At 41.7% G+C, this 72089-nt stretch overlaps 2 pseudogenes; both read right to left on the bottom strand.

Moving 5' to 3' along the window:
* Positions 1–53363: 53363 nt before the first annotated feature.
* On the bottom strand, positions 53364–53975 carry LOC137095921 (protein YIPF4 pseudogene; annotated as a pseudogene).
* Positions 53976–54000: 25 nt separating this feature from the next.
* LOC137095922 (protein YIPF4-like) lies at positions 54001–54794 on the bottom strand (annotated as a pseudogene).
* Between the last annotated feature and the right edge of the window lie 17295 nt (positions 54795–72089).

Raw genomic sequence — 72089 nt, 5'->3', positions numbered from 1 at the left:
TCAATCGAAAGGACGATGAAACATCCACGTCTATAGTATGACAGTATTTGAGTTCTGAAAGAATCTGACAGTATTTTAAAGGGAAAAATCCCAGAAAATGCTTCATCCCTTGCAGATACATAAGCCTTTGTTTATAAGGATCAGAAATGCTGCAGCATCATTTCTAGTCCCTGCCTTTATTCTAAAATATAATTGTCCAGCAATGATCACAGATTCAACACTGGGATCACATTATTTGATGTGCCTAAGAATTATGTAAAAAAAATTAATCAAAGACTTCTTATTTTTGCTGCATACGTAGGTGTACATTTAATAATACCTGTTTGTTTTGTTTCTAAGTTCATAACCTTGTATTCATCTTAAGGATTTCAAGTGGACAAACATACAAGGAAATAATTCAGTTAGGACAGGAAGAATTTAATGGAAGAATTTCACAGAGAACTGACATTGTGAGAAATTTCAATAGACTGACAGCTTGTTATGCATAAAACTAGAATTTCTAGTCTGAGATGTCAGGGAAGGAAAGTGTACATCTATCTAGGATTGTAGATAGAATACATATCCAAGTTCTGCTGTTTAAACCTTAACAACAAGCAGAAATCGATCTTGATTTTGTACAACTGAAAATAAATCTCCAGAGGTTGTTCAGCTCCATCTCCCAGCAACTTTAGCCAGCAAACCCACAGGTGAAGAATGCTGGAAGCTGCAGTTCAAAAACATCTGATAAGCCACACAATTCCAGGTCTGCTCTAAAGACAGGAAGTGGTGGGGGGGGGGGGATGAATGGAATGAATCGCATAAGCCAATACTTTCAACTAGATCAGTTTCTTCCCCAAAATAACCAAATCCTAAAAAGAAACGTTTTGCATCGGAGAGGGACACAATATTAATACTAAGCTTAGGAGGCCCTGCTCTCGCTCCTGTCAACAGCACAAATGCGTCTGGTGGGGACAAGAAACAGGGCCTTCTCGGCTGTGGCCCTGATCTATGGAACACACTCCCAAATGAGGCAAGATCCGCTCCCTCCCTCCTGGCTTTTAGAAAAAAATTAAAATCATGGTTCTGGGACCAGGCATTTAGACAGTAGACGTATGTAGCATTTTAGAGGGACATTAACTAGAACGGCGATTCGACTGACGAGACTGTTTTATTGTTTTAATATTTGTTGATATATTGCTTTAATTATGATGTATGTTTAGTTGTGGTTTTACTATTGTAATTGTTTGTATTGGCATTGTATTGGTGCCCAATGTAAGGCATTGAATGTTGCCATTATTATGTGTAAACTGCTTTGAGTCCCCCCACAGGTGAGAAAGGTGGTATATAAATACTGTAAATAAATAAATAAGTAATAGATCTGGATCAGTTTGACCAAAAGTTATTTGTTATATTCGGTGGTCCATTTCATGTAATCACCTGAAAACAGAATGGGGAGGAGGAAACCGAAAAGCTGTGCAAAACGTATCAAGAGAGTTGGATTTATTGGCTACTGGAGAGGATGGAGTTAAGTCTGCATTATACCTGAGGCAGGGGTCTGTTGCTGGGTTCCTGGAGAAGATCCTGCAGTGTATTTTCTCTCTCCCTGGCAGCAGAAAAGTTCCCTAGGCTCCTTCTCCAGGGAGGGCCCTGCTAGGAACTCAGTTTCCCAGCAGCATTTGCATGGGGCTGGTATTGAAAAGTCTCTGAGTTCCTCTCAGAGCATGATGGGAGTTGAAGTTTTTCTCTCTGTGTTTCTCAGCCAATAACAGGTCTGGTTGTGTGTATGCTCTGATTGGCTGAGAATGGACACAACTGGCAACCACAATTCCTAGAACCCTCTCTTGTGATCTGTCTTATTTTTTTAAAAAAGTTATGATCGAAACATAAAATAATTCTTAAAAATCAGTAGATTGGTGAATTGTTCTGAAACATGGCAGGCCTGCAGTTGTAAATGGGTCTAAAACCGAGGTAGATTTCATGCCGATAGGCCTTAAAATGACTGAGAACTGAGCCTTTAAAGTTCCCCACTGTAGCCAATGGGCCAAATCTTTGCCAAATGAAAATGGCAACACTCCTCCCCAGACGCAGAATCTCTCACTTCTTAGGATATTACAGTAGCGCCCGGTTTGCACCATAATGCCGAGTTGTTCAACCCTAGCCCTAGTATATATTCTTCTTAAGGGTAGTGGAAGTGGAATAGTTAGATAGTGCTCTAAATAAATATTCCTTTTGTGGGAAGCTAAAAACCATGTGGCTGAAGACCTACCTATGCTCTCTAGGTCCAGCTGTGCATAGACATCCCGAATGCGCCACTTGAGCACTTGCCCTGCCCCCGGCCCCAAAACACCCAGAAATTGCAGAGGCAGACCGAATCCAGCCAACTCATTATTCAGAGCCGCCATCCACGATGACTTCTGGTCATGCTGGACTTGATCCTCTAGACATAGGCAAGGAAGTCTACTGGGATCCATAGAGTTTACTTTTGACCAGTAATTAAACTGTCTCATTAAGATTTGAGCTTTTACTGGGAGTATTCCTAGCTCAGCCATTACTGCTGCCGTCAGCGTTGTTCTGGAAAGGCCCAGGAAGGTGCGAAGGTGCTTAACTTGGAAGGCTTCGAACTTGGCCAAATTGATGTGCCCCCAAATTTCAGCCCCAAATATAAGTGTTGGCATTATTTTTGCTTTAAAGACTTCCAGGGCAGGTCTGATTGTGCCTGGGTATCTATGATGGTACACTCCTCCCGATTCGGATAACTTCCCAGTAAACAGAAGGAGTAGTTAGCCGAAAATGGACCCCAAAATGGCATGCCTTTTGGTCAATTTGCTCGGGCATAATTGATATCCATCCCGACTGAATGAAATTGGTTAGAAGGGGGTTTTTTTCATTGTGGATGCAGTATGAGTCTCTATACTGCTAAACTATAACTAGATAGATAGATACGTTTTATTGATTGGCCTATTGGCCGTATCAAAACATTTAACACATAACACAATTAACACATTATAACTAGTTATATCTGATTAGAACTGAATCAGGGTAGAGTTTCTTCAACAGCTAACACACTTATACTGCTATAGACGCAATAAAATTCATTGCAAAGAAGACACTATCAAACAATCCAGTGGTCTTCTCCAGGAAAACAAAACTGCTTGCTTCTCTCCCCTTCTAGAGTGCATTTCTACAGCAAAGTTTAAAACCACCTGTTTCGGTGCCATACATCAACCCGCAGATGGGTTTAAACCCGTGTCAGCTTTAAAATGGCCATCTTTTGAGGTGGCAGAGATGAGCACGAAACCTAGTCAGCCTATCCATCCTTTTGTCTTAGTTACACATGGAAAAGCTCAAACAACGACTTCCTCAGTTACGAAAGACTAACCCGTTTTGACAAAGTTTGGGAATCTGTGCTCTACTAACATAATAGCTACAGAATTTATAGGCTGAAATAGCCCTCAAGCAGAACTATAAGGCCAGTGAATGGCCTGGAAAGAAGCGTTATGGTGCATCAGGCAAATCCCCCCCTAGTTCACCTAATTATTGACCCGAGACATCACAATGATTCCTCCAGAGCCATGAAGGTCAAATTGTGTTAATCCCATTGCCACTGCAGATGATCTGGTATCAAGCCAAATAAGACGCATATTATACTAGACAGGTGAAGCATGCTCCTTGATCAGGGCCCTGAAATGAAGTTTAGTCTCAGATTTATTTTTTTAGGAATGTGTGTCTTGAAAAGGGGTGAATGCCTGCACACACATAAAAAATTAATTTGCCTTTTTTTATCCAATTCCAGGGGGCAACTCAATGGGTGCATCTGGTCTCAAAACTGTTCCCATAGAAGCGCCTTGTGGGAATGAATAGGAAAAAAGAGAAATAGTGTGTTGCATTCCAAATTGAGACTTTTCTCCAATTGTCTTCAACACATAAGATTCCACCCCTCCTATCAAGGGCCCAAGATCTCCAATTCATCTGTAGTTATGCTGTCATTTAACTCACATTACTTACTTTAGATGGAGCTCTTCATGAACCAAGTCAAGAAAACTAAAAGTGTTAGCTGGGATTAGTGAATAACACAGGTCAAAGTGAATTCTCTCTGTTGTAATCTATTCAAACTGCCATCATTGTCCTAATTTTTTTTCTTTATATGATATATCAGCCATTCCAATCTCACCCTCCAGGCACATACACATACAAAACTAAACACTCAGAGAAAACATGGCTGTTACTCCCAACTAGGGAACCCACCACTTCCACCTTGTTTACCAAATTGTCACTGCAGTTAAGAGCCAGTCTAAAATAGCTGATTCCTTTGTTGCCTCTGTAATCGTCTGCAAGGCTAGTGAATAAATAGTTGGACCTGATATTTTTGGCAGAGTTTGTCTTCCAACGAATAAAGGGGTAGTTGAAATCTCCCATTACTGCTATATTACTCCTTTCTGAATGTGAGGTCATCTGTTCTAGGAAGGCATCATCCAAGTCCTCACTCCGGCTTGGAGATCTGACCCCCCCCCTCCCCAAAATCACAACTTTAACTCAACAAATCCTCCCAAATGACTCCCTGGGACCAAAGAGGTTTGACCCAAAATACACCTTATGCTGTCCCTTCCACTAGACCAGGGGTCCCCAAACTACAGCCCGTGGGCCACTTCCGGCCCACCAAGGGCACTTATCCGGCCCGCGGAGGAGGAGCGCCCCCCCACACACAGTGCCCCTCCCTTGGCTGGCTCATGCTATCCGTCAGGTCCGGTGGGCAGCGTGAGCCAGCCAAGGGCAGCTGCTCTGCGTGGCCTACTCGCATGTAAAGCATCTCGCGAGTAGGCCGCGCGGGGCTGCTCCTCCCTTGGCAGGCTCACGCTATCCATCAGGCCCGATGGGCAGTGTGAGCCAGCCAAGGGAGGCTGCCCTGGCACTCCATGCAGTCATGCCGGCCACATGACCTTGGAGGTGTCTACAGACAATGCTGGCTCTTCGACTTAGAAATGCAGATGAGCACCACACCCCAGAGTCAGACACAATTGGACTTCATGGCAGAGGAAAACCTTTAACTAGGAAAATTGTGGAAGATCCAGGGTGGGAGAAAGAACTCTTGTCTGTTGGAGGTAGGTATGAATGTTTCAATTGGCCACCTTGATTACCATTTCATAGCCTGACAGTTTTTAGGGAGAATCCTTTGTTGAGAGGTGATTAGCTGGCCCTGATTGTTTCTTGTCCGGAGTTCCCCTGTGCTTGAGTGTTGTTCTTTATTTACAGTTATAATTTTAGAGTATTTTTAATACTGGTAGCCAGATTTTGCTCAGACTAGAAATAGGAAGATTTCCCATTCTCTGCTCCTGAAATTACTGCCTAAAGAGGACTAGAAAGAACCCCCTCTAAGGGCCCTTCCACACAGCAAAATAAGATATGTGCAATGTGCATAGGAATTTTTTTATTGATTTTTTTTAAAAAAAACTATAGTCCGGCCCTCCAACGGTCTGAGGGACAGTGAACTGGCCCCTGGTTTTAAAAGTTTGAGGACCCCTGCTCTAGACCAACACAAAACATCCTTGTTGGTCTCATCTCCCTATTAAATATTATATTATTAAATATTAAATATTATCCTGTTAAACATCTCAAAAGGTGTAATAAAAAATGGCCCAATGACACTGCCAGCTCTGTTGTTGTGTGCCGTCAAGTCAATTAGAACTTATGGTCATCCTATCATATGGTTTTCTTGACCAGATTTTTTTCAGAAGAGGTTTGCCATTATCTTCTGTTAAAACCGAGATAGTGAGTTGTCCAATATCCTCCATTATTTTTTTTACAGTTGAGTGGGGATATGAACCCCGATCTCCGGACTCCAAAACACTAATTCAATACCATCTCTATGCCAGAAGAATATTCACATACCACTCTTATGGGAGCAAATGTATTGTTGTTCTCTCCTTGCAGCTGGCGGCGGTTTTTGCTGCTGCATTTGATGGATTTAAAAATGAAAAAATTAACTGTATTTCGTATTATAGTTAAAATAAAGGGTGATCAACCAAATAACCTGTGACCAAATCTGTGGTTCTGTTTTGGATTTTGGATTAGGATGTGTCTAACCTCTTTCTCAAAGGAGTTCACTGTTAACACACAACAGTTTGTTTGACTTAAGGAACACATTCATTTATCTGGTCTGTAAATTTAAACATCTGATGAATGACAGTGTAGTTGATTTTATTCATCAGTTAATTGCTTTGCCACCTGGAGCTGAAGCTTTATATATTCCGCTTCTAAAAGATCTGAAAAGGATCTCAATTATTCTTTAATTTGTTCCTAGAATGTAAAGTAGGAAAATCTGGCTTAATCAAACATTGTCTAAACTCTATTGGGATATGTCTAGTTACCTTATAACAAGGTAAGCTTTCATTTAATCATATGATATGATAATTCCCCACTTTCAACCCAAGTATCCTCTTACTTGCAATCAATTTCCTGCCGAAAAAAAATCATTGTCATTTTATTGAAATCCCAACAGAGAAAAGGGAATGCTTTTAATTCAAATTGCTATTACTTCTGCCGCACTAGTAATTTCTGTGCTGGAGACTATAAAGACACATAGAGGTGTCTAAACCCGTCAACATACGTGCAGCACAATTTTTATTGGCAAACTTTAAAAACAAGACATCCAGTCCTCATGATGAGAATCCATTGAGTAACAGTACAGCCAAACCGTTTATTCACTGCAGTTGTTTTATACACAAATTTGGTTCATATATTGTTTGCACACATACATTATTAGTGTATATAACCTGGAATCAGAGCTCAAATATAAATATCAATTTCCTTCTAATATTATCCCCCCCCCCCTTACTAAAGGAGTTGAAACTGTTACATCACAATTGTAAATTATCTCATAAATAATATTGTTGTATGGTGTTGTTATGTGCCTTCAAATCCTTTCCCACTTAGATGATCTTAAAGTGAAACTTTCATATATTTATTTGTTGTTTTTTGGCAAGATTTATCCAGAGAAGGTTTACCTTTATCTTCCTCCGTAGCCAAAAGAGTATGACTTGCCCAACGTCATTCAGTGGGTTTCTATACCCAAGTGAGAATATGGACTCTGGTCTCTGGTCCAACACTCAAACTATTTATTTATTTATTTATTTACTTTATTTGTATACCGCTGTTCTCAGCCCTTAGGCGACTCACAGCGGTTAACAACAAGAACAGCAAAAATTCAATGCTATAATAACACGGTATAGAAAACAGTTAACAACATAACACATTATACAATAATATACAATTAACAACAATAGCCATTCACTAGCGTCTCATCCCTAAAAACATGATCCAGATCCATCATCCATTGTTCCATTCCTATGTTCATTACACTCATTGCACTGACTATTCAAACGCCTGCTCAAACAACCAGGTCTTCACTTTTTTGCAGAATACCATTAGTGATGGAGCTAGTCTAATATCCGTGGGAAGGGCGTTCCACAGCCGAGGAACTACTACACTCTCATTTATGGTGTATGCTATAATGTTTTATTACTGTATATATTTGAGTATAAGCCGACCCGAATATAAGCCAAGGCACCTAATTTTACCACAAAAAACTGGGAAAACGTATTGACTCGAGTATAAGCCGAAGGTGGGAAATGCACCAGCTACTGGTAAATTCCAAAATAAAAATAGATTCCATACTATGACATTAACTGAGGCATCAGTCGGTTAAATGTTTTTGAATATTTACATAAAACTATAATTTAAGATAAGACTGTCCAACTCTGATTAAACCATGATACCAACCTTTTTCAGTATAAATATATTTGCACATCCTTTCAGTAATAATAGAGTAAAATAATAAATGTAATAATAATAGAGTAAAGTAATAGAAATGTAATAATAACAGTAATAATACAGTAAAATAATAAATGTAAGAATAACAACAATAATAAATATTTGTAATAATAATAATAATAATAGAATTAAATAAAAAATAATCTTAATTCAAGTATAAGCCAAATCGAACTTTTTCAGCCTTAAAAGGGGGATGAAAACTAGGCTTATACTCGAGTATATACAGTACTTTTATTGTAGTGCAGCCTCACTAAATGGTGGACAAGGAATATTACATGGTTCAAGTGCAGGCTCATGCTTTTCCCTATTCACTCCTGTGGATGTTGAGGGAACAAGGTAGATGGGGTGTATATCACAAGATGGTGGCAACTCAGAGTGTTTTTTAAGTAATAAAAGTGAGCCAGTGTGATGTACTGGTTTGAGCATTAGACCAACCACCACATCACACAGGCCAATTTGCCCATCGTACGCTTCTTCTTCTGGGTTAAAAGGTGTCCCACAGCTGGGGTGCAACAGCCGCTTCCTCTCCTTGTCCGGCACGGAGCCCAGACAGAAGTGCCTGTGCATTGTCTAATGGGCTTCATACTGAAAGTGGAGGATGGAGCCCATTAGACAACGCGCAGGCACTTCCGTCCAGCCTCTGTGCCAGAAGAGGAGAGGAAGCAACTGTTGCACCCCAGCTGTGGGACACCTTTTTACCCAGACACCACACAGGGATAAGAGACTCCACCAAGTAAAGTTTATTAAGAAAAACGTAAGAGATTTTTTTAAAAGGACACTCCCAAAGACAAAAGCGGAAACTCCAAAATTGCTGAGTAAAGGTGACATTCAGTTTCATGAATCAAATCCCGGGAATGCAAAAACTTGGATCGGCACTTTGAGGTGATACAGGGAAACAAGGCAAAATCTATACACTTGATCAAAAGTATATCCAGAACTTGAGAATAAAACAGAGCATCATCCAGACCAAAAACCATGAAGACCTGAACAGGAATTACAATCCAGAAACTTAACCAAGAAAACATGAACAAGACACACAGTCCAAAAACTTGAACACTTGAAGCAAAGCCATAGAACTTAGGAGTTATATCCACTTGAAATGCAATGTTGTTCTCACAAAGAGCTGTATGCTTGAAGCCCACTTAAAAGCCTCAATTCCCTCCCATGACATCATTCCTCATACACCTGCTTTTTTGCTGCTTATCTCAAAGCCGCTGGGAAAATCGAGTCTGTCTTTCTTTCACATTCTTGCAAGACAGCTGTAAACGCTCTGACCTAGTAACGGACTCACACTCCACCACATTCCTTTCAGAAGCAACTCTGGCAGATTCTCATGAGAACAGATTTCACTTTCTCTAACATTCTGAGAACTCCCCATGCTACTTCCATCCCTCAAAACCCCCTCCTGAGACCCCACAAAATCCTCTGAAGCATCGGATTCTTCACAAACCACACCACCACCGCAGCAACACAAGACTCTTCCCATGTTGCCTTCCCAGAAATAGGGGGAAGCTGGGTGGACAATTAACATGGGGCATGGAGTGATGGCTTCTCCATGCCTGCCACCGGGAGCCGATGGATTCACCACAATGCGAAGCAAATCCATGGGCCTTTATGATGAGGTCACAAGGCTCTGGGAACCGAGGTTAGAATTATAACTATGTACCATCATGGAGATTAAGATCCTCCAGGGAGGCCCTGCTTTCTGTCCTGCCATTGTCACAGGCGCGATTGGTGGGGACAAGAGACAGGGCCTTCTCGGTGATTGCTCCCCGACTATGGAACTCCCTTCCTTGTGAGATCAGGTCGGCCCCCTCCCTCCTGTCCTTTAGAAGGATGGTAAAAACTTGGCTGTGGGACCAAGCTTTCAGGACAGGGCAATGAAGCGACAATGGGAAAGATGACTGGGCCAATTGGATTGATGCGGATGGCTAGGACGGTTTTAAATTGTGTTATTTTAAATGGTGTATTTTAATATTTGGATAAATGTTTTTTAATGTTTATGTATTGTACTCAGGCATTGAATGTTTGCCATGTATATGTTGTGCTCCACTCTGAGTCCCCTTCGGGGTGAGAAGGGCGGAATAGAAGTGTTTTAAATAAATAATAAATCAATAATAACTCTATCATAGAAACCCATTGTAGGATGGACAAGTTACAGCCTCAGAGGAAGCCAGATTCAACTCTTCGCTGAACAACTCTTTCCAAGAAACCCCCATGAAAGGTTATCATAGAGTCACCATAAGTTAGACTTGAAAGCACACATTAACAGCAACACAAAAAATTAAGAAAATTGTAATAGGACAATGCACGTTTACTGCATTAACATATTGTCAGCCCTTCTTCCCACCTCTCATATTTTCTTGCATCAGAGGGGTTCAAAATAGTATGAGAGGTCTGCATTTTTCATATTAGCAGCCACATTTTTTCTGTTAGTATAAATTTTGAAACAAATCATCTTCCCTTATCAGTTTGTGGCCTAAAACAGCAGTAAAGACCACTTCTGCAAACTCGTTTACCCTAGTGTAAATGCAAACCAATTATGTGATGTATTATTCTTTCAACCATATCACCATATATACTTTGAGGAAAGTATTAGTGCAGCAAATACGTATTAGCACAGTCAGCAAATGGGAGTATATGTACAGGCTCTGATGAGCTGCCTCATCAAACGCTGCACAGCGTAGAGATAATCTGATGCTACAACCATGTACTTGGCTACAACAATATAGCCTGTGGCATAATTACGATAATGACCTCCTGGAGCTATTGTGTCTTTAATTAAGTCTTTATCAATAGGCATTTGCCACTTAATCCTAGCTCTAACTACCATGGCATATCATCTACATTTTAACAAAGAATTACTGTATCACATTCCTGTCAGAGAGATGAAAGGGGATATATTAGTTCAAGTGTCATTTGTGGAATGAAACCATTAAGATGCATTAATAAGTGTGAAACCGAAATGGAGTTTAGAGCAGCTTTAGGATGAAGAGCTTTCAATTTTATGGAAGGCTCGTGAAGGTGCTGAGACACCAGATAGACCAGTGCCCCAAGTATACTGGAAGAAGCATTCAGCTGGTAGGACAGAGGAAGGCAAAGTTAAGAAATATTTTTATTTAAAACTAGCTGTACTCGCCTCGCATTGCTATGGCCAACCTTCCCTCTTTCTCTCCTTCTTTCCCTCCTTCCTTCACTTCCTCTTTCCTTCCCGTTTTTCCTTCTCTTCTTCCTTGCTTCTCTATCTCTTCCCTTCCTTTCCCCTTTTTCTTTTGTCTTCTGCTGTCCCTCTTTTCTTCCTTCTCTTTCCTTCTTTCCTTCCCTCCCTATTTCTCTACATCTTCCCCTTTCCTTCGCTCCCTCTTTCCTTCCTGTTTTTCCTTCTCTTCTTCCTTCCTTCTCTATCTCTTTCCTTCCTTTCCCCTTTTTCTTTCTCTTTTGCTGTCTCTCTTTTCTTCCTTCTCTTTCCTTCTTTTCTTCCCTTCCTATTTCCTACATCTTCCCCCTTCCTTCGCTCCCTCTTTCCTTCCTTCTTTCCATTTTTCTTTCCTTCTCTAACTTTTCTTCCTTCCCCCTTTTTTCTTTCCCTCCCTCTTTCTCTCCTTTCTTCCTTCTCTACCTCTTTCCTTCCTTCCTTCTCCCTTTCCTTCTTTCTTTCCCTCCCTCTTTCTTTTCTTTCTTTCTTTTTTTTCCTCCCCTTCCCTCCCTCTTTTTTCCCTTTTTTCTGTATTGTCATTTAGATTTTGGGGCTTTTTAAGTCCCTTCTGCTGTGTTTTTCAGTGTTTTTATGAGTAAAGAACATACATTGGGTTGTTAGGTGTCTTGTGTCCAAATTTGGTGCCAATTCGTCCAGTGGTTTTTGAGTTCTGTTAATCCCACAAATGAACATTACATTTTTATTTATATAGATTAAATAATTCTCTCGGAGTTATTCAAGTGTCAGTTTAAGAACTGTTAATTAGATCACAATGGTTTTACTAGCAGAACAAATCCTTGAGAACATAATTAGCACTGTTAAATTATATTTGGCATTGCCAACAAACACTTGGGCACAAATTTCGGTGCCCAGAATGGGTTTAAAGGTGTCGACTTGCTTTCAGACAAAGTGTACATTCAGTTCTTGTGGGTTTTTTCGGGCTATATGGCCATGTTCTAGAGGCATTTCTCCTGACGTTTCGCCTGCATCTATGGCAAGCATCCTCAGAGGTCTGCTGGAGCTGGGAAAAAGGGGTTTATATATCTGTGGAATGACCAGGGTGAGACAAAAGGCTTTTGTGAGTTGGGCTAGGTGTGAATCTTTTCAACTGACCACCTTGATTAGCATACAATGGGCTGACAGTGCCTGGAGCAAACTCTTCTTGAAAGGTGATTAGATGTCCCTGCCTGTTTTTCTCTCTGCTGTTTTAATTTTAGAATTTTTTAATACTGGTAGCCAGACTTTGTTCATTTTCATGGTTTCTTCCTTTCTATTGAAATTGTCCACATGTTTGTGGATTTCAATGGCTTTTCTGTGTAGTCTGACATGGTGGTTGTGTGAGTGGTCCAGCATTTTTGTGTTCTCAAATAAAATGCTGTGTCCAGGTTGGTTCATCAGGTGCTCTGCTATGGCTGACTTCTCTGGTTGAAGTAGTCTGCAGTGCCTTTCATGTTCCTGGATTCTTGTTTGGGCGCTGCGTTTGGTGGTCCCTATGTAGACTTGTCCACAGCTGCATGGTATACGGTAGACTCCTGCAGAGGTGAGAGGATCCCTCTTGTCCTGTACATTATAAGTAGGGAGTGGTAAGAGATGGATAGTTTCTGTTACTGTGATGACACCATGAACATGGCATCTTTGAGTAGGTATGTCAGTTCTGTTTGACTTTAACATCAGAGAAAAGAGCAGTTTTATCCTTGTTTAGAGGTCACGAAGAGTCGGAGACGACTGAACGAATGAACAACAACAACACCTAAACAATTCTTACTCTGACTATGGAAACTTGACTCTTTGACTTATTCCTGCCTGTCCTCAGTTATGAATGTTTCTATTCTTTTTCTTTTCTTTTTTCACACATACAGGTGAATTCATTTATTTATTTATTTATTGTACTTATCTTCCACCCTTCTCACCCCGTAGGGGACTCAGGGCGATTACAATGTGCATATACATGACAAGCATTCAATGCGGTAGACACACAACACATATAGACAGACAATCAGAAGCTATTTAGCATTCCAACTTTTTCTTGCCACCAGGGGAGCTATCGATTCACTGTCACCGTCCATCTGCGACACTGATGAAGTACTTCCTTGTTCCCCGCATGCTTATTGGAGATTTTTATGGCCTCATAAATTAATTAAATTAGCCTCCCCACATATAAATGGTACTTAAATTTTCTACTTGACAGATTCAACTGTCTTTCGGGTTGCAAAGGTTGACAACAAGCTACACAATTGGTTGGAAGCTCACTCCAACCTGGGCTGGCTTCGAACTTATTTATTTATTTGTCGTGTCAGAACAACCAGTCAAATTATATTACATTTCTAACAGAACAAAGCAAACAAGCAGATTACGAAATTTGTGAGTATGAGAGTTGATTAAATGTCCTTTGACCAGTATCTGGCCACTTGGAGTGCTTCTGGTGTTGCTGCAAGAAGGTCCTCCCTTGTGCATGTGGCTGGGCTCAGGGTGCATTGCAGCAGGTGGTCAGTGGTTTGCTCTTCTCCACACTCGCATGTCGAGGATTCCACTTTGTAGCCCCATTTCCGAAGGTTGGCTCTGCATCTTGTGGTGCCAGAGCGCAGTCTGTTCAGTGCCTTCCAGGTCGCCCAGTCCTCTGTGTGCCCAGGAGGGAGTCTCTCATTTGGTATCAGCCATTGGTTGAAGTTCTGGGTTTGAGCCTGCCACTTTTGGACTCTCGCTTGCTGAGGTGTTCCATTGAGTGTCTCTGTAGATCTTAGAAAACTCATGACCTTTCAATCAGTAGTGATCTTAATGCAGCTGATTCTCAGCTAGCTGTGCCACAGTCCCTATTTGGCAAAGTGAGGCTTATGATTTGTGGAGTTTTATTAGTGCAACATTCCTAATTAGAATTTCCTCATGTTAAGACAACATTTTCCTTCCTCTGAGTGTTGAAATATGGTTAATAACAACTTTTGGGTTATTATTAACTGTTCATTGATTCTTTCTTTCTTTTTCCTCCAAATACAATAGAAACAACACTTTGTTCCTGAATTTTTCTCCCTCTTCCCTTCTTCTCTCCATCTTCCCTCAGCCTACATCCTCCTTCCCAATCTTGTGCCCTTCTTTTTTTAAAGAATATATGTGCCATAAAGTTATATAAAACAATTAGTGACAAAGTAGATAAAATAGACAATAAAAAGAAAAAGAAAGAAAGCCTGCCTCAGGAGAATGGAGGAACTATAGCATCCTCCTTCATCTATGGTGAACATGGGGGTGAGGTCAATGTGCAATTCAATGAGTTTCTCTTTATTGACTGGAAATATGCTTTATTTTCATAATTTAGCAATATATTTCCCCAAGTTAGGTTTCCAGGACTATGGTGCTTCTCAATCCTGTTTTGGAAGGTCATAACCATAGTGCCACCACACAACAAATGTTTTCACGTTCACCTCTGTTCTCCTGCTCCTCCGGGATTTATCTTCTCATGCAATTCAATCTTAATTTTATGCCTAATTTGGCTTTCTGTTTAAAATTCAGTGGGTCCAACCTTAGAGCTGGATGATCACAAACCAATCCACATTGGAATCTCTTGCTCTCCAACAAATTTGTTACAGCTTGGATTGCCTGAACCAAGCCCAGGATATCCAAAGCAAATCTAATGCTGATGAATATTAATTTTTGATAGCAACCTTCAGACTTTTAGAGCCATTGTGGAGGGGAAGTCTGGGACTTAGTCCAAAATCAATTTTTCCGTGAGAGCAGAGGGAACAGCAGATAAACATCCAACTGTTTTTCTATAGCTGGACATAAGAGCAATGACATCTTCTGAAAGTCCCTGTGGATACCTGTTACTGTTATGCGACCCCCGGGTGCAGGCATGATGGCACTTTGGACATTGAACTGGACCATATGATGTTATAATAATGGATATGGCTATATGATTGTGACAATTAATGTTATTGTTTTTAATCTATTGTGTATTTATGGTTTTATATTGTTGTTATATTGTGATGTTTGTGGCATCAAATTGTTGCCAGTGTTAGCCGCTCTGAGTCCCCCCTTGGGGGTTGAGAAGGGTGGGGTAGAAATGTTGCAAATAGAATAAATACAAATAAATACTGTGTGCCCATATGGAAAAGTAGCTGGACATTGCTCTCCCCACACTTCACCAACAACAAATGGATGGGTCCAGAGAGCTGCCATTGGGGAAATGGTTAGTGGGGGCTGGTATAGCTATCCTAGCTATACTTGTAGTTATGACTTCAGGTGCAGGATTTGGCCAAAGTTTAAGTTTTAGAAACTATATATATGTAATGCTAAGGAGCTAACAAATTTTGCATTACCCCTGGCAGTTCTAGATCTCTTGAAATTTTGTGAACCCAAGCATGTAGCCGGGGGGGGGGGGGAATTGAGGGGCTTCACCCCCCCCCCCGAAATTCTCAGGGTGGTTCGCGAAAAGGCCTTACTGATACATTATTTAAACTGTTATGTTTATTCATATCATGATCCGATCACCATGCTCAATATATCCCATATGCATGGGACTATTGGGATAACGATACAAAAGGTTTGCTAGGGTAGATCCTCAGCCCCCCCCCCCCCCCTTTGAATCAAACTCAGCCCCCCCCCCCCCGAATCAAACTCAGCACCCCCCGAATCAAAATCCTGGCTACGGGCCTGTGTGAACCTATTTCTTCCTTTTTAAAAGTTATTGTCAGCACATAGCCATGATATTAACAAAACAAAAATGTAATAAATGCAAAATACATTTGCTGGGCTTGCCAGTGACTTGTACTCATTGCCACTCCTTGGACAGCATTAACACATCAAGTATGAGAAGTTCCAAAAGTGCTAGAGTTAATATGCCATTTGATTTTACAGGCACTCCCTGAGTTACAAACATCTGACTTACAAATGACTCATAGTTAAGGACAGGGGTGAGACAACAGGAAGTGAGAGAAATCTACCCCACGGAAGGGAAATTCACTCCTTGAAGACTTATCATGGGGAAAAGGAATCTCCACTGAAGCTTTATTTCCAATCCTTGCTTCCAGAAGGCGTTTTATTCAAAATCCAGTAATCACAGGGACAGAAAGTCAAGTGAAATCTTCTGAACAGGGTACAGACTGTAAAAAAAACACCACAGGTTTGTTAACCCTTCCCTATTCTATCCAAAGCTATAAACACACACACACACACACACACATATAGCTAGAATTACACTTTAAAATGTGCCTGTTCTGACTTACAAACAAATTAAACTTAAGAACAAACCTACATGTAATAAAGCGACAAATTATTAGAAGAAGATCAAAAAGATGTTACAAGAGATGTTGAAAATAGATATTCCTAGAAAACCAGAAACTTTCCTACTGGGAATAAATAACTTAAAAATTGACCAAAATAAAGATAAATTATTATTTCTACTAACAACGGCAGTCAGAATAATATTCGCAAAACACTGGAAAAAAGAAGACCCCCCCCCCCCCAGAAGAAGAGGAATGGCTGACAAAAATCCTAGATATAAGAAATATGGACAAATTGACATACATATTATCAAAAAGAAAAGGCATGCCAAAGGCAGAAATAGATTGGAAACAAGTTACAGCATACTTAGTAAGAGAAAAAGAACATGAAAATAATTATTTAAAATGAGAAAGGTGGACAATACGAATAGAGAGTAAAATACGAAAGAACAAGGAAGGTAAAAAGGAAAAGAAAAGGACCTCACAAAACCCCAAAAACTACATTCTTATCTACTTTATATCCCTCACTGTTCCCTCTTTATCTCCACACTTCCCCACGCACTGAATTTTCCGCAACAGCTATTCCTTTTTAATCTCGATTATTCTAACTGTATTCCTTGACTTTACTTTACTTTTTTTTCTCTTTTTCCCCCGCTTCTTTCTGTCTACTGTATTTTATTATTATAAAAGTGTATCTTGTGTGTTTTTAGCTTTAAAAAAAAACCTAATAAAGATTAAAAAAAGAACAAACCTACAGAACCTATCTTGTTCATAACTTGGGGACTGCTTGTAGTATGAAAGAAGTAAATAATAGGCTTGGGCGATCCAGTTTGTTAATTTTGTTATTCGTTATTAATTCGTATTTAAATTAGCTTACGATCCAATATTGAGCCATGCAGGAATAGTGTGAGGAGTAATTAAGAATCGAAACAATTTTTCCAATTTTTGTAATTATTTCGTAATTATTTTCGTATATCTGGTGCAAGTTTTACAATCTCGCATTTACCCCTCTTCCGGTCCCTTTGCTCTGCTGCTTCCCTTCTCTTTCCTCATGCTTCTTCTTGCCTCACTCTGGGCTGCACTGGGCTACCTTCCTTCCTTCCTTCCTTCCTTCCTTCCTTCCTTCCTTCCTTCCTTCCTTCCAGCTGGCAAATCCCACATTCCCCCCTCCCTCCTCTTTCTCCTGGCATCCTTCTTGCCCAAAATTTCTCATTACTTTATTTTTCATACCCCACTCTATGCCACAGGAATGCGTTGCCAGGTACAGCTAGTATAAAATATAATATAATATAATATAATATAATATAATATAATATACAATTATAATATAATATAGTAATAATATAATAATATAATATATATTATATATTGTATTATATTATATTATATTATTACAATACTATTATATTATATTATAGTATTGTATATTATACTATATTATTATATTATAATATATTATATTATAATATAATATATAACAATATAATATACAATAATATAATATAATAATATTATAATATAATATACAACAATATAATATAATAATATTATAATAATATAATATAATATAGTTGTTGTTTGTTTTATCACACCAACAGTCAACAACAGAGGGAGAGGGAAGCTTCAGAAGTTCCCCCTGTCCCATTTGGAGGTTTTTTTAGCATATTGCGCAATCGCATCCGCCATTAACGAATCAATTCGTAATTTTATGAAATTTCATATATTTCAAAAATTTTAAAAGGAGAATTTCGGAATTCTAAAAGAAAACGAAACGCAAGGGCCCCCTAAAAACAAAACGAGTTTAGAACCAAATTTTTCCGTGGTTACCCAAGCCTAGTAAATAAGTATTCTGAGCAGCACATTCACATTCTCTACAAAACAGGATACACAGCTAAGATAATACCATTTTATATAAAAAAGAAAGAGGACTATGGAAAGCTAACTCTGTGAGTATCATAGGAAGATGGCATTTGAACACAGAAGAAGATGGTCTTTATTCAGCAGTGAAAAAGTTGGGATTGCTATAATGCTGTCAGTTAGCAGGAGGATTCCTCTATTAAGGCTCAGTGATTTATAGGGCAACACACACAACCAGGACAACATGGGCATCTCTGCTGGTGGTTGGCATTCCATCATTTCCAGTTTTGTTATGGCATTAGCATCTACCAACATGATGTAGCTTTAACTCTGGCCTTATAAACTCTTTGGTAGGTAAATCGCAAAGATGACAGGGTAACAGGGTCTTTGGCTAGGATACACACATCTTTTATCTACCTCCTTTAGTACAATTTCTACTGCAAAAACTCAATTTGACTTTATGCTGCTTTTGGGTAACTAGAGAGAGTTCAGTTTTGGGTGTGGCTTAGGTATTTATTTATTTGTCATGTCAGGGCAACCAGTCAAATATATTACATTTCTAACAGAACAAAGCAAACAAACAGACAAAATACAAAATTTGTGAAGTTTGGTAGTTGATTAAATGTCCTTTGACCAGTATCTGGCCACTTGGAGTGCTTCTGGTGTTGCTGCAAGACGGTCATCCATTGTGCATGTGGCAGGGCTCAGGTTGCATTGCAGCAGGTGGTCAGTGGTTTGCTCTTCTCCACACTTGCATGTCGTGGATTCCATTTCTGAAGGTTGGCTCTGCATCTTGTGGTGCCAGAGCGCAGTCTGTTCAGCGTCTTCCAAGTCGCCCAGTCCTCTGTGTGCCCAGGAGGGAGTCTCTCATTTGGTATCAGCCATTGGTTGAGGTTCTGGGTTTGAGCCTGCCACTTTTGGACTCTCACTTGCTGAGGTGTTCCAGCGAGCGTCTCTGTAGATCTTAGAAAACTATTTCTAGATTTAAGTCATTGACATGCTGGCTGATACCCAAACAGGGAATGAGCTGGAGATGTCTCTGCCTTGGTCCTTTCACTATTGGCTGCTACTTCCCAGCGGATGTCAGATGGTGCAATTACACGGCTAAGCAGTGTAATTTCTCCAGTGGTGTAGGGCGCAGACACCCCGTGATAATGTGGCATGTCTCATTAAGAGCCACATCCACTGTTTTAGTGTGGTGAGATGTGTTCCACACTGGGCATGCATACTCAGCAGCAGAGTAGCACAGCGCAAGGGCAGATGTCTTCACTGTATCTGGTTGTGATCCCCAGGTTGTGACAGTCATGATATTGTTTCTAGCACCCACTTTTTGCTTGGTGTTCAGGCAATGCTTCTTGTAGGTCAGAGCACGGTCCAGAGTGGATGGAATGGAATGGATGGAACAATCAAGAACCTTGGTCCAAAAGCAAGGCACTAGCTGCTGGAGCTGATGAACAACTGCACTGCATCCTGCAGCTTAGGTATTTTTTGCTTACATTATTGTACTGGGAAACTTCGATCTCTCTCCAGTTTTTTGTTCTGTTTTGTTTTGTTTTTGTCGTATCAGGAGCAACTTGAGAAACTGCAAGTCACTTCTGGTGTGAGAGAATTGGCCATCTGCAGGGACGTTGCCCAGGGGACGCCCGGATAATTTGATGTTTTTATCATCCTTGTGGGAGGCTTCTCTCATGTCCCCACATGAGGAACTGGAGCTGATAGAGGGAGCTCATCACCTCTCCCCGGATTCGAACCTGTGACCTGTCAGTCTTCAGTCCTGCCCGCACAGGGGTTTAACCCACTGCGCCACCGGGGGCTCTCTCCGGTGATTTAAAACTTTTGTTTTTTGCTATTAAAAAATCCAGTGGCAAGAACATCATTACAAACATATAAGATTAGATGTGTAGTTCTCTTAGGACAGAGTTTCTACAAACCAGCCTTCCTGAAGTTACGTGTGAATTTGTCCACTTGTTTTTACTGAAATCAGCACTCTGCCTTAAATAAACAGTAAAGACCAGGAATTCCTTCATTTATCTGTTAAAACTATTTACTGCTTCAAAGCAATGTCAATGCTAATCCTTGTCCTCCAAACATAAAAGGCCAAAAGAAAAGATGTATTTTGAAATATATAAGACCCAAAATTATTACTAGATTGGAAAAATAACAGACTTTTCTTATTTCCAAGCTTCTCCTCTTGCTTGTGTTCCTTTCATGAAAGGGATGTCACCTTGGAACTTCAGAAGTTTCCACATCATGTTGTACTCTGTAACATGAATAAAAGGCACTTTTAAAAAAGCAATTGGGCCTTTCATGACTTTCCTCCTTAGCTAATATATTTTCCTTGCATGTACTTACCTTGGCACAAATTCAATGCCCAAGAGGACAGCCCAGTTCTGGCAGTCTGGCAAGAGTCTAATGCTAATGCAATGCCTGGGATGGCTGCCAGGCAGGGCAGTAACAACAACAATACACATGGCATCCACAATCCCGGATGGAGAATAAGTACTTTTCCACCCGAGTGCCAGCACTGCCAATTTTCACAATGCTGTTGCAGACAATGAACTCTAACAGTGTCCCTCAGGCCAAAGCTACTGATGGAGCCATTAAGGTCATGTTGCAAGTAACCTCTCTGAAAAGGACATCAGACGGCTTTCATTGAAAGCTGTACATTTGGGAGGGATTGTTTGTGGAGTGGAGTTCGGTTGGGGAAGAGCAGAATTAATCTCTTTCCTTGCTTTTAATCAAAACTCACTTAGGCTTAAAGAAGTCTCTGTTTTAATCCAATGGTCATTTTGGACTGCATCACACACAATAAAATCAGTACTTCTACACATTTAAGAAACAGCTACTGATGGAGCCCATCACATGATGCAAGCTCATACCATGAGTTCTAGGTATTTTACTGTTTCTAACTTTTTTTTACTGTTTTTTTCCTACACTTCCAAACTTGTATTGTTGAAGGCTTTCATGGCTGGAATCACTGGGTTGTTGTAGGTTTTTTCGGGCTATATGGCCATGGTCTAGAGGCATTCTCTCCTGACATTTCCTCCACCACTATAGGGAGGAAAATATATTTTGAGTAGCTCTCCGTATGATGGGGGAAAGAGCGGTGGGGCAACGCACATTGCCACCCTTTCTCCCATCTAATGGGGACAGTGACAGGATGTCAATGCATGCTGTCCTGTCCCCACCATGTGATGGGGTAAGGAGGAAGGGCACGCAGGGCACCACGAGCCACCTCCCACAGCTTTCCTTTCACTGGCAATTGCCAATGCAATGGCACAGCCCGAAAGGGCTATGTGAAGACGTCCCAAGACACCTATTGTTCAACATCCAGAAATTTCCTAGATCTATGCCACTAGAAGTAAGCCCGTCAGCTACCCTTTGTTCCCTGAACCTGGTCTCATTCCTTCCAAATCTCCAGACGGTGGACACAAACAGAAAACAGACCGTTTCAAATGCAACCAATGACAGTTTTCTTTAATTCCCACAAGATGGCTTGGTTAATCAACAGCCAACATTCGTAAACCTTTAAACAGTGGGTCTCAACCTGTGGGTCCCCAGATGTTTTGGCCTTCAACTCCCAGAAATCCTAACAGTTGGTAAACTGGCTGAGATTTCTGGGAGTTGTAGGCCAAAACACCTGGGGACCCAAAGGTTGAGAACCACTGCTTTAAACCTTCAGCCAAACAGCAACCAGGAATGAATGAGCCCTTGCACCCAATGAAACCATGGATATTGGACCTGCACCAATCTTTTCTATTTGTCATGTTACCAAATGGGTGCACTTCTCTATATAATGCCTATTTGTGTACTTGGAAAACATGCTGGATTTGGGAATAGCTATCCCTAGTGTCCGCTATTGCTGAATAAATCAATTTCTGATCCTGCCTTCAACCCCTGCATGTTTCATTGGACCAATTGGGTAGCATGCCAAGAGAACCCAAGATTTTGGACAACATGATCATAAGCCATGGCCAGTTTATAACCACACAATTACAGCAACATCAGAGGCAGGTTAGAACTGCATGCCTCCAACATGATATTTCTAACTGGTGCTATTTTGTCATCTTATTTTAAAATACATATTTAGAAATTAGCACACTTGTGAAGTTGTTCATCCTGGCCTGGGATGACACCACAGAGTTCAATAGCACTTACTGAAAAGAAAGTATGCCCAGTATCAAAGCCTTAATCATTTTCAAGGACATGATAGACTTTTCACTTATTCTGAAGTCATTCCCATGGCATGAACTCCCAGAATTTTCCTACAATCACGCGGATCACTGTCAAAAGAGAAAAGACACATAGATTTGTGATCCATTCCCACCACATTTTTTTTTGTTTTAGTTCTAAATATTCCTGTTTTCCTCTAATAGCAGCTACAGAGGAGCAATTTAGGTTAAGAAAAATCTTGGAGGAAGGTTTAATACTCCCATTACTTAACATCTTGTGTGACATTTTGTCCTTTGGAGATAACAGCTGCTGGAGACCATTTAAAGGCAAACTGTAGTGACACTATTGAGGATCTATACTATATTCCATTATTCTTTCATATGATATAGTATAATTCAGTTGCACTGGGAAATCTCTTATTACTACCCCCTGCTTCTCTATATTCATCATGTTGCAACAGGAACCCACAACAGTATATAGGAGCTTTGCAGATGTGGCAGCTGTGGCCACACAAAGCTCATCTCACTATAGTCCTCGGCATGTCAGGCCTACAGCATGGAATGGATGCCTTTAGGCAGGACATGGCACAGAAGACCAAAGAGGGATATGATTTTAATTAATAAGCAGACTCCAATCCATGTGTCATTCATAGCAGGTTCGAGCACACACAGGGTGGAAACTGAAGAGAATATTATCTAATCTCTAATTACACTCTTGCACTGTCTCTGAGGTAGTGGCAACTGGTGAATCCCATGACAGTAGGGTGCATAATCTGTCCCAGGTTTTTGCTAGCTTTAAAGAAGCTCTACAATGTACTGGGCCTGCCTAGAAATAGGGTTCGACATTTTGGGAAGCTCCTTTAAAGTGTGGATTAAAACCAGAAGTGAATTTACTGTCCCACTTAGATGGGACCCATCAACTGGATCGGATGGCCCTTGTGTTATGTTCCAACTCTACGTTGCTCTGATTCTATACTCTGAGTAAGTCAAGGGCTGCAGGGAGAATTGCGTGTTTTTGTGTGCATTAGAATCATAGAATGATAGAGTTGGAAGAGACCTCATGGGTCATCCAGTCCAACCCCCTGCCAAGAAGCAGGAAAATTGCATTCAAAGCACCGCTGACAGATGGCCACCCAGCCTCTGTTTAAAAGCTTCCAAAGAAGGAGCCTCCACCACACTCCGGGGCAGAGAGTTCCACTGCTGAACGGCTCTCACAGTCAGGAAGTTCTTCCTCATGTTCAGATGGAATCTCCTCTCTTGTAGTTTGAAGCCATTATTCCATGTTCTAGTCTCCAGGGCAGCAGAAAACAAGTTTGTTCCCTCCTCCCTATGACTTCCTCTCACATATTTATACATGGCCATCATGTCTTCTCTCAGCCTTCTCTTCTTCAGGCTAAACATGCCCAGCTCTTTAAGCCGCTCGTCATAGGGCTTGTTTTCCAGACCCTCCTCTGGACACATTCCAGCTTGTCAATATCTCTCTTCAATTGTGGTGCCCAGAATTTGACACAATATTCAAGGTGTGACCTAACCAAGGCGGAATAGAGGAGTAGAATTACTTTCCTAGATCTAGACACTATGCTCCTATTGATGCAGGCCAAAATCCCATTGGCTTTTTTTGCCGCCACATCACATTGTTGGCTCATGTTTAACTTGTTGTCCACGAGAACCCCAAGATCTTTTTCACACGTACTCGAGCCATGCGTCCCCCATTCTGTATCATCCCGTTCTTAACTATGAGTCACTTGTAAGTTGGATGTTTGTAACTTGGGGACTGTCTGTATAGGGGTTCCATAGTTGGAAAAGAGCTACCAAATTATACAACTCTGATCATTCATACATTCTTTTTCACATGTACTGCTCTTGAGCCAGACATCCCCCATTCTGTATCTTTATATTTCGTTTTTTCTGCCTAAGTGGAGTGCCTTGCATTTGTCCCTGTTGAACTTTGTTTTGTTAGTTTTGGCCCATCTCTCTAATCTGTTAAGATCGTTTTGAATTCTGCTCCTGTCTTCTGTCCCTCCCAATTTCGTGTTGTCTGCAAACTTGGTGATCATGCCTTCTAAATTAAAAAGAAGGAGATGGGTGGTCAATTCTCTTCCGTGATCCACCAGCAAAGATACTCCTGAGTTTCGGATGCGGTAGAGCATGAGTGAACACTTGTCCTCAATCAACTGCCTGAGCCTCTGTAAGAAGTTTACCTGCAAACGACAACTACTGAGAAGTAATAAAAATGGATTTCAGTGCGAAACTACTGTCAGAGTCCTATAGGGTTAAACACAGTAGTCAATTTCCAGGTGTTTTAGCTGCTTGACAAGACATTCAGGGCTCAAGATTTGGTACAAATTGCCTTTTCATTTTCACACCATAAAACCAGCTTGACTGGGCTTTAGACTGACATAAAAGGGATTAGGTGCACTCTAGCCCATACCTGTTACATCATGCAATTGCCACAGTTCAGCACCCTGCAGGGCGACACAAAAATGTGCAGAATTAGTTGGGTATGTAGTAATAAGATCTCTTTTCTTTTCAATGGCGTGGTTTCGTTCTAGTTAGGCAACTTTAGGCTCGGGGACCGAAATTCACTATTTAAAAACATTACATTCCCAGTAACTGTCTAAAATGCAACAAGAATGCCACCTCTAATCCCATTGATTAGCAGCGATAATGACTCAAGGGGTGTGAGCCATAATAACAAGACTCTGCATGCAAGATCCCACAGGAGAATACCTGAACACAGGAGAGAGAAAAACAGATGTGCACCTGGCAGAAGATTGTCTATCATAATAACTATTTTTCTAATCATATGCTGTACATTAGAAGACATTTGACGTGTCAGACACATAGATGAGATGAGAATCCCATGTTTATGTGTTTATTTTTACCAGCAGCATAACTAATGTACATGCCATAGCCAAATGATTGTAGGGTTGATTTCCTATTAAAACACCACAACAAGCTCATAGTCATGTTGCTTTCTTCCCATCCAAAAGGTGTAGTCAATTAAACATTATGGTTTGGGCTTCATCACCCTTTCCTTTTCCCCTTGTCCTAAATTTAAAGTTCAATTTCTACCTTCAAAGCGTCCCCATTTGTACGTAATGCATTTATTTCAAAACATTATAAACCTTTATATTGTCCCAGTAAATTTGATGTACTTCCCTTTAGCAAAGGAGATGTCTAAGCACAGTTGCTATACTATATTGATTAACTTATTTAGCATATCAGCCATTCCCTTTCCAATGCCAGAGATACAGCTTAATGGTGTAACATTAGAAAATGTTGACCATTTCCGCTACCTTGGCAGCCACCTCTCCACCAAAGTCAACATCGACACCAAAATACGCCGCCTGAGCTCTGCGAGCGCAGCATTTTTCCAAATGAAGCAGAGAGTGTTTGAGGACCGGGACATCCATAGGGATACCGAGGTGCTTGTTTATAAAGCTATTGCCCTCCCAACCCTGCTATATGCCTGCGAAACGTGGACTGTCTACAGACGTCACATGCAACTCCTGGAACGATTCCATCAGCGCTGCCTCCAGAAAATCCTGCAAATCTTTTTCTTAAAATGTGCATTGTGTCTTGTTTAATGTCTATGCTATTGTGTATGTGATTTATTTTAATTGCTTTGTTACTTTGATTGTTATTGCTTGTATTGATGTATTGTTGGGCTCGGCCTCATGTAAGCCGCACCGAGTCCTTTGGGGAGATGGTAGCGGGGTATAAATAAAGTTATTATTATTATTATTATTATTATTATTATTATTATTATTATTAAGGCCACCAGCACTGAAGTGATGGTCCTCCGCCATCAACTCCGCTGGACCAGCCACGTTGTCTGGATACCCGACCACCGTCTCCCAAAGCAGTTGCTCTACTCCAAACTCAAGAACGGAAAACGGAATGTTGGTGGACAGGAAAAGAGATTTAAAGATGGGCTCAAAGCCAAACTCTGGTATAGACACTGAGAAATGGGAAGCCCTGGCCCTTGAGCGCTCCAGCTGGAGGTCAGCTGTAACCAGCAGTGCTGTAGAATTTGAAGAGGCATGAATGGAGGGTAAAAGAGAAACGTGCCAAGAGGAAGGTGTGTCAAGCCAACCCCAACTGAGGCTGCCTTCCACCTGGAAACCAATGCCCTCACTGCGGAAGAAGATGCAGAGCAAGAATAGGGTTCCACAGCCACATGCGGACCCACAAGGAAACCCATAATGGAAGATCATCTTACTCGTCCAGCAAGGGATCGCCTAAGTAAGTAAGTAACTATAAATACCAGCAACTACAACTCCCAAATGTCAAGATTCTATATTCCCCAAACTCCACCCGTGTTCACATTTAGGCATATTGAGTATTCATGTAGAGTTTGGTCCAGATCCATCATTGTTTCAGTCCACAGTGATCTCTGGATGTAGGTGAACTACAACTCCAAAACCAAAGGACACTGCCCACCAAACCCTTCCAGTTTTTTTCTGTTGATCATGGGAGAACTGTGTGCCAATTTTGGTTCAATTCCATCATTGGTGGGGTTCGGAATACTCTTTGATTGAAGGTGAACTATAAATCCCAGCAACTACAACTCCCAAATGACAAAATCATTTTTTTTAAGTGAAGGATTATATAGATTTATACCCTGCCCTTCTCAACCCCCCCCCCCCCGAGGGGGGGGGCACTCAGAGCGGCTAACATAAGCAGCAATTCGATGCCACAATATCAATAACAACAATATAAAACCATAAATGCATAAAAGATTAAAAACAGTAACATTAGTTTTCCTTGTGTATTCCTGCTTGGCAGAATGGGATTGGACTGGACTGGAAGGCTTTTAGGATAACCTCTAATTCTATGATTATGTAACTGTTTCCTATCCTTATAGTTGCACAATATCCATGTAAATACTTTTAAGAAGTTGAATGCTAGACTTCAGCTAATTTTGTTCTGAAAAATTACACCTTAGTTCTATTTCTTCATGTTTAATAGGATCTATTTCTAAATAAATCAGATTGTAGCCACTTTCCCCTAAACACGACTTCCTTACCATTCCTCATGATTACCAGTGTTAAGGAAAATCTTTGCTGTCTTTTCATGCAGCTTAATAGCTACCATGTCGAGAGCATAACATTACTGGCAATACAATACTGAACAAGCAAGACACTTCTAAATATGAACATGAATAGACCATTAAGATATTTTTAAAAGGCATAATGGTCATCATCAAAGAGAGGGGGGAGTGTTTGCTGACAAAATATCACTTTCAAGTTGTTTATTTTCCCGTAATGCTATAAACTTCGAAAATGTGCTTTCAATTGATGCAAGATGAGAATCAAGTTTATTTTTGTCCTTGTTCTGTTAGCACAAGAAATGTTAAGTCTGGTTTCTCCAAGAATGCTACTGATATATGACATAACCAGCTGCCTTTTCCACCCTGCTCTCTACTGAATGCTCAGAGTTGTGTTTTCGAAGCATTCCCTCCCCCTAACCTTAATTAAAAGAACTTGGCAACCATGTGATTTATTTGTAATGAATCTTGCTTTTTCTTTAATTGCATGGTCACTTTTGGCCACTGTTTGAATTTACCAGCATAAATTAATCCTTTCGGTGGCCAAACAAAGTTAAAGCAGCCATAAATCAAGCTCCACCATGTACGCTTGGTAAAACCTTTAGCCAACATAAATACAAAAATGCTTTTTGCCTTGACATGCTCAGTAGAATGACATCATACTTTTCCAAACAAGACAATCACGGACCAGGCCGAAACCGTAACGCAACCCTCCCCCCACCCAATGAATCAAATTGCAGCAGTCTGAATTTGCTGCAGGAATTATTCAAGTCTCTCGCTTTCCTTCCCCTCTTTTCTCAAGTGACCACATTACAAAATCATCTACATGTTCAACTACATTTTGCATTTTCTGCACGATTTCCTTTTGGCAGGAAGAACATCCCTCTTCTATTCACCCGCTGGAATGTTTCAAAAGTTTGCTGAAAAGGAGCAACATGCCAGTTTAGAGCCAACCTTATCACTCTCCCTCCCCTCTTCTCTGTTATGTCTGGAGGACGCAAAGAAGAGGAGGAGAATGCTCCACCAATATTGCTCAGGGGCTTGGAGAGGGACATCTCTCCTATTTTACAACTTGTCTGCAAGACGTTGTGCAGCTGTTTCCAAAACCAGCATTGTGGACTGAGATCTATTTCAAGATGCCAGATGGCTTCTTGAAGGAGGCTGAAATGTCTATGAATGCCATGGATGAAGTGACTTCTCTGATAGAGGATGTCTGCCACGCAAGAGTAAGAGGGGCTTCAAAAAGTCATAACAAGAAAGGGGAGAAGATTAAACAAGTGAAAAAAGTAACACAGTAGTGCGCCCATATCCACTGACGATATGTTCGAAGAGCCCATGGAGATGCCTGAAACCATTGATAATTTAGGCACAATAGTTTCTAAGGTCCAATCTGTGTGACGGCGTGTCAGGCCCCACTTGTATGTGAATGTACAGTTGAACTATTTGGTTATCTATAGCTGTCAATCAATGTTGTTTTGCACTGGTTGAATTGCCTCCCTTGCTTAATTGTTTGGCTCCTCCCCTTCCTGGGGAGGAGGGCAGTGCTTTCCTTTTTTCATTCCACCATCAAACAACTCTACAGATGGACATGACAAAGACTTGGTTCTAAAGCCCTTTATCAAGTTATCTCTCATCACCAATTCTCAGGTTTATACCCTTGAGACTCACACTTCATGCCCAGTTCACCCTGGACAACGCTGAGGAGTCTCAAGCACCTTCAAACCAGTCTTTTGGCATCAAGAGGAAGACTTTGTGCCTTCAAATTTAGACCATTGGACTGGGGTTGTGATTGTTCCGACTTTCACAGTCATTGAGAAAAAAGGGAACTTGGAAGGGTTCTCAGCTAGAAAACTCCTTGGACCCAAGACTACAGAGACTGTAATGTATGTTTCCTTTACCCTTTGAATATCAAGTTTATGCCTAAGGAAGGTAACTCATTGTGAACAATAAACCTATTTCGAGTTATCGGTAGTATCTTGGTCCTTGAGAGTTCCAGTTCTCTAAAGGAAGGCAAGAAGCAATCCCCTGGGGAAAAGATGTTATGCCCATGACTCTTTCACTAAGAGCTATAGCCCCAGGCACGATGGCACAATCTGTACTGCTTCCTCTAATGCAGGAGATGTTAACATTTGGTCCTCCCCTCTTTGGTTCCATCCGACATGCTCAGAAATTCTGGGGGAAAAAGTACCCAACATCTCGTGAGGTCCTCGTGCACAACAAGTTAAACAAGAGCCAACAATATGATGCAGTGGCAAAAAAAAGGCAATGGGATTTTGGCCTGCATCAATAAGAGTATAGTGTCTAGATCCAGGGAAATTATGCTACCCCTCTATTCTGTCTTGGTTAGACCACACCTGGAATATTGTGTCCAATTCTGGGCACCACCATTGAAGCTGGAATGTGTCCAGAGGAAGGTGACTAAAATGATCAAGGGTCTGGAAAACAGGCCCTATGAGGAACGGCTTAAAGAGCTGGACATGTTTAGCCTTCAGAAGAGAAGGCTGAGAGGAGACATGATAACCGTGTATAAATATGTGAGAGGAAGTCATAAGGAGGAGGGAGCAAACTTGTTTTGTGCTGCCCTGGAGACTAGGACCCGGAACAATGGCTTCATACTGCAAGAAAGGAGATTCCATCTGAACATTAGGAAGAACTTCCTGACTGTGAGAGCCGTTCAGCAGTGGAACTCTCTGCCCCGGAGTTTGGTGGAGGCTCCTTCTTTGGAAGCTTTTAAACAGAGGCTGGATGGCCATCTGCCAGGGGTGATTTGAATGCAATTTTCCTGCTTCTTGGCAGGGGGTTGGACTGAATGGCCCATGAGGTCTCTTCCAACTCTATGATTCTATTATTCTGTCTGAAGAACCAAAGGTTGAGAGTCGCTGATCCAATCCCAGAGCACTGTTTGTCCATTTCAACATTAAGTGAAAGAGTAATAGCAGTGGAACATCTGCAAAAACATGTGTCCAAATAGAAATCCCTTTACATTCAGCAGGAAAAAATGACAACACTGCATGTGGAGTCCTAGTAATTCAAGTAGACCATGCATCCCATAACACAATTCAGATGAGGGCTAAGTTCCAAACTAATGTTTTCCTCCCTGAAATGTCCTATCATGGGAGGGGGAAAAAAACATTATATCACAATCAGGCCATAAATTCATTTAACTGGGTTTGGAGCTTTACTGTTGACTTATAGAAATATTTAAATTGATCCTTCTGATATTAAGTGTTCTAAGTGCATGTGAAAACCATTCATAGAAACAACAGAACAGAAAATATTTCTTTCTCCAAAATTATTGTAACTCACTGAGACATTCCATGGTAGATACAGGAAGGAGGTCCATTTGGCATCCAAGACTCTTCTAGTTTTTGTGGCCCAACCATTCATTCTAGCAGCTGCTATGGCAAAGTTGAGATTTTCAGTTAATGTATATAGCCTGTTCAAGTTGAGCCTTCTGGCTTGACTCTTCAAGAGACAGAATAAAACAGCTATGTTTTGGTAATTTGGAGGGTGTTATGATCATTATGTTATTACTCTATGACAATATATTAGATCAAAAGAATAGAAAAGCAATCAAACAGTTAAAGATAGGATATTAGGGATGGAAAGAATATTTTAAAATATGCCAAAAACTGTTGAAAAACTTGTTTTTTACTATTGAGAAACCATGATGAGAAGAATCCTGGATTGAGAAGAATTTTCACAGTTCAGGATGAATTCTGCACAAAATTCACATATGATTGTTTTGCACAGAAAACAGCATTTGCTGCACAGGGATAGCATTTCTCATATGAAAAATCTAATTTCAACACAGAAATAATAATTAATTTTCAGAAAAGGATGTTTTCTACACAGTAAGTCTTGTAATTAGGCATTTAGCCTGCCTAAAATTAGTACATGGTTGATTTATATACAAAATAGCATTTTTGTACAAAAAATATTCTATATTGAGATACAGGCCATCCCCTGCCATGCCTTGCTGTGGCCCAGTTTGGTGATCTAGAGAATGAAGTATTAGAAAGTATTGGTTTCTAATATATGTAATTTCTTTATGCTTGTGGGTAAACAGTATTTCTTGCTCTTTCTTTGCCAGTGTTGATGTCAAGATTGTCTGGTTTGCCTACTCTGGAACATGCAACATATAATTGTCCTTTAGGGGTCCCTTTCAAATCTAAGATACTATATCTGTATGTGTGAATCATATCTATCTATCTATATCTATGGCTGGATGGCTCTTTGTCAGGAGGGCTTTGATGACATTTTCTTGCCCTGGTGAAGGGAGTTGGACTGGGTGGCCTTAAGTATTTTCTATTGGTCATGGGGGTTCTGTATGGGAATTTTGCCCCAATTCTGTCATTGGTGGGGTTCAGAATGCGCTTTGATTGTTGGTGAACTATAAACCCCAGTAACTGTTTTCCTCCAAACTCCATCTGTGTTCATATTTGGGCATCTGGAATACTTGTGCCAAGTTTGGTCCAGGTCCATCATTGTTTGAGTCCACAATGCTCTCTGGATGTAGATGAACTACAACTCTCAAACTCAAGTTCAATGCCCACCAAACCCTTCTAGTGTTTTCTTTTGGTCATGGGAGTTCCAAGTTTGGTTTAATTCCCTCGTTCGTGGGGTTCAGAATGCTCTTTCATTGTAGGTTAACTATAAATCCCAGCAACTACAATTCCCAAATGACAAACTCATTTATTTTAGTGATGGTCACTCCTTGGGTTAATAGGTGTCTTGTGGCCAAATTTGGCAGTAATTCGTCCAGCAGTTTTTGAGTTATGTTAATCCCACAAACGAACATGACATTTTTATTTATATAGATTATTTGCTAAACAGAAAATGCTGTTTCCTATGTACAAAATGTGAATTTCTGCACAAACAATCACATACAACAGGTTGTTGTAGGTTTTTCCAGGCTATATGGCCATGGTCTAGAGGCATCCGATGAGCCTGTGATGTTTCGAAAGTCCTTTTGGTTGCAAGAAATTGTGGGATGCTATCTGTGTCTCTGCAGCGTAGAAGGAAAGTCAGGGAGCACAGTAGATGTGCTTTCCTGGTCCTTAGTTTTTCCAATTTCCATGTGTCTTGGAACAGTTTCTCCCCGTAGAGATGTTCAATGTATTGTCGAAGGCTTTCATGGCCAGAATCACTGGGTTGTTGTAGGTTTTTCCGGGCTATATGGCCATGGTCTAGAGGCATTTTCTCCCGACGATTTGCCTGCATCTATGGCAAGCATCCTCAGAGGTCCAGTGAGCCTGTGATGTTTCGAAAGTTCTTTTGGCTGCGAGAAATTGTGGGATGGTATCTGTGTCTCTGCAGCATAGAAGGAAAGTCAGGGAGCACAGTAGATGTGCTTTCCTGGTCCGTAGTTTTTCCAATTTCCGTGTGTCTTGGAACAGTTTCTCCCTGTAGAGATGTTCAATGTATTGTCGAAGGCTTTCATGGCCAGAATCACTGGGTTGTTGTAGATTTTTCCAGGCTATATGGCCATGGTCTAGAGGCATTTTCTCCTGACGTTTCGCCTGCATCTATAGGAAGCATCCTGAGAGGTCCGATGAGCCTGTGATGTTTTGAAAGTCCTTTTGGCTGCGAGAAATTGTGGGATCCCACAATTTCTCGCAGCCAAAAGGACTTTCAAAACACCACAGGCTCATCGGACCTCTGAGGACCACAGGCTCATCGGACCTCTGAGGACCACAGCCAAAAGGACTTTCAAAACACCACAGGCTCATCGGACCTCTGAGGACCACAGGCTCATCGGACCTCTGAGGACCACAGCCAAAGGGACTTTCAAAACACCACAGGCTCATCGGACCTCTGAGGACCACAGGCTCATCGGACCTCTGAGGACCACAGCCAAAAGGACTTTCAAAACACCACAGGCTCATCGGACCTCTGAGGATGCTTGCCATAGATGTAGGCGAAACGTCAGGAGAAAATGCCTCTAGACCATGGCCATATAGCCCGGAAAAACCTACAACAACTCAGTGATTCTGGCCATGAAAGCCTTCGACAATACATTAATCACATACAAATTTTGGGTAGAATACGTTCTAAATTGTAGATAACCTTTGAAAACTGGTAGTTTTTGAAGACTAACAGTGAGATACAAATCACTGAAATTATTCATTGTTATTACCTCTGAGAAGAAACTCTCTCCCTCTACACACACACACACACACACATTTGTCTTTACTGTTCTAATGTAGCACAAATCCTATATAAAATCATACTACGTATTTTGACATTAATATTGAAATCTGTAATATATACAGAAAGTCTTTACTTTCTGTATGTGTGTGTGCCGGACTCACAGAGTTTCCACCAAAATATTCACTTAGGAAAGTTGAATTACCAGTTCTGATTGAAAATGAATTATCTTCAAACCACAAAATGGAAACAACATGATTTTGAGAAAACGAACAAACGAAGCACTGGAGACTTAAAACAGAACAAGGGCACTGAAAAGGAAAGCAAGAGCTCGAAGGGGAATATATAAATAAAGCTTTAAATTTAATTACGTCCAAATGCATATAATTCTTTGTTTTGACTAGGATCGTGGATGGTTTGTAGAAACAATTTGTTAACAAATATGTCGCTCCCTCTGCTGAGATTCCTAAAAACGTCTCTCGCTCGCTCTCTCCCCCCTCACAGTCCCCCAAGAAAGAGACAAACAGATGGATACTGATACTGGGAGAACCAAATGAAATGTGTATTGGTCAAAAAGGCAAAAGTTTGAGGTCCACTGTACAGTGTAATGAAACAGACTAAACAAACCGCCCCAGAACCGTAACTCCCACAAGAATCACAGGAAAACTTGGAAACCCCGTTTCAGGGTAAGCTGCCCCCATTCCGGTTTTATGGCCTGGTACTGACATACCAATGACATAGTCTCTCTGTAAAGCAGCCAAAGACTGGGGCTGTCTATGAAAGTAATTTTGTCAGGAAGCCAGGGGGAAATGTGATACTTCTCTTTGTATATGTGAAATTAATGACCTCTTGGATATTTAGTTGCTGACTGCGATGTACAGCGTTGTCAAATGCACCACAGTCGAATATTGTCACATTGAGTTGTACCTCTTTCCTCAGCGCCAATTAATTGGAATACCATAACAGCATCCAGGGAGAGAGTTATTCACCTGGCACAAATCTCTGCCCAGAAAGCATCTCAGTCACAAATTACTTTATGAGCTCAACTAATTCTGGAAGGAAAAATATGGATTGTAGAGGCGAGGGGATGGAATGGAGAAGCAAAGATTTCCTCAAGGTTGTGACCATGATAAAGGCATGCCTGATTTGTTCAATTGGTATTTAAACGGTTATATGGCAGGAGGACTAAACAGCAAGGTTAAAAGTTGAAATGGAATATGTTAGTTAGCGATCTCACAACATGATTTTTTCTAAAGCTTTGTTTTAAAAGATCTGATTTTTACAAGTAAGGGCCCTTCCACACCACCCTATATCCCAGAATATCAAGGCAGAAAACCCCACATTATCTGAGTGTGGACTCAGATAACCCACTTCAAAGCAGATATTATGGGATTTTTCTGCCTTGATATTCTGAGATATATTTACTTACTTACTTACTTAGGCGATCCCTCGTTGGCCGAGTAGGATAGTCCTCCAGGATCAGAATTCTTGTGCTTAGGCGATCCTTCCTTTTCCGAGGATGATTGTCTTCCAATATTCTTGTGGGTCCGTATGTGGCTGTGGAGCCCTATTCTTGCTCTGCATGTTCTCCCGCAGTGAGGGCATTGGTTTCCAGGTGGAAGGCGGTCTCGGTCGGGGTTGGCTTGAAGCGCCTTCCTCTTGGCATGCTTCTCCCTTTCGCCCTCCATTCATGCTGTGCCCAGGCATGTAGCTGGGGGGGCTTGGGGGGCTTCAGCCCCCCCCCAAAAAAATTCTCATGGTGGTCCGCGAGAAGGCCTTACTGGTACATTATTTAAACTGTTATGTTTATTCATATCATGATTTGATCACCATGCTCAATATATCCCCCGGTGGCGCAGTGGGTTAAAGCACTGAGCTGCTGAGCTTGTTGATCAAAAGGTCGCAGGTTCGATTCCGGGGAGCGGCGTGAGCTACCGCTGTCAGCCCTAGCTTCTGCCAACCTAGCAGTTCGAAAACATGCAAATGTGAGTAGATCAATAGGTACTGCTCCGGCGGGAAGCTAATGGCGCTCCATGCAGTCATGCCGGCCACATGACCTTGGAGGTATCTACGGACAACGCTGGCTCTTCGGCTTAGAAATGGAGTTGAGCACCACACCCCAGAGTCAGACATGACTGGACTTAATGTCAGGGGACTACCTTTACCTTTTTATGGGGGTATAGGGGTAATGATACAAAAGGTTTGCTAGGGTAGACCCTCTTTCACTCAGACTCAGCCCCCCCCCCCCCCCCAAAAAAAAAAAAACCTGGCTACGGGCCTGGCTGTGCCTATTTCCAATCAGTGATCTAAAATAAGGACATTTCTCCAAGACAGCAGTAGGAAATAATGTTGTTCTTCCTGTACAGAGAACAGGGAACTGAATTGTGTTTTGTGTGATTGCTTGGTGGTGAGGTATACAAATTAATAAGAATTACAACTGACAACCACTTCCCCATATTGTTTTGAGCCCCAAACTAGATGTTGGACTCTAAGTTGACAACAATTCCCCATCATATTTAATACAAAACCTGCTTTTTTGAAGGCATTCACTTATTTTGAGTTTTTTTTATTGAATGTATAACCTATATTTCTCACAAAGTGAGATCCAAGACTGGTTATACACCCATATAATTCAGTTTGGAACTGGATTATATGGTCAATGTAGACCATGGGTCCTCAAACGTTTTAAACAGAGGGCCAGGTCACAGTCCCTCAAAGTGTTGGAGGGCTGGATTATAATTTGAAAAAAAATGAATGAATTCCTATGCACACTGCACATATCTTATTTATAGTGCAAAAAATACTTAAAACAATACAATAATTAAAATTAAAAAAACAATTTTAACAAATATATTAGTATTTCAATGGGAAATGTGGGCCTGCTTTTCACTGACGAGATATGATTGTTATTGTTGTTGTGTGCTTTCAAGTCGCTTCAGACATAGGTTGACCCTGAGTGAGAGCCACGTAAATTACCTTGGAGGGCCGTATCCGGCCCCCGGGCCTTAATTTGAGGACCCCTGGTGTAGACCAATAGAATGCAGTTCAAATGCATTAAACTGCATTATGTGGGTCTACACTGTAATTCAGATTCGAGCTGCATGATATGGCAATGTAGATCCAGCCCAAGGCTCATATTAGTGAAACACAAAATAGAATGTATGAATGATCAGGCTTGTATAATTTGGTAGACCTTTTCCAACTATGGAATCCCTATGCAGACAGTCCCCAAGTTACAAACATCCAACTTACAAGTGATTCATAGTTAAGAACGGGGGTGATACAGAATGGAGGACGCCTGGCTCGAGAGCAGTATGTGTGAAAAAGATCTTGGAGTCCTCATGGACAACAAGTTAAACATGAGCCAACAATGTGATGCAGCAGCAAAAAAAGCCAATGAGATTTTGGCCTGCTTCAATAGGAGCATAGTGTCTAGATCTAGGGAAGTAATGCTACCCCTCTATTCTGCCTTGGTTAGACCACACCTGGAATATTGTGTCCAATTCTGGGCACCACAATTCAAGAGAGATATTGACAAGCTGGAAAGTGTCCAGAGGAGGGCAACTAAAATGATCAAGGCTCTGGAGAACAAGCCCTATGAGGAGCGGCTTAAAGAGCTGGGCATGTTTAGCCTGCAGAAGGGAAGACTGAGAGGAGACATGATAGCCATGTATAAATACATGAGAGGAAGTCATAGGGAGGAGGGAGCAAGCTTATTTTCTGGTGCCCTGCAGACTAGGACGTGGAATAATGGCTTCAAACTACAAGAAATGAGATGTCATCTGAACATTAGGAAGAATTTCCTGACTGTGAGAGCCATTCAGCAGTTGAACTCTCTGCCCCGGAGTGTGGTAGAGGCTCCTTCTTTGGAAGCTTTTAAGCAGAGGCTGGATGGCCATCTGTCGGGGGTGCTTTGAATGCAATTTTCCTGCTTCTTGTCAGGGGGTTGAACTGGATGGCCCAGGAGGTCTCTTCCAACTCTATGATTCTATGAGACAACAAAGAAATCACCTCAGAAGGGAGAGTCACTTCTGGAAGATTTATCGTAGCAAAGAGATATCTGCACTCAGGCCCATAGCCAGGATTTTGATTCAGAGAGGGCTGAGCTGGGGGGGGGGGGGGGGGGCTCAGGAATCAAACCTTTTGTATCGTTACCCCAATACCCCCATGCATATGGGGTATATTGAGCATGGTGATCAGATCATGATATGAATAAACATAAGAGTTTAAATAATGTACCAGTAAGGCCTTCTTGCGCACCACCCTGAGAATTGGGGGGGGGGGGCTGAAGTACTGTCTGCACTGAAGCTTTCTCACCAATCCTTGTTTCCACAAGCCAAATTTTCCAAAATCCAATTATCACAGAGGTAAAAAGTGAGGCGAAAGTTTCTGAACAGGGGGCACAGACAGCAAAATAAACATAGGGTTGTTGTAGGTTTTCTGGGCTATATGGCCATGTTTTAGAGGCATTTTCTCCTGACATTTCACCTGCATCTATGGCAAACATCCTCAGAGGTAGTGAGGTCTGCTGGAAGTAGAAAAATGGGTTTTTATATCTGTGGAATGACCAGGGTGAGACAAAGGGCTGTTGTCTGCTGTAGCTGGGAATGAATGTTTCAACTGACCACCTTGATTAGCATTTAATGGCTTGGAAATGCCTGGGGGAAACTCTTGTAGAGAGGTGATTTGATGTGCCTGATTGTTTACTCTCTGTTGTTTTGCTGTTGTAATTTTTGAGTTCTTCAATACTGGTAGCCAGATTTTGTTCATTTTCATGGTTTCTTCCTTTCTGTTGAAATTGTCCACATGCTTGTGGATTTCAGTGGCTTCTCTGTGTAGTCTGACATGGTGGTTGTGAGAGTGGTCCAGCATTTCTGCGTTGTCAAATAATATGCTGTGTCCAGGTTGGTTCATCAGGTGGCTGATTTCTCTGGTTGAAGTAGTCTGCAGTGTCTTTCATGTTCCTTGATTCATGTTTGGGCAATGCTGCGTTTGGTGGTCCCTATGTAGACATGTCTAGGAGCCCCCGGTGGCGCAGTGGGTTAAAGCACTGAGCTGCTGAGCTTGTTGATTGAAAGGTCGTAGGTTCGATTCCGGAGAGCGGCGTGAGCTTCCGCTGTCAGCCCTAGCTTCTGCCAACCTAGCAGTTCGAAAACATGCAAATGTGAGTAGATCATTAGGTACCGCTCCGGCGGGAAGGTAACTGCGCTCCATGCAGTCATGCTGGCCACATGACCTTGGAGGTGTCTACGGACAACGCTGGCTCTTCGGCTTAGAAATGGAGATGAGCACCACACCCCAGAGTCAGACATGACTGGACTTAATGTCAGGGGACTACCTTTACCTTTACCTTTACTATGTAGACTTGTCTACAGCTGCATGGTACACGGTAGACTCCTGCAGAGGTGAGAGGATCCCTCTTGTCCTTTGCTGAACGTAGCATTTGTTGGATTTTCTTGGTGGGTCTGTAGGTGGTTTGTATGTTGTGTTTCCTCATCAGCTTCCCAATGCGGTCAGTGGTTCCCTTGATGTATGGCAAGAAAACTTTTCCTCTGGGTGGATCTTTGTCTTGACTCTCGTGACTTGTTCTCGGTCTTGCAGCTCTTCTGATGTCCGAGGTGGAGTATCCATTGGCCCGGAGAGCCCAGTTTAGGTGGTTCAGTTCATCTTGAAGGAGGTGGGGTTCGCAGATTCTTTTACATATGTATTTTTGACTGGAGTTACACTTTTAAAAAGTACCTGTTCCGACTTGCATACAAATTCAACTTAAGAACAACCCTACAGAAGCTATCTTGTTCGTAACTTGGGGACTGCCTGTATTTCATCCCCAGGAAGAATCATAAGGCCCCGCAGGTAGAACAGAGCCCATAAAAATGTTGAACAAATTGCCTGATATAAAATGCCTACATTATGAAAACCACTGTTATTTTGCAACAGTTAATGAGGATAATGACTAATATATTCAGAGGAGATGTGACAGCTGTCTGTATATTTTAGGAGTATATATTTTTAGCTGCCAGTTACTCTTCATCCAAATGCATTAGCTAGGAATTTCGACAGAAGCAGTACAAAGAAGTGGAAAGAGGTTGGAGGGGGAATCTGCACAGTTTCTCCTTTGGTTATGCCATTTTTAGCTTAATATTCAAACCCACCGCTATATCTCCGTTAAAGAGACGGCAAGGAGACAAATTGCTATTGTTCGTTTTCAAAAGAAGAGAACCTGAAGTTGTCCACTGTAACTAAGTGCTAAAGCATAGAACTTTTCTTATTTTTCGCTTCTCCGTTTTAAGTCATTTAATAACGCGTTGACCAAGGAGAGCTTATAATAGTTAAGGAATACAGTCTGTTGCTTTTCCTCTCAATCTCCCAAGATATGCAAGACAAACTTGGATTTAAACAAAAAGCAAGAAGTCGACCCATTAAATCTTAACAGATGTTTCACAAGTTTAGAAGATTAAGAGAGATTTCAGCATGAAAAATCAAAGAAAATATTCTATGACCTTTTTTTTAGAAGGATAAAATACAAAGCTCTAAATAAACCAAAAGTCCACTTTGACAGCTGCATCTGACTGAATTGATGAGGTGCTATTGATGTTTGGATTAAACTATGCCTCTGTGATCAAATACTCAAACATAGGATAAAAGAGGAATATATTCTTTAATCCTGCCAACTAATTTTGTGGAGGCAACAGTTACAGCAAGCCACACTTAAAAAACAATGTCGAAAACCATCCAGTCTTTCCTTATTGACAACACTGTTTTTATTTCATCAATTCGCCAAGTATGGTATCATGATAACTTAAATACTAACGTGAGGAAATCTATACAAGGTACACAGCGCTCCAAATATATAAATCACTGGAAAAGATGGAAAGTTATTAAAGGAAAGATCAATAGAGTTTCATTTTGAAAAGGCAGGAAGAAGCTTTACAGGAATATAGCAATACAAAAAGCAAGATTTGGGAGGCAGGTACCCCAGAAGTACCATTTAGGACTAAATGTTTGCAGGAAGTTTGGAAAAGTTACTTTTTTGACCCAACGTTAAGTTTTTTGCGGACAAAGGCTGGATAAAAATAAAGTATAAAGTAAATAAATAATAAATACAATGAATAAACATTTCTAAAATGTACAGCATTCTGTAAATGCTGATTGGGGAGTTCTGGAGGCTTTGATCCAAAAAAGTAATTGTTCCAGTATATGTACCTGCATTTTAATTATTGTATTGTTTTGAAGTGTTTTTTGCACTACAAATAAGATGCATATAGCCCCCGGTGGCGCAGTGGGTTAAATCCCTGTGCCAGCAGGACTGAAGACCGACAGATCGCAGGTTTGAATCCGGGGAGAGGCGGATGAGCTCCCTTTATCAGCTCCAGCTCCTCATGTGGGGACATGAGAGAAGTTGTGAAATTTCAAAGCTTTAGGGAATCGAGAATGTACCTAGCAGCAGCTGTACCCTACAAATTTATCCATTCTAAACCCTTCAATAAACTGTATCAATGTGATGAATTTTGTGTAATTTGTATCTTTCCTATACTTTGTATTGTAATACTTTTATATAGAGTGCATACACCAGGGGAACTCAAACTAAGGCCCGAGGGCCAGATATAGCCCTCCAAGGTGATTTACCCAGCCCTCACTCAGGGTCAACCTGACTCGAAAGCACACAACAACAACAATAACAGCAACAATCCTATCTCATTAGCCAAAAGCAGGCCCACACTCCCCATTGAAATACTAATAAGTTTATATTTGTTAAAATTGTTCTTCATTTTAATTATTGTATTGTTTTAAAGTGTTTTTTGCACTACAAATAAGATGCATATATCCCCCGGTGGTGCAGTGGGTTAAAGCCCTGTGCCAGCAGGACTGAAGACCAACAGATCACAGGTTTGAATCCGGGGAGAGGCGGATGAGCTCCCTCTATCAGCTCCAGCTCCTCATGCGGGGACATGAGAGAAGCCTCCCACGAGGATGATAAAACATCAAAATCATCCGGGCATCCCCTGGGCAACGTCCTTGCAGACGGCCAATTCTCTCACACCGGAAGTGACTTGCAGTTTCTCAGGTCGTTCCTGACATGACAAAAAAAAAACCTGCATAAACCAATACCATCTCAGCTGCCCACCCTCCCCTTTTGTAGCATGGACTCTGAGAGAACCTGGTTCCACAAATCTTTGGCAATACCAAACTTTCCATCTATGCCAACTTGGCATAGTCCCAAGTAACCCTCTGTCATGCTGCCTTTCTAAATGCTTTTATCAACACTCAGATTTTTTCTCCTCCTCCTTTCACTTTCCCTCCTTTGCCTTCAGCTTATTCCATTTATTATGAACTGAGTTGAAGGTGCATGTTGACTTTATATTCAGTTAACTCAGGAGACAAGGAGGAGGCAGAAATCTTGCCCTTCTGTTATCGAGTGCACACACACACCCCGAAAGATTTATAGTTCACTAAGATCGCTGAGCGAAGCAAGATAGATGCTTTTGAACTGGCTGATTGAAGGAAGATAGATGCTATTGAACTGTGGTGTTGGAGGAAAGTTATGACAGTGCCTTGGACCGCGAGAAGATCCAACCAGTCCATACTTCAGGAAATAAAGCCCGACTGCTCATTGGAGGGGAGGATAGTAGAGGCCAATATGAAGTACTTTGGCCCAGGGCCATAGCCAGAAAAAAATTCAGGGAGGGTTGAAAATTTCAGAGAAGGTTGAAATTTGGGGGGGGGGGGGTTGAAATTTTTTGGAGGGACTCTTAATTTTTTTGCATCTCATAGACAGCATGGGGATTTGGTTAACAAGTTAAAATTCATGAGTAAACCAGGTTTTTTTTTTAACCTGAAAAAATTCAGGGGGGGGGGGGTTGAACCCCTAAACCCCACCCGGATTTGAATGCAGGAATATTGCATTCAAATCACCCCTGACAGATGGCCATCCAGCCCCTGTTTAAAAGCTTCCAAAGAAGGAGCCTCCACCACACTCCGGGGCAGAGAGTTCCACTGCTGAACGGCTCTCACAGTCAGGAAGTTCTTCCTCATGTTCAGATGGAATCTCCTCTCTTGTAGTTTGAAGCCATTGTTCCACGTCCTAGTCTCCAGGAAAGCAGAGAACAAGCTTGCTCCCTCCTCCCTGTGACTTCCTCTCACATATTTATACATGGCTATCATGTCTCCTCTCAGCCTTCTCTTCTTCAGGCTAAACATGCCCAGCTCTTTAAGCCGCTCCTCATAGGGCTTGTTCTCCAGACCCATGATCATTTTAGTCACTCTCCTCTGGACACATTCCAGCTTGTCAATATCTCTCTTCAATTGTGGTGCCCAGAATTGGACACAATATTCCAGGTGTGGTCTGACCAAGGCAGAATACAGGGATAGCATGACTTCCCAGGATAAAGACACTATACTCCTATTGATGCAGGCCAAAATCCCATTGGCTTTTTTTGCCGCTGCATCACATTGTTGGCTCATGTTTAACTTGTTGTCCACAAGGACTCCAAGATCTTTTTCACATGTACTGCTCTCAAGCCAGGCATTGTCCCCCATTCTGTATCTTTGCATTTCGTTTTTTCTTCTTAAGTGGAGTATCTTGCATTTGTCCCTGTTGAACTTCATTTTGATAAAAGAGTTGTGAAAAAGCTTTGTAAGGGCAGTTCTTTCTATTATTTCTTGATCATCACTTTAAACAACTTTCCAGTATATGGTTTTGGTTACTCCAGTGTCCAGACATTTAAATCTTCGAATTGTTTTGTTTTGTTCTAAGTTGGGAAGACCTTATTTAAAGACAAGATGGTTTCCTGAACTAATATTGGTAATAATGTTTGTATTCTATTTGAATCTTTCCAAAATGAATGGATCATACAAACCAGCTTCTTTTCCTTTATGTGCATCCTCATTTATGTGCCTTTATGTCTCTTTATAGTTCATTGAGTTTGACTTAATTCTGGAGACAGGGGCAGCTCAACCATTATGCAAAGTATGTATAGTTGATTTTTCCCAGGGGCGCTCTTGAGGGGAAAACAGACCTTGACATATGCAAGTTGCAGTTACTGGGATGTATAGTTCACCTACAATCAAAGAGCATTCTGAACTCCACCAATGATGGAATTGAACCAAATATGGCACACAGAACTCCCACGACAAACAGAAAATATATATCAGTGATTGGTTGTTTGCTTACCATTGAAAATTACCTAGGGCTGCCTCTGTCTGGAGAGGAGCAAAATGTAAGCAGCATCCAAGTAAATACTAACAAGAACAGGCTTAAAATGCTTCCGATTTTGTCATCCTTGTGGGAATGACACAGAGAATATGTGAAACAGAAGAACTGGTTTGGCTTCAGTGTGGAGTTTTGTCAGGTCTTACAAACAACAGTCTTATAATTAAAATATATCCGTTAAGATGGCAAAAAAAATTGAATTTTTTTTTAGTTACTAGGTAGTGCTGCTCTATCAATTTTCTACAACTGGGGAAAAGGCAGCATGGAAAAAAGAGGGTTTTTTGCCATTATGTTTTAGCTTAGGCAACTCTGATGTTTTTAATTTGTGGGTTGCTATGGTAAGGATTTTGCAAACAAACTGAAAGAAATTGCAGATCAGTACTTCAAGTAACTGACAAAAATTTCTTCACCACAATACTGGGAACATGGTCTAATTATTCTGTAAACACACTTTGATTTGTTTATGTCAGTGTCAAATTAACTTCAAATATATAGCAACAGTTACTGATTTGATATGGTATACAATACTGCCAGGGCTGCTTGCATTGTTGTGTGTGTGTTTGCACGCAAGGTAACCTATGTGGTTTGCAAAGTTCAGAAAGTGTTTCCGCAGAACACAGTGAATACTAAATAGAAAAGCACATATGCATTTTATTTAAAAGCATGTGATTTCCAAAGAATTGTACTGTAATCCAGCATATTTCTGGCTGTTTTCCCTCTTTCCTCCTCCTTCTACTACAGTAGAAGATGGAATAACTTTTTAGAGAGGATTAATAACTCATAACTTCTAGGAAAAATAGACTGTGGGCACACAACTTAAATTTGATCCTTCTTCTGGCTTTTTATCAGCATCACTTGGCATTCAAAAAGGGAGAGCGCAGTTGATTAACAACAGTCTCAAACAAATGGGAAATAATCATGTTTCCATAGCCTCAAGCATTCCCATTTTCCAATGTTCTTGAGCTGTACTAAAGCATATTGCTTATTGTCCCAAATTAAAGGATTGATTCGTATAACCAGGAGCTATGCAGTAGCTACATAAACATTCACTGCCCTTATGCTAATGGTAAGAGGAGAAAGAACAACAACATGTTGTTGTTCAGGAGTCCACACTCTTGTTACATCCTGAATAGATTACTGCAACACGCTCTACATGGAGTTGCCTTTGAAGACCGCTCAGAAGCAGAGGCGGCCCTAGGTAATTTTCAACGGTAAGCAAACAGTATTTTGGCGCCCCCCTCCCCCAAACCAATCACTGATATATATTTTCTGTTCGTCGTGGGAGTTCTGTGTGCCATATTTGGTTCAATTCCATCATTGGTGGAGTTCAGAATGCTCTTTGATTGTAGGTGAACTATACATCTCAGTAACTACAACTTGCATATGTCAAAGTCTATTTTCCCCCAAGAGCGCCTCAAGAGTGTCCCTGGGCAAAATCAAGTATACTGCGAATGCTTACTTTGCGTAATGGGTTGAGCCGCCCCTGCTCAGAAGCTTCAGCTAGTCCAACGGGCAGCAGCCAGATTGCTCACCAGAGCAGAGTACAAGGAGCAGACAACTCCTCTATTACACCAACTCCACTGGCTGCCTGTCTGCTTTTGTTGTTGTTGTTCATTCATTCAGTTGTTTCCGACTCTTCGTGACCTCATGGACCAGCTCACGCCAGAGCTCCCTGTCGGCCGTCACCACCCCCAGCTCCTTCAAGGTCAATCCAGTCACTTCAAGGATGCCATCCATACATCTTGCCCTTGGTCGGCCCCTCTTCCTTTTTCCTTCCATTTTCCCCAGCATCATTGTCTTCTCTAAGCTTTCCTGTCTCCTCATGATGTGGCCAAAGTACTTCATCTTGGCCTCTACTATTCTTCCCTCCAATGAGCAGTCGGGCTTTATTTCCTGAAGTATGGACTGGTTGGATCTTCTCGCTGTCCAAGGCACTCTCAAAACTTTCCTCCAGCACCACAGTTCAAACGCATCTTCGCTCAGCCTTCCCTATGGTCCAGCTCTCACATCCTTAGGTTACTATGGGGAATACCATTGCTTTAACTATGCAGATCTTCGTTGCCAGTCTGATGTCTCTACTCTTCACTATTTTATTGAGATAGGACATTGCTCTCCTCCCAAGAAGTAAGCGTCTCCTGATTTCCTGGCTGCAGTCTGCATCTGCAGTAATCTTGAAACCTAGAAATACAAAGTCTGTCACGGCCTCCACGTTTTCTCCTTCTATTTCCCAGTTGTCAATCATTCTTGTTGCCATAATTTTGGGGTTTTTTTTAATGTTTAGCTGCAACCCAGCTTTTGCCCTTTCTTCTTTCACCTTGATTAGAAGGCTCCTCAGCTCCTAGAATCATAGAATCATAGAGTTGGAAGAGACCTCATGGGCCATCCAGTCCAACCCCCTGCCAAGAAGCAGGAATATTGCATTCAAATCACCCCTGACAAATGGCCATCCAGCCTCTGCTTAAAAGCTTCCAAAGAAGGAGCCTCCACCACACTCCGGGGCAGAGAGTTCCACTGCTGAACGGCTCTCACAATCAGGAAGTTCTTCCTAATGTTCAGATGGAATCTCCTCTCTTGTAGTTTGAAGCCATTGTTCCGCGTCCTAGTCTCCAAGGAAGCAGAAAACAAGCTTGCTCCCTCCTCCCTGTGGCTTCCTCTCACATATTTATACATGGCTATCATATCTCCTCTCAGCCTTCTCTTCTTCAGGCTAAACATGCCCAGTTCCCTAAGCCGCTCCTCATAGGGCTTGTTCTCCAGACCCTTGATCATTTTAGTCGCCCTCCTCTGGACACATTCCAGCTTGTCAATATCTCTCTTGAATTGTGGTGCCCAGAATTGGACACAGTATTCCAGATGTGGTCTAACCAAAGCAGAATAGAGGGGTAGCATTACTTCCCTAGATCTAGACACTATGCTCCTATTGATGCAGGCCAAAATCCCATTGGCTTTTTTTGCTGCCACATCACATTGTTGGCTCATGTTTAACTTGTTGTCCACGAGGACTCCAAGATCTTTTTCACACGTACTGCTCTCGAGCCAGGCATTGTCCCCCATTCTGTATCTTTGCATTTCATTTTTTCTGCCAAAGTGGAGTATCTTGCATTTGTCACTGTTGAACTTCATTTTGTTAGTTTTGGCCCATCTCTCTAATCTGTCAAGATCGTTTTGAATTCTGCTCCTGTCCTCTGGACTATTGGCTATCCCTCCCAATTTGGTGTCGTCTGCAAACTTGATGATCATGCCTTCTAGCCCTTCATCTAAGTCATTAATAAAGATGTTGAACAGGACCGGGCCCAGGACGGAACCCTGTTTGTGGCACTCCGCTCGTCACTTCTTTCCAAGATGAAGAGGAAGCATTAGTGAGCACTCTCTGTGTTCGTCCACTTAACCAATTACAGATCCACCTCACCGTAGTTTTGCCTAGCCCACATTGGACTAGTTTCCTTGCCAGAAGGTCATGGGGGACCTTGTCGAAGGCCTTACTGAAATCCAGGTACGCTACATCCACGGCATTCCCCGCATCTACCCAGCTTGTAGCTCTATCGAAGAAAGAGATCAGATTAGTCTGGCATGACTTGTTTTTGATAAATCCATGTTGACTATTAGCGATGATTGCATTTGTTTCTAAGTGTTTGCAGACCGCTTCCTTAACAATCTTTTCCAGAATCTTGCCCGGTATCGACGTGAGGCTGACCGGACGGTAGTTGTTTGGGTCATCCTTTTTTCCCTTCTTGAAGATTGGGACCACATTGGCCCTCCTCCAATCTGCTGGAACTTCTCCCGTTCTCCAAGAACTCTCAAAGATGGTTGCCAATGGTTCCGAAATGACTTCCTGCTCGCTTTCAGCCATCGAAGTGGTTTCATCTTCATATCTAAGGTTATTAATGTTTCTTCCAGCAATTTTTATCCCAGCCTTGCATTCGTCAAGCCCCACATATCGCATTATGTGTTCTGCATACAAGTTGAATAGATTGGGTGAGAGTATACAACCCTGCCGTACGCCTTTCTATGAATCATCTCCAAGGTTAAGGTTATTCGGGGAGGCCCTACTCTTGGTCCCACCACCCTCGCAAGTGCAACTGGTGGCAATGGGAGACAAGGCCTTCTCAGTGGTGGCCCCTCGTATGTGGAACTCCCTCCCCAATGAAATCAGGTCAGCCCCCTCCCTCGTGTCCTTTAGGAAAAAACTTAAGACATGGTTGTGAGACCAAGCATTTGAGCAGCAGATGCAGCAACAAGAGTGAGAGTGATTTTATGTGACCAACAATGGATTCACCTTGAATTATGATTTTGAACTTGCGTAGTTTTTAAATGGATGTAGTTTTTAAATGGTCCCTCTGCGGAGGTTGAGATAGGATGGGATATAAATGTCCGAAGTAAATAAATAAATAAATAAATAAATATTTTAATAATTGAAGTTTTAACTTAGTTTTTAACTCTAATTGTGTTGGCATCTAATGGTTGCCTGTTGTAAAGCTGCCCTGAGTCCCTCTCTGGGGGTGAGAAGAATGGGGTACAAATGCGTGAAATAAATAAATAAATAAATAAATAAATAAATAAACATGTGATGATTTTCAGCATTACATGATCACTCTACCCCCTTAAAGTAGCAAATACTTTGATTCCAGTGGCCAACTCCCCCTATTGATTAGGAACAAATCTCGATTTGCTCATACTGCACCATTTAAAAAAGGATATTATTTATATGGTACATCAGAAATTTTGGGGAGTCTATACTTAGCAGAGCTAGTCTCCCAGCAGATAACTATCTCCATAACAATAAGTTCTTGTTTCTTGGATATTTCTAAGATGTGTTTCAGAAGAGCATCATCCACAATCTCATTTTGGTGTGATGGCTTGTAGAAAACTCTAACCACAACACTGTTTATATTTCTCTCATCATTTATTTTTACCCAAATGCACTCCATAATCTAGTTTGATCACTCGCATCAGGCATGTAGCCGGGGGGGGGGGGGAATCGGGGGGCTTCAGCCCCTCCCCCCAAAAAATTTTCATGGTGGTTCGCGAAAAGGCCTTATTGGTGCATTATTTAAACTGTTATGTTTATTCATATCATGATCTGATCACCATACTCAATATATCCCATATGCATGGGGGTATTGGGGTAATGATACAAAAGGTTTGCTAGGCTAGACCCTCTTTCACTCAGACTCAGCCCCCCCCCCCGAAACGCAGCCCCCCCCCGAAACCCCCCCTGAAAAAAAATCAGCCCCCCCCCCCCCGAAACGAAATCTTGGCTACGGGCCTGACTCGCATGGATATTTTTACAAGTGAATTTATCTTTGACATATGATGCTATTCCCACCCCACTCCACCTTTTCTTCCCCATCTGTTCTTTTTGAATAGATTACATCCCTCAATTGTAACATTCCAGTCATGGGAATAATCTCATCAATTCTCTTTTTACCTATAAAGTCATATTCCCACACTAAGATTTCAAGCTCATCTTGTTTCACAAACTTTGTATATTAGAGTACTGGCAGCTAAAGCATTATTTGTTCTCATCTTTCATTCCACTGTGAGTTCCCATTCTCTCCTTCAGCTTCTCCTCTAGAATTCACATCTTTATGTTTAGAGTTTGGTTTTGGATAGATGTTTAAGCTATGATCTCCAACACCGCAAGGATTTAATTTAAAGCCCTCTTGATCCAATTGGCATTCTTTTGCAAAAGACATTGTGCTCAGCCTCCATGAGGTGAAGCCCACCTGTAATCAATATTTATTTAATTTTATTTATTTATTTATTTAAAACATTTATATTCCGCCCTTCTCACCCCGAAGGAGACTCAGGGCGGAGCACAGCATATACAAGGCAAACATTCAATGCCAGGACACAAATTCACATGCAATACATAAACATTAGGGCTGGGCGGTTTCGTTTCGTTAATTCGTAATTCGTTAAAAATTCGGGTTTTTTTTTGTAACGAAGCGATAACGAACCATTCTGGAGCAACTTAAAAACGAAACGAATTTTTAAATTCATTTCGTAAATGCTTCGGATTCGTTATGTATTCGTTTCGTTATCGGTTTGAGGTAGTTTCGTTATTATTTCCGCATGTCTGGGGCAAGTTTTATAGTTGTTTTTTGTTTAATTAGTGAAAAAAAATTATAATATCACACCAACAGTCAACAACAGAGGGAGAGGGAAACTTCAGAAGTTCCCCCTGTCCCATTTGGAGGTTTTTTAGGGTATTGCGCGGTCGCGTCCGCCATTAACGAATCGATTTGTTATTGTTTCGTATTTGTTTCGTTAATGTTTCGTAATTTTTTTAACATTTACGAAATTTCGTAAATATCGAACTTTTTAAAAGAAAAATTTCGGAATTCTTTTAAATATCGAAGCGCAAAACCCCCCAAAAAACTAATTGATTTTAGAAACAAATTTTTCCATTGTTACCCAGGCCTAATAAACATTAAAAAACATTTATCAAAATATTAAAATACACCATTTAAAACCGTCCTAGTCGTCCACGTCAAATCTAATTGGCCTGGTCATCTTTCCTATTGCTGCTTTATTGCCCTGTCCCGAAAGCTTGGTCCCAAAGCCAAGTTTTTACCATCCTTCTAAAGGACAGGAGGGAGGGGGGCGACCTGATATTACCAAGAAGGGAGTTCCATAGCTGGGGAGCAATCTCCGAGAAGGCCCTGTCTCTCATCCCCACCAATCATGCCTGTGATAATGGCGGGACGGAAAGCAGGGCCTCCCCGGAGGATCTTAATCTCCATGATGGTTCATAGAGGGAGATGCATTCGGACAGGTAATTTGGGCCAGGGCCATTTAGGGCTTTATAGGCCAAAGCCAGCACTTTGAATTGTGCCCGGTAGCAATAGTCCTTCATCTAGGAAGTGAAGATGGTCCCAGACACCAAATATCTCCCGTTGACCTCATCTGCATGGCCATTCATTCACCTACAGTATTCTTCTGTCTTTTTGTGGCCCTCTATCATTCGGTGATAGAATTAGTAATGCCTACAAACTCTTAATTCCATTGCCCAGAACTTCATAGTCGAAGGTGACCTGCCCCAAGATGTTCTTTGCTTTGTTGTTGGTCCCATATGAATCAAAAGAAAGAGGTAGTTTTCTATGTTTTTAAGAGCTTTGGCAATATATTATTGACACCATGGATATGTGTGTCAAGAAAACAGCAAACTTCCCTATTCATCTTGTCCCACTGGCAAACTGTTCCCTCTATATTCCTGAACAGTGAATACTACCAGAGTCTTTCTTTTGCTGCAGTTGGTGGTTAGGTTGGTTCTTTCCTTGGCATGCAGTATCTCTTGTTATTGGTCTCCTGTTTGGACTGCATCACTATTATTTTCATCAGAAAGATAGGGATTGCTTGGTTGGAGCAGGTGTGAGTCCCTTGTGCTTGGTCTGCTTCCGTGAGTTATTGTCCTCTAGAGTACTCTCTCAGTGTTACACACCTCTTTTCATTGGCAATTTCTTCCTTTTAGTTCTGTAGGATCAGTTCTTCCTCCGTTCTATCCAGGAAGTCCTCATGTTCTCTGATGTGTTGATGACTTTCATTGTGCATTGACCTTCTCTTTGAAGAAAGTTTGACCTAGCTGGAAGTGTTGTCTGTGGAGTTTTCTTGCAAGAAGGCAAACATTGCACACACAATTGTAGCAGACAGTGAAAGATCGTTCCTCCTCCAGGTACTTTTTTGCCCTTTTTAGCTCTAATAATTTTTACTAATATGACTGTGTGTGTCTCCACTAGTTCTATAAGCCACGGAGACTGAGGCAACATTTATGTAATGACTACTAGCTCTGCCCCCAAGCAAATCAGTGACTTACTTGAGGGCAACTCCCACACCCTTAGAACATGTTCTCAGGGAGAAGACATAGCCAAAACCAACCAAAAGTCCACACACACTTTAAAAAAAATCCATAATTGAAGACTCAAGGATCAATTCCAAAACACAGCTTATCTTCAGAGACTTAGAGGAATTATATACAAACTACCATTAAAAGAAGCATACATGAGCTTGGTCAAAGAACCATGCAAATTAGGTCATAACTATAAATATAGATTTCAGCCCACAGTGAGGGAGTTAATTGTGAGTCAAACAACTAACTGGGATGGCAAGCTGCTCTATGGAAACATATCATGTTCATGCATACAGAGTCCCCATGACCCACTCTACATTGTGGTGCAATTTGAAGGAGGATAAACCATGGATGATGGGACTTGCAGTACCTTCAATCACATCCTGAGAGTGCTGCGAACCTCATCCAATGACCGATAAAGACCAAACTTGGCACACAGAGCCCCCATGACCCACTCTACATCCTGATCCATTTTAGAGGAGGGCGGACCATGAATGATGGGACTTGAAGTACCTTCACTCACATTCTCAGAGTGCTGCTATCCTCATCCAATGACCGATAAAGACCAAACTTGGCACACAGAACTCCCATGACACTCTGATGCAGTTTGCGGGAGGACAGACCACAGATGATGGGACTTACAGTACCTTCACTCACTTCTTGAGAGCACTGCAACCCTCCTCCAATGACTGATAAAGACCAAACTTGGCACACAGATCCCCCATGACCCACTCTACATCCTGTAGAGTTGTAGTTGCTCTCCCTTCTGCTTGGACTCTCAGAAACAGCTCTCCCCTTAGCTGAGAGGCCAGCCAATCACAGCAGGATGGGAGCTTTTGGTGGGAGTATTCGCCATCCATTTCCAAAAAGGAAGAGAAGGACAGGTGGAGAGATCTTTAGCCTTCTCTGCCAAAGGAGTTCCTAAGAAATATGTATTTTCTGGTGCTCTTTGGCAACCCCCTCTGAAACACCCTTGTCCCGACCCCCAGGTTGAGAAACGCTGTTCTATGAATCCTTGCACCACCTGGCACAAATTCAACAAACAAAAGACAGGAGCATTATACTACTTTTAATTTTTTATTAACAACAATACATAAAATATTACTATTATTTCTCTCTTATTACCATTACTGTAATGTAAAAAGTTACCTTTTCAAGATATTCAAAATCAACATTGTGGGATAGTTTTCCTACAGCACCTATACAGTTGATTCAGATATTTACACCATCTAATTATTACACTCTCTGTCAATCCCTTAACAATTAAATATCATAAACTACATGTAAACATAAAACAGTTTTAAAATTCAGAATTTATAACTCAGCAGCCAAATTGAGAGTGTTCAAGGCTCCACGTTAAATGCCACGTCTGGATTACCAGACTGAACAATCAGGACCAATTCAGAAATGCATCTAGAGAATCTGCTATGCTGAATACAAGAAACTGACTTTTGAACGATTACCAGTAACTATAATTCCACTTCAGTTCATCTTATCATTTATAAATACACAGTGTTCATATCTTTGTTCAATAAAAATCTAACAAATCTTAAACCTAAACTCTGTTATAAATCTTTAATGTAAGTAAAACTACCAGTAACTATAATTCCACTTCAGTTTATCTTCTCATTTAGCCCTAGTGCTTTTGGCACAGGAAACAAACTCTTGCAGTTCTGCAGTTTCAAAGTATAAACACACAACGTTCAATAAAAATCTGATAAATCTTAAACCTAAACTCTGTTATAAATGTTTAATGTAAGTAAAACTGCTTAAATATGATACACAGATATACATAGATTACCACCAAAGGCATCCCAGTCAGATATGACACAGTCTCTTTGGGGGTTTTTTCCCCATCAGGTGACTTTTCATCAGTCTTCATGGTGAGCAAGACATTTTTCCTGCCCAATTCCAATAAAGCCGATCACACTCCAGTATACAAGGACAAAAAATAAATGTACAATAGAAAGATGGGGTAGATCAAGAAGGGCTTCTTAGTTTTAAATTCTTCTCCAACTAATAAGGAAGCAGCACTGTCCGCAGCCCAAAAGACTCCCAAATGTTTTGTTAGGGTAGAAACAACTTCAAATGATCCGACCACCAGAAGCACAGGTGCTATTACAATAAGAGGGAGTAAAAAATATCCAATCACTCCAAGAACCCAACCGTAAGCGACTGCTCCTCCAAGAACTCTGGCCGGTAGGAAGATGGTCAAGGATCCAAATATCCAAATAGTTATAATCCACCTTGAGGTGTCCATATAACGAGATCATTGAGAAGAACAGGAGAACTGCTAGAGGAACCCAAAAGTCAGGATTACCTCTTACTACTTGTCTATTAAATCCAAAAGAAGGCATAGGCATCAAGACACACCAAATTTTGTAGTAGATGTCCTTCAGATCAGACACAGTCTCTTTGTTTTGTTTTGTTTTTCCCTCAGGTGACTTTTCATCAGTCTTCATGGTGAGCAAGACATTTTTTCCTGCCCAATTCCAATAAAGCCGATCACACTCCAGTATACAAGGACAAAAAATAAATGTACAATAGAAAGATGGGGTAGATCAAGAAGGGCTTCTTAGTTTTAAATTCTTCTCCAACTTATAAGGAAGCAGCACTGTCCGCAGCCCAAAAGACTCCCAAAAGTTTTGTTAGAGTAGAAACAACTTCAAATGATCCGACCACCAGAAGCACAGGTGCTATTACAATAAGAGGGAGTAAAAAATATCCAATCACTCCAAGAACCAGACCGTAAGCGACCTCTCCTCCAAGAACTCTGGCCGGTAGGAAGATGGTCAAGGAACCGAATATCCAAATAGTTATAATCCACCTTGAAGTGTCCATATAGTCCACCTTGAAGTGTCCAAATAGTTATAATCCACCTTGAGGTGTCCATATAACGAGATCATTGAGAAGAACAGGACAACTGCTGGAGGACCCCAAAAGTCAGGATTATCTCTTACTAGTCTTACTTATTAAATCCAAAGGAAGGCATAGGCATCAAGACACATCGAACTTTGTAGTAGATGTCCTTCAGATCAATGTCTAACTCCTCCAAGAGAGGTTTATTGTCTTCAGGGTCATCATCTTCTACTTCCAAAAGCCAGCCATATCCTCTCTGTCTCAGAATGTAATTGCTGTAGATTCGTTACCAAATTCACCACTTCCTCCTCCAAGATTGAGCTTCACATCTGGAGATGCTATTGAACCGCTCAGATCTGCAGCCTCGGCTGAAGAGACGAAAGTGAAGTCCCCGTTGCCTGGGGCGTAGAGCGGAGGCTGCTGCTGCTGGAGTTAAGCCTGTTGGGATATAAACATTTACATGACTCTTGGGTAAGGAACGTAAGCATTATACTACTGTTTACATTTTTCAGTTAAAAAATAAAGAAACTATAGAAATCACTCACAATATAAAACAGCTCTGTTGCTGTAACATTTCTGTATGGTATCAGTGCCGCAGCCAAGCCGGGAGGCAAGGAGTGAGGACCCCGTTCCAGAGGAGTCCAATGAGTCCTGGGTGGGGAGCGATGGACAGACGATGGAGCCAGCTGTCCCAGGGGTTCTTCAGTCCAGATCTTCAATCACGATATCTGTTGTTGGTCTAAGAGAAACAAAAAGACATGTAAGAACATAAAACCCAAATACTCCTCCAACTCAACAAAGGACCCAACCCCCACCCAAACAGTTACTTCTCTCCCTGGGGCAGCGGGCTCCATGGTCCGTCCATGCTCCCGTCATCTGATAGATACTCAATGGTGACCTGTGAAAGAAAGAGAAGATCAAAGTGATTATTCAGAGACTTTCTCTGAAAGCTTGCCCCCCCCCCTTCCCCTTGCCAGAAAGACAGTACTCCTGCCTCTCACTCCTTACCCAGGACTCAAAGGACTCCACCTGAAGGGGGTCCTCAGGCCTGTCATCCGGGCGTGGCTGCGGCACCGGTACCATACAGAAATGCTGTAAAGAAAAAAGAAGAGACATTATTAAAATCCCGATCCCCTCCTCTTCGCAGAAGTACAATCCTCCTGCCTTCCCCTCCTTACCCAAGTCTGCAAATCCAGATCATCGGAGGAGGACTCCTCAATTTGTTCTGGGGGGCTAGAGAAGGAGAGAAAACAGCACAATGTTAGCAACAGATCAAAGGTGCTCACTAAAACACCCGTGAATTAAATTATAACAAGCAGAAGAAAAGAAGGAAGGGGGATACCTGATAGGGTACACCCTGATTGATGTCCTCCTCCTACAACACGAAAAAAGGTCTCTGCAGACGTTCCTGATGTTCTGCAAAGGAGAGAAGAGGACAAGGTCAGAGGGAAGAGGTCGGAGATGTTTTGGGAGAGCGGCTGTTTTAGGGCCATTGCTCTTCCCATAGCAGCTTCGTTTTTGTGACATACATTATTTTTGAAACTATTTAGCTTACTAACAACAACAATAATAAAATAATAAAAATTTATTTATACCCCGCCAGGCCCAAAATTACAGCAAATAAAATACAAGTAAACAAAATACAGTCAAAATAAATACATTATGACCCTAACCCTAACCCTAAACCGATCCAAAAAGACATGGAAAGAAATAAGACACAGAGGGTGGGCCAGATGTGTTAGAAATAAAATTGGGAAAAAATGATAAAACCCTGGATGAGATACTTAGAATATGTGGAATATGTTTTTGAGGGAGATGTGTTTCTAAGGGGGGGAGGGGGGACTCAGAAGGACCAAAAAACCGTTTAGTTTAACACCTTCAATAACTCTCCCTTTTTTTGTTATTTTGTTAATTTCTTCTCTCTTTCCTGCTTTCCCTCCCCCCCCCCTCCTGTCCCACCAGTGCCAAAGATCCCAACCAGGCATGTAGCCGGGGAGGGGGGGGGCAGCCCCCCCGCGCCCAAATTCTCATGGTGGTTCGCAAAAAGGACTTACTGGTGCATTATTTAAACTGTTATGTTTATTCATATTTATTTATTTACTTTACTTTACTTTACTTGTATACCGCAGTTTCTCAGCCCAACAGGCGACTCAACGCGGTTTACAACAAGGATAAAAATTAATCAGTGATATACAATTTAAAACCATAAGAGCATAGTATACAATATTGACACAACAATAAACAACACAATACATCTCATAACTAGAGTCGTGATCCAATTCGTCGTCCATATTTCCATTCCTGTAATCATCACATTCATTGCACTGTTGATCCGAATGCCCGTTCAAACATCCAAGTTTTTAATCTTCTTCAAAACACCATTAGCGAGGGGGCTGATCTAACCTCCATAGGAAGGGCGTTCCACAGCCGAGGGGCCACCACAGAAAAGGCCCTGTCTCTCGCCCCCGCCAGCCGCACCTGTGAAGCAGGCGGGATAGAGAGCAGGGCCTCCCCAGAAGATCTTAGGGCTGATAGGCAGAGATACGTTCGGATAGGTAGCTTGGGCCAGAACCGTTTAGGGCTGATCTCATCACCATACTCAATATATCCCATATATATATCCCATATCATGATCTGATCACCATACTCAATATATCCCATATGCATGGGGGTATTGGGGTAACGATACAAAAGGTTTGCTAGGCTAGACCCTCTTTCACTCAGACTCAGCCCCCCCCCCGAAACTCAGCCCCCCCCCCGAAACCCCCCCGAAACCCCTGAAATCCCCCCCCCCCCCCCGAAATGAAATCCTGGCTATGAGCCTGTCCCAACACTTACATTGATGAGCCTTCGGAAAGACATCTTGGCTGATTGCAGGTTAAACACAAAGCAAAAACCTGCCTTCGGCTTAGAAAACAGCAACGGAATGGGCAGCAACGGATCTGGTTTGAACATTCTTAGTCTTATGGCAACGGTGGAACACAAAACTCCAGGGAAGCCATGGGCCCTTTCCATTGAATCCATAGAAATAGGGGAGTTGCCCAACAAAATTCAAATTAGTAATATTTATTTCCTGCATTTATATACTGCCTTCCTCACCCCTGGAGGACTCAAAGTAATGGCATCAAGTAATGGCAAGATTCAATGCCAACATATATACAAAACCAAGCATAATAACTGAAACGATAACATGTGACTATAAATTAAACCAGTTGAGATCATATTAAACATCGGACATAAACAAATATTTAGACAATTAAAACATAGAATCGGTTTGATAACAATTAAAGAACAATGAAAAGAAATAAGACTCCAATACATTATATATTGTCTGCAAAATATCAAGATCCAAAGATTTCTTGGAAGAAAAAAGTCTCCTCCCATTTGTGGGAAAATGTTAAAGGATGCTAGATCCCCTTAATGTCTGGGAAGGGATTTCCAGGCCTGGAACAGCCACTGGGAAGGCCCTCTCCCATGTTCCCATGTTTCCACCAAATGGGCCCATCAGTTACAAGGACATACTGAGTTATATCACACAAAAGTGAATGGAATGGCGTAATCTACTGTCAGGCCGTAGCCAGGATTTCGTTTCGGGGGGGGGGGGGGGGTGATTTTTTTTCGGGGGGTTCGGGGGGGCTGAGTTTGAGTGAAAGAGGGTCTACCCTAGCAAACCTTTTGTATCGTTACCCCAATACTCCCATGCATATGGGATATATTTAGCATGGTGATCAGATCATGATATGAATAAACATAACAGTTTAAATAATGCACCAGTAAGGCCTTTTCGCCAACCACACATGAAGCCCCTCAACCCCCCCCCCCCCCCCCCCCCCCCGGCTACACGCCTGTCTCCCGTTGTCTCTGTTGGGCAGACCATCACCATTCCCCAAGGCCACCTTTCACCTAAATTTTGTTCATGTTTCAGTCCATTCCAAGTGTCAATCCTGGAGTCAAATTTGGAAAATGACAAAAACTCACAAAAGTTGGTAAACGCTTCATAAATAGTACAAAGGATAGTCAAACCTCATGGGCAAGTTAAATTATACCCAATTTAAAACAATATTAGAATATCTCTGGAATTGGTCCCCAGGTTTTAATTCTTAAAGCCGAAAAAACCATCTAGAGAAGAAAGGTCCAAAGCCTTCATGCCACTTTTTTTGTTGTTGTTGTGTCAGGAGCGACTTGAGAAACTGCAAGTCGCTTCTGGTGTGAGAGAATTGGCCATCTGCAAGGACGTTGCCCAGGGGACGCCCCGATGATTTGATGTTTTTATCATCCTTGTGGGAGGCTTCTCTCATGTCCCCGAATGAGGAGCTGGAGTCAATAGAGGGAGCTCATCCGCCCTCTCCCCCGCATTCGAACCTGCGACCTGTTGGTCTTCAGTCCTGCCAGCACAAGGTTTTTTTAAAAAAACTTCTTTTAAATCAAAAGTGAATATAATCAATTTTGGGGAAAGAACGGAAAAGCCAAGATAAAGTTTCTGCTACTTTAAATACTGCCCCACTAATTTGATTTTTGAGAGATGACATAGAGTGTAGCAGGTGCTCTGCTATGGCTGATTTCTCCAACAAATCCAACAAATGCTACATTCAGCAAAAGGACAAGAGGGACTTCTCACCTCTGCAGGAGTCTTACCGTATACCATGCAGCTGTGGACAAGTCTACATAGGGACCACCAAACGCAGCATTGCCCAAACACGAATCAAGGAACATGAAAGGCACTGCAGACTACTTCAACCAGAGAAATCAGCCATAGCAGAGCACCTGATGAACCAACCTGGACACAGCATATTATTTGCGAACACAGAAATGCTGGACCACACCAACAACCACCATGTCAGCACTACACAGAGAAGCCACTGAAATCCACAAGCATGTGGACAATTTCAACAGAAATGAAGAAACCATGAAAATGAACAAATCTGGCTACCAGTATTAAAAAAACTCAAAAATTATACTACAGCAAAACAACAGAGAGTAAACAATCAGGCACATCAAATCACTCTCAACAAAAGATTCTCCCCAGGCACTTCCAAGCCATTAAATGCTAATCAAGGTGGTCAGTTGAAACATTCACACCTAGCTCCAGTAGACAAAAGTCCTTTGTCCCACCCTGGTCATTCCACAGATATATAAACCCATTTTCCTACTTCCAACAGACCTCATACCCTGAGGATGCCTTGCCATAGATGCAGGCGAAACGTCAGGAGAAAATGCCTCCAGAACATGGCCATATAGCCCGGAAAAACCCTACAACAACCCAGATACCTTGATAGTTCTGCTGTTCTTTCCCCTTTTTTTTTTTTTTTTTTGAAAAGGGGTGATGATCCTTGAAGTCTGCTGGATTTCCTCGGTCAACTACACTTTTCAGTGAGCTGGTGAATTGTTGTGTCACCTCTTTAACGATTTCAGCAGGGATCCCATCAGGTCCGCTGGCTTTGTTATTTTTTTTGTTGGCTGATGGCATTGATAGTGCTCTTTCCAACGTAATGCAATTGATTTTTTGTCCTTCAGTTTGTTTCTGTCTGATGAGTGTAGCGGGTCTATGTCATACCATAGATTCTTGGTCCATAGATGACCTTTGTGGCTATAATAATCATAATAATACTTTATTTATATTCTGCCATTCTCACCCCGAAGGGAACTCAGGGCGGATCACAAGTACACAAATTTGTATAGACAGCACACAGACAGAACAGAAGGAGATGGTTGGGCTCGAGTCCACAGAAGGTGCTGTTGCTCCATCTTCTATGACGAAGAACTGTCAGAACTTCCTCATTCCAGCATTTTCTCGTCTTCTTTTTCTTTATGATATTGTAAAACACCTCCCGAGCTTTAGCGGTACCTAATTTCTCTAATTACAGCTAAAACTGTTTTCAAACTACTTAGGTAAACAGTGACCAGGACTGATGGTCGATTGCTCACGCCGACCCAGGGCTTCAAACTTGTAACCTTTCAGTTGATAGATCTTATAGTTGCTGATGATTTACCAGCTGTGTTAAACCTCCACCCTGAGCATCATGGGTATCTGCAAAGTTTTCTATTTCTTCAACCTTCTTTGTCCATTAGATGTTCTTGAGTTCTCTGGTCTTCTTTGGACCTCAGCCTTTGCACTAGTATAGATCTTTTTTTCTTAGCAGCACAGTTGATGTCTCTCTGCCGTGTTTGCAAGACTTTCATTTTCTTATCAATTAACTATTGCCATTTTCGTCAAACCAATCTTGATGTTTCTTGGTTTGATATCCAATAGTTTCTTCGCAGGCTGCAATGATGGAGGTCTTCAATTTGTTCCTCAACAGTTTCGGGGTGTTCTATGGGCCAATGTTCCTTGAGTGTTATTTGGAGAAGGACTCATTTGGAGGGCTCCTGAAGGGCTTGAGTGTTCATTTTGTGCCTTATCTTTCTTCCTTGAGTCTGTGTTTGTGGGCAATCTTGATTAGCCATCGAAAATCGGATTAACCTTGGTCTGTCCAGCAGTTATCAGCACCTGTCATGGCTCTTGTGAGAAGAACACGGCAGTCTCTGGCATGTGTAATTACATAGTCTAAGTGGTGCCAATGCTTTGACTAGGGGTGCTTCCATGATTTCTTGAGCTTGTTTTTCTGGCGGAAGAGTATGTTGGTGATGACAAGGTTGTGTTCTGTACATTTGGTGAGAAGCAGGATACCATCTGAGTTGCTGTTTCTAACCCCGTCTTTTCCTATGGTCCCTGGCCATAGGTCAAAGACTCATCTGACTCTTCAACCAAAAATGCATATGTATTAGCTTTGGACAGCATAGGGAAGGATTAACATCCCTGTGGTGTTTATTTTGCTCTCTGTGTTCCTGTTCAGAAGATTTCACCTCACTTTCTGTCCCTGTGATAATTGGATTTAGAAAAATTCAGCTTGTTGAAGAAACAAGGACTGGAGATAGAGCTTCAGTGGAGCTCTTTCAGGACTGAATGTCCCTACCGAAGGGTAGATTTCTCCTTCCTGTTGTCTCACCCCTGTTCTTAACTATGTGTTGATTGTAAGTCGGATGTTTGTAACTTGGGGGCTGCCTGTATATTGAACCCAACCACTTACTAGTTAATGGATTATTACCACCAAAAACATACCGGAAGCTGTAACCTGACAAAATTAATAAGTCAATTGTTTATCCGCAAGAGAGTTCAATGGGACTACAACACAGTCAAAACCAAGATTATGACAACAAGAATGATTGACAACTGGAAAATAGAGGGAGAAAATGTGGAGGCCGTGACAGACTTTGTATTTCTAGGTGCAAAGATTACTGCAGATGCAGGAAATCAGAAGACGCTTATTTCTTGGGAGGAGAGCAATGTCCAATCTCGATAAAATAGTAAAGAGTAGAGACATCACACTGGCAACAAAGATCCGCATAGTCAAAGCCATGGTATTCCCTGTAGTAACCTACGGATGTGAGAGCTGGACCTTAGGGAAGGCTGAGCGAAGGAAGATCGATGCTTTTAAGCTGTGGTGTTGGAGGAAAGTTCTGAGAGTGCCTTGGACTGCGAGAAGATCCAACCAGTCCATCCTCCAGGAAATAAAGCCCGTCTGCTCATTGGAGGGAAGGATACTAGAGGCAAAGTTGAAGTACTTTGGCCACATCATGAGGAGACAGCAAAGCCTGGAGAAGACAATTATGCTGGGGAAAGTGGAAGGCAAAAGAGGGGCCGACCAAGGGCAAGATGGATGGATGGCATCCTTGAAGTGACTGGACTGACCTTGAAGGAGCTGGGGGTGGTGATGGCCGACAGGGAACTCTGGCGTGGGCTGGTCCATGAGGTCACGAAGAGTCGGAGATGACTGAACGAATGAACAACAACACCGTCAACACCAAAAAAAGATGTTATCATTGTAGTTTGATTTCTTTCTGTATCACAACCAGAGGCGGCTCAACCTATTACGCAAAGTAAGCATTTGTAGTATAGTTCATTTTGCCCAGGGGCGCTTTTGAGGCGCTCTTGGGGGAAAATAGACCTTGACATATGCAAGTTATAGTTACTGGGATGTATAGTTCACCTACAATCAAAGAGCATTCTGAACTCCACCAATGATGGAATTGAACCAAATATGGAACACAGAACTCCCACGACGAACAGAAAATATATATCAGTGATTGGTTGGGGGGGGGGGGGGGGTGCCAAAATACTGTTTGTTTACCATTGAAAATTACCTAGGGCTGCCTCTGATCACAAAACAAAGAGGAAAATTGGTGAGATGCTGTTTGTACAAAGGTTCTCCACACCATTGCTGGCCCCTATCTCTCTGACTTCAATCTGCCCTGATCTGTGGGCTCCAAATGATGTATTGATTGCAAACCTCTGAATGGTGCACACTAGAAAACCAAGTTGTTTTTCAACACCTTTTGAACAGCCTCTGAGTGGATCAGCCACATCCACTATTATTGGAAAAGAAAGACAGATCCCCAGAAAGAAATAGCATCACATTGCCCATAGCCTTGCTGGCAGGGTCAGTACAAATTACTGTACTGAGATTTAAAAACCCCACATAACAGGTAAGGAATTTTATTTCTGCACCTTCTGTACAGTTAATTTGTAACTGACAGGATCTGACAAGCATCCCACTGGAAAAAATTACTTCCACTCATGTGCTTCCATCCCCCTGAGAATATGAAGGCTACCAGCAGGTGAAATGGTACTAAGATCTTTATGCCTGAAGATGCAATTGGATGAAGTGGATACATTCAGAAAATAGGATATGGAAGGAATGGGAAGTTGTCACATCTGCCTTCTGCAAGTTTATGGCATAGAGCAGCGGTTCTCAACGTTCCTAATGCCGCGACCCCTTAATACATTTCCTCATGTTGTGGTGACCCCCAGCCATTAAATTATTTTCGTTGCTACTTCATAACTGTAATTTCGCTACTGTTATGAATCGTTATGTAAATATCTGATATTCAGGATGTATTTTCATTCACTGGACCAAATTTGGCACAAATACTCAATACACCCAAATTTGAATACTGGTGGGTTTGGGATGGGAGTATTGGTGGGAGGATGGGAGGATGGGTTTTGGTGGGTGTTGACCTTGAGTTTGGGAGTTGTAGTTCAGCTACATCCAGAGAGCATTGTGGGCTCAAACAATGATGGGTCTGTACCAAACTTGGCACAAATACTCAATATGCCCAAATATGTACACTGGTGAAGTTTTGGGGAAATAGACCTTGACATTTGGGAGTTGTAGTTGCTGGGATTTATAGTTCAGCAACATTCAAAGAGCATTCTGAACTACACCAACAATGGACTTGAACCAAACTTGGCACACAGAATTCCCTTGACCAACAGAAAATACTGGAAGGGTTTGGTGGGCATTGACCTTGTGTTTTAGAGTTGAAGTTCACCTACATCCAGAGACCACCGTGGACTCAAACAATGATGGACCTGGATCAAACTTGGCACGAATATTCAATATGCTCAAACTGGTGAAGTTCGGGGAAAATAGACCTTGACATTGGGGAGTTGTAGTTGCTGGGATTTATAGTTCACCTACTACCAAAGAGCATTCTGAAGCCCACCAACAATAGAATTAGGCAAAACTTCCCACACAGAACTCCCGTGACCAGCAGAAAATACTGTCTGTGATGGTCTTTAGCGACCCCTCTGACACCCCCTCGCGATCCCTCCAGGGGTCCCAACCCCCAGGTTGAGAACCACTGGCATGGAGGCTCCATTTTTTCATTACTTATAGCTTTAACCAAGCAAATTGGGGTCATTCTTCAATTACACAACATTATAATGCACCTTTGGTACTATGCTGTTACACGCTGGGCCTGTGCATAAGACTGTAGACAGGACATAAATTCCATGTGCCCAACAGGACGCCGGGGCTGCCTCAGATTAAAGGCCTTGGATTTCCTTAAAACAGAGTCTTTAGATTGCTTAAAGATTCAACAAAGTTCTTTATTAATGAAAACAAACAGGTACTTTAAGGCTTTCTTAACAGTCTATTGGCTCTCTCTCAATCTTGTCCACAGGGAACAGGCACTATCTTCATAACTGTAACTAATGGGGAAATCCTTAACTTCTAATCTGGGCAGTCTGTCTTTGCCTCTGTTGGCGTGGAGCCCCTGCACCCGGTACCAACTGCTTCTGGCTTCCGCGAGTGACCCTTACCAAGCAGAACTTTGTAGACTTCCAGGGGAAAAGGAGTTCAGGTTTCGATGATGGCTGGCTGAAGTCCCTCAGCAAAGGATCTGTAAGGCTGTATGATCCTCAGCCAAGCTATGGGACCTTTCTCCCCGGCCAAGCTATAGGGCTGTATAACCCCGGCAAGCTGTGGGCTGTATATCTCCCTGGCCAAGCCGTAGAAGACGAAGCTTTCTACAGGAGCTCTTGGTATTATGTCCTGCATGAAAGGCTTCTCTGTGTGGACTGAACCCAAAATGGCTCCTATTCCCTCCAATACCCAAAAGGGGGCGGGACCAGGGAACCTAACGATAATTGACAGGTGGCTTGCCCTAAGATTGCAGCCAAAAGAAGCCACCTATCTGCAGAGTCCCTGAAATTTAGGACTACAACAAGCATTCAATGCAAAGCAAACAAAATTGGAGCTCCTGATACAGTTGTAGCTGCACAGGTGCTCTACACACATTTTTGTGGGGGATATGAGACTGGGCTTAGGAAGAACTACATGCAACTTCATTTCCCATATCTATTCTCACACAAATCAGCCCAGCTAATTTCCTTCTTTCTCTGAGTGAATTTGGAATATAACTCAGTGTTCTCTGCCATCATTTGAGCAGCTGCATCATGTATTCTGGACCACATTTGTCCCTTGTGTGGGTCTATTAAGTCAATGGCATTGCATTAGGGCTGTGGGTAGTTTGCTTGAGTTTATTCCCGCATTTGATACTCAAGGCAGCATTTATATCCAAAGCAATATGTCTCTTATTACAAACATAAGTCTTAGTAACAGTCTAACCCATGGAGCATATAGGCCATTTTAAACCTATAAAATATAAAGAATCTATTCGTGTTTCCCTGGAAGGCAATGGCAAAAAAAGAAAAATCCCCATAAACTTAATGGGAGGAGAATCAGACCCCTGCACTACTGGCCCTTCAAGGGAAAGCAGCGAGAGGTAATATTCCCCATCTTGATGACTCACCCATTTTGGCAGTACATAACATTTTATGAAACAGAGAATCACTTTCCCTAAGCAATTACTATTTTAAGAGAGCAGCTCAGACACCGGAAGGCTTTTGCATTTTGTAGCCCACACAGCCAAGATCAGCTACATCTTTGGGACAACGGCTCAGTCCTAAACCATTAGAAATAATTTAAATTTGAAAAATGAAGATGTCCAAGAGTTCAAGGCAGAATATCCGCTTCTTTCTATTTTCTTCCTCTGTCATTATGTGCTTGATTGTTCTTCAAAGATCAAGAGTGGGCAGCTGTGGTCTTCCAGAGGTCTTTGACTCACAACTACCATAATTCTTCACTGTTGACCATGCTGCCTGGACTGATGGGACATGTGGCAGAAATACATGTGCCTATTCCCCTTCAAGCTTTCAAGAACAACCTCTTTGATATAGGCACCTTTCTGCTCTTTTGGCTTAAGTAATCTTGCATTGATAACACCCGTTTTATCCTAATGTGAACACTATGAAAGCCACCCACTGCATGGCTATTGGCCTCCTCCCAGTAGACTCAAATCGAGGAAAAGCTTCATAAGAACTACCAGTCTTCTTAATAGTCCCCCAACAACAGAAAGAGTATCCTTCTGGGCAGCTAAAACAGGAAATCCAAACTGGATGGCCCTCCACAAGGGTCTTCTTCCAGGGGCAAACCAAGAATGGACAACTTGGACGTCCCTGAACAGACTCGGAAATGGAGTGGGCAGATCAAAAGGCAACCTGGAAAAATGGCACTACCTAGAAGAATCCCCCACCTTGCGTGACTGTGGAGCAGAACAAACAACTCTGCATCTGTATGCATGCCCACAATGCCCTGCCTCATGCACAGAGGAAGAATTGCTTAAAGCTAAAGACAATGCATTCGCTGTTGCCTGTTTTTGGTCTAAAATTATTTAGCCACTTGTGTTCCCTCTATTTTATCAGTTTTTTACTAGTTTCTTTATGCAATGAAAAACCCTAATAAAGACTTATTTTTAAAAAGACACAAAATAAATAAAAATCCTACTGAATGAACTATTGCAATAATATTCTATACTTGCAAACTTTCATATACCTGAAAAGTCTTCATCTTCCCATCATTCTGTAACCATTCACAAACTCCAAAACAGCTTGGTGTGTGAATGTATGTCCCAGCTTTCCAGAGCAAGTGTTGGGGATCCACATATGTTGCAGCAGGAGAGACAATCAATCCCCCATTTCTATGGATCGAAGCAAATCCATCAGTTATACTACCTATCAGAGATGTGTGAAATAACTGGAGTAATTGACATTCAGTAACAGAGATGATAAGAATGTTAAAGTACTATTTACAAGTAGTATAGATACATACATATACATACACACACACACACACACACACACACACACACACCGTCCCCTGCCATGCGTTGCTGTGGCCCAGTCTGTGTATGTGTTTTCTGTGTGTATATGTGTGTATATATTTGTGTATATATCAAGGTGAAAGAAGAAAGCGCAAAAGCCGGGTTGCAGCTAAACGTCAAAAAAACCAAGATTATGGCAACAAGAATGATTGACAACTGGAAAATAGAGGGAGAAACCGTGGAGGCCGTGACAGACTTTGTATTTCTAGGTGCAAAGATTACTGCAGATGCAGACTGTGGCCAGGAAATCAGAAGACGCTTACTTCTTGGGAGGAGAGCAATGTCCAGTCTCGATAAAATAGTGAAGAGTAGAGACATCAGACTGGCAACAAAGATCCGCCTAGTCAAAGCCATGGTATTCCCTGTAGTAACCTACGGATGTGAGAGCTGGACCTTAGGGAAGGCTGAGCAAAGGAAGATCGATGCTTTTGAGCTGTGGTGTTGGAGGAAAGTTCTGAGAGTGCCTTGGACTGCGAGAAGATCCAACCAGTCCATCCTCCAAGAAATAGGCCCCGACTGCTCACTGGAGGGAAAGATACTAGAGACAAAGTTGAAGTACTTTGGTCACATCATGAGGAGACAGGAAAGCCTAGAGAAGACAATTATGCTGGGGAAAGTGGAGGGCAAAAGGAAGAGGGGCCGACCAAGGGCAAGATGGATGGATGGCATCCTTGAAGTGACTGGACTGACTTTGAGGGAGCTGGGGGTGGTAACGGCCGACAGGGAGCTCTGGCGTAGGCTGGTCCATGAGGTCACGAAGAGTCGGAGACGACTGAACGAATGAACAACAACATATACACACACACACACACATATATGTGGTTTTGCGCATGCGTTGTAATGTAATTTTTGGGTTTTTTTGCTTTTTAAGTCTCTTCTGCTGTGTTTTTCAGTGTTTTTATGAGTGATGGTCACTTGTTGGCCTGATAAGTGTATGGTGTCCAAATATGGTGTCAATTCGTCCATATATATATAGACTAGCCATCCCCTGTCACGCATTGCTGTGGCCCAGTCTGGTGATCTGGAAAATAAAGTAATGAGAAAGTGTTTTCTAATATGTGTAATGTCTTTATTTTTGTGGGTAAACAGTATTTCTTGCTGTTTCTTTGTCAGTGTTGATGTGGAGATTGTCTGGTTTGCCTACTCTGGAATATGTAACATATAATTGTCCTTCTTTAGGGATCCCTTTCAAATCTATGAGACTATATCTGTGTGTGTGAAATTCATATATATCTATCTATATCTATGGCTGGATGGCTCTTTGTCAGGAGGGCTTTGATTACGTTTTCGTGCCCAGGTGAAGAGAGTTGGACTGGATGGCCTTAAGTATTTTCTGTTGGTCATGTAGGTTCTGTGTGGAAATTTTGCCCCAATTCTATCATTCATGGGGTTCAGATTGCTCTTTGATTGTAGGTGAACTATAAACCCCAGTAACTACAACTCCCAAATGTCAAGGTCTCTTTCCCCCAAACTCCATCTGTGTTCATATTTGGGCATATGGAATATTCGTGCCAAGTTTGGTCCAGATCCATCATTGTTTGAGTCCACAGTGCTCTCTGGATGTAGGTGAACTACAACTCCCAAACTCAAGGTCAATGCCCACCAAACCCTTCTAGTGTTTTCTGTTGGTCATGGGAGTCCTATCTGCCAAGATTGGTTCAATTCCATCATTGGTGGAGATCAAAACGCTCTTTGATTGTAGGTAAACTATAAATCCCAGCAACTACAACTCCCAAATGACAAAGTCATTTTTTTGAGTGAAGGACATATATTGGGTTGTTAGTATCTTGTGTCCAAATTTGGTGTCAATTTGGCCAGTGGTTTTAGAGTTCTGTTACTCCCACAAACGAACATTACATTTTTATTTTTATTTTTATATTGTGTGTGTGTGTGTGTGTGTGTGTGTGTGTATTAGTTGTTTAGAACTGTTGATGGGATTCACAAACAGGGATGAGCCTCACAATTATTCCATTTTATCTAAGAGAAAGTCAGACAGGAATTTGACAACTGCAATTTTTCTGAAATGAAGAAGTTTGGTGGAGAGAGGGGTGTTCTTAATGTCAACTTTCCTCCCTTTAATAGTCACCCTGGAGAAGAGTTGGTATCTAGACAAAATGGCAGGGCTGTTTGAAGGCCATCTCCTCTGCCTACTTGTAACAACAAAAGAAGAATAAACGGGAAATGTTAATCAACCTATAAATTCACCTCCATTAGTAATGATAAGCTACAGTTTTGGCTCTTCATCTAGGAATCCTGCCATTTTTCCTATCAAACAAGCTAAGAATAACTAAGCCAGAATATTTGACTTTGCTCCAAAGAACATTGTTAATTAGCCTCTCTGTTGCGCTGTTCTTGACCAGGTCGAACACTGTTTTAAACATCCAGCCAAGTGTACAAGATTATTTTATAGCGGCATTACCAAACTGTCGGGCAATTCAAGGATGTTTTTTAATCATTTAACTTCCCAAAATTTAATGTACTATATGAACTAAAGGGCACTTCTAGACTGACTATTTTCATGGCCATTTTGAAGGAGGATTTGTATGTCTATTGCTATGAATTTTAGTCCTTTCCCTCTTTTGAAGGAATGAAAGCATTTTTCTACCTTCTCAACATTTTTCACAGAGATTGTTAATATATTTTTTTGGCTACACTTTTTGATGCATTTCTTGAATCTCTTCTCTAATATATTGTCAAAGGCTTTCATGGCCGGAATCACTGGGCTGTTGTAGGTTTTTTCGGGCTATATGGCCATGGTCTAGAGGCATTCTCTCCTGACGTTTCACCTGCATCTATGGCAAGCATCCTCAGAGGTAGCGAGGTCTGTTGGAACTAGGAAAAGGGGTTTATATATCTGTGGAATGTTTCGGGTGGGGCAAAGGACTCCTGTCTGCTGGAGCCAGGTGTGAATGTTTCAACTGACCACCTTGATTAGCATGTAATGGCCTGACAGTGCCTAGAGCAAACTTTTGTTGAGAGGTGATTAGATGTCCTTATTTGTTTCCTCTCTGTTGTTCAAATTTTAGAGTTTTTAATACTAGTATCCAGATTTTGTTCATTTTCATGGTTTCCTCCTTTCTGTTGAAATTGTCCACATGCTTGTGGATTTCAATGGCTTCTCTGTGTAGTCTGACATGGTGGTTGTGAGAGTGGTCCAGCATTTCTGTGTTCTCAAATAAAATGCTGTGTCCAGGTTGGTTCATCAGGTGCTCTGCTATGGCTGACTTCTCTGGTTGGAGTAGTCTGCAGTGCCTTTCATGTTCCTTGATTCGTGTCTGGGCAATGCTGCGTTTGGTGGTCCCTATGTAGACTTGTCCACAGCTGCATGGTACATGGTAGACTCCTGCAGAAGTGAGAGGATCCCTCTTGTCCTTTGCTGAACGTAACATTTGTTGGATTTTCTTGGTGGGTCTGTAGATAGTTTGTACGTTGTGTTTCCTCATCAGCTTCCCTATGCGGTCAGTGGTTCCCTTGAACACTTTTCCTCTGGGTGGATCTTCGTCTTCTCTAATACTTTAATTCTTCAGTCACCTTGTCTCTTCTATTTCTCCATATAATCATGTGCCATTTGTTTCTTTCCCCTGTATTGACTCCATCTTCATATTCTCTTCTTTTGTTTCCTGTTAGACATTTTAATTTCTTCACTTCCACCCCTTTGGGGGAACTACTTTGGCATGAGAGTTGGAATTCGTGCCCTAATTTAGAGCGTAGAGGAGGGTTCTTCTAACAGAGACTGGTTGAATCTATGGAGGGGGCGATGAAGCTGTGGATGGAGTGACTTTATCCCAACTTTGTCCACCTGGGTTCTTCATGCAGCAACAGGGAGCGGGGAGGTAGAATTGCAGTGATTCTGTTTCCCTCATCAGGTGCTCTGTTCCAGAGTTTGCTGGGTTTAAGTGTATTTTTAAGGTAGATGGCACGGAATAGGGATTCTGGACAGTGTAGATGTATATCTATTGGTTCTGCTGTACCTCTCAGAGGCTTTCCATTGACCCTAATATCTTTTAGGGGCACTTTTTTGGGTTGGCACTTGAATTACCCTTCTTGGTCATTCTGATTATTTTTGAAGGGGGAAACGCAGAAATTTATGCTGGAGGGAATTCCTGTTCTACTCCTTGCCAATTGGCTGTGGGTTTTTCCCCCCACACTACTACTACTACTGCTAATAATAATAACAACAACAACAACATCCTCAGCTTCTGCAAGAAGATCGTGCAGACAGACTATAAGCAGAGGCATAACACCGTTGCTCAAATGATTCATTGGAACTTGTGCCACAAATACCATCTGCCTGCGACAAAGAACTGGTGGGGTCACAAGCCAGAAAAGGTTACAGAAAAAGAGCACATCAAACTACCCTGGGGCTTCCAAATTCAGACAGACAGAATTCTGGAGCACAATATCCTGACCTCACAATCGTGTTAAAAAACAAAGTATGGATTGTCAATGTTGCAATCCCAGGTGACAGCAAGATTGAAGAGAAACAACTAGAAAAGCTGACACGATATGAGGATTTAAAGATCGAACTGCAAAGACTCTGGCACAAACCAGTCAAGGTGGTCCCAGTGGTGATCGGCACACTGGGTGCAGTGCCTAAAGACCTTGGCATGCACTTAGACACAATCGGCGCTGACAAAATTACCATCTGCTAGCTGCAGGAGGCCACCTTACTGGGATCTGCACTTGGGAAGTGTCCGACGTGTGATCCAATACAACAGCCAGCAGAGTGATCTTGTCTGCTTTGGACTCATCTTGTTGTGTTTCTAATAATAATAATAATAATAATAAGAAGAAGAAGAAGAAGAAGAAGAAGAAGAAGCTGACAGCTGGCACAACAAAGCATTGCATGGGCAGTTCCTTGACAAAACTGAAGGAAAATTTGATAAGGAGAAGACCTGGTTATGGCTCATGAATAGAACACTGAAGGCCTGATTTTTGCAGCCCAGGAGCACCATTTTAGTTACAGACATTTTTGCTTCCAAAGTACTTTAGGTCCCCTTCTACACTGCCATATAAAATCCAGATTATCTGCTTTGAGCTGGGTTCTATGGCAGTGTAGACTCGTATAATCCACTTCAAAGCAGAAAATGTGGATTTTGATAATCTGGATTGTATGGCAGTGTAGAAGGGGCCTACAATGATACCACAGATGAGAACGTACATGCAATAATCAACATAGTTCAG

The sequence above is a fragment of the Anolis sagrei genome, chromosome 1 (genome assembly GCF_037176765.1).
Source record: "Anolis sagrei isolate rAnoSag1 chromosome 1, rAnoSag1.mat, whole genome shotgun sequence".
In the NCBI taxonomy this organism is placed as follows: Eukaryota; Metazoa; Chordata; class Lepidosauria; order Squamata; family Dactyloidae; genus Anolis; species Anolis sagrei.
The sequence above is the reverse complement of the archived record's forward strand: the minus strand, read 5'-3'. Positions and strand labels throughout refer to the sequence as shown.